The sequence below is a fragment of the Convolutriloba macropyga genome, chromosome 15 (assembly GCF_964194025.1).
Source record: "Convolutriloba macropyga chromosome 15, txConMacr16.3, whole genome shotgun sequence".
In the NCBI taxonomy this organism is placed as follows: domain Eukaryota; kingdom Metazoa; phylum Xenacoelomorpha; order Acoela; family Convolutidae; genus Convolutriloba; species Convolutriloba macropyga.
In genome coordinates this window covers 1,055,259-1,111,506 of record NC_134482.1, presented here as the reverse complement: position 1 = coordinate 1,111,506, position 56,248 = coordinate 1,055,259, and the positions used below count along the sequence as shown (strand labels likewise).

Below are 56,248 nucleotides of genomic sequence, written 5' to 3'. Positions count from 1 at the left end.
TTTTGCGAGCACTGTTGTGAGCTTGTTAATGCTTACCTAATATTGTGCAATCAATTAACTGGTCAATCAAGCCCAAATTGCACAAAAAAAGAAGTGGAGATTAAAGGTAAAATATTTCTAATACCTCCCCTAATTTCATACAAATCCTGCTGCGTATCACAAAAAAATTAAATATTATTTTTCACAAAGTTTGAGTACACATTCAAACAAAAAAGTTTTTGCCATGAAATCAATTATGAAAAAAAGTTGTTTGAAAGTGTACTCAAACTTTGTGAAAAATAATAGTTTTCTTATTTTTTATGTTTATCTAATTTTGGCCAATTTTCTTTTGTCATTTGACTGAAGATTCTTTTGTTTCTGTTTTTATTGCGCTGTACCAGTGGATAGTGATTGTTTGAAAGGTTAGTTTTTTCGATGGAGACGAGTTCAAGGCGTTTCTAGAATTTTGGGGTTATGTTAATCGCTCCAATTGTTCTTAAACAGGATGTGAAAGCCAAATTTTGGCAGCTAGTAGAAACAGCATATTGGTTATACGATTTCTTCATAGAAATATGCTGTCTCACCAAGTGAGATTTTTTTCTGGCCAAGTCGGCTATGTTGGAAAATTTGATACTATCTGCTTTTGTTACAACTAAAAGGAAATAGAATTTTTGCTAAACAGAGTTTTATTAATTAACAGAACTAATGATTCACTATGAGCAAAGTCATCCAATTCTGGAAATTCATGATGCGAGTAAAGAAGCTTCCCCGATTGCACATTTCATAAGGCGTGTTTGTCATTGAAATCATGTAACTTGCAATTCCATACAAACATTCCGGCTCTACAGTTCCACATTTGAACTTAAAGAGAGGCCCACCGTCGTCTAGGTAGCAAGTGTTTCCTCCTTTGAATATGGGAAAAGTGCAGATGTTGTCTCCTCTGCATGGAATAAGTTCAAATGGGTCTAGGCTCTCAAACTCTGAATGGTGGAAGGTCATTTCTCGCAGAGTAGGTGGGAAATCGGCACTCAATCGTGATTTGCTGGTCAAGGAAATGTTTCCTTTTCTCGCTGTGAACAATTGTGAAGCATAAAATTAGGATAATGATAAATAGCCTAATGAGCTATTGTAATGCGCTGAAAAGCAATAAAAGTTCTAAAATAACGTGTGGAGCGCATTTGAACGCACATTCAGTGACGTTCGTTCGAAACTCGTTTCGGTCCATGTGAATAAACTGAAGTGGGTGTTTTTGTTTGATGCGCCTGTTTGGTGTGTTTGATTGTTGTTGGTAGCTACTCTCATCTTCTCAGCCTGATATTATAGTGGGCCTATTTCTACGACTCGAAGAGGAGTTATGTTGATCTATTTTTTAGTTGATCCGGTTGTTCTGAAAGAGGATGAAATGTCCATATATATTAGAGTTTTATATGCAATCATGAGCTATTTTTGTGATTTCACCGTCATAGACGCTTTTTTTGAGCGGTTATGTACTTTTTTCTTGTTCTAAGTGAGTTAAGTAGTTTGATGAACGCAGATGCATTTTATTTTGGCATTGGTGGCTTTTTGATAATCAATCTAAATTTGTTTTAGAAAAAAACTAAAATTGAACATTTTGTGGCTCATTTTTTCTATTTTTGAATTTTTTTTCCCAATTCTTCCGTTTTTTGCCTTTCAGAATGTTTCGTCCTGTTTAATTGTTCGATAAAAGTCGGTTCGATTTAGTCTTTTAATTCTTGTGTTTTTTTTTGGTTTTTGAGCTGCCTTTTCGAGTTGTATCGTTCGTTATGTATTCTCATCATTTGATACTTTTTTGCTGAGCTGAAGAAAATTCTTCCAGACAGTGTATTATAAACAAAGCTTGTGGAGTCGCAACTAATGGAAAGTTTCAAAGAATAAAAATTTCATTGTTTTTCCTTTTCCATGATAATTTTTTCCTGAGATGGTTGTTTTAAATTGATTGGTATAATGAAGTTTATAGTTTTTATATCAGTAGTGATGTACTAGAGTGTAAGTTATATTTCGAGTCTATTCTGGAGTTGCCCGGCTATTTTTTTCACAAAAATCTTGATTTTTGAGGTGAAATTGCAGAATTGATTTTGTTCGAAACAGTAAGTGGAGAAAAAAAAGCGAGTGGTTGTGAGGCATGAAAATTCTCACTCTAATTTTGAAGTAGGTCAAGAAAAGTGTGTTTGAACACAAATTTGCTTTGTCGTTAGTGATTTTTTGTTCACATCCGGTTAATTTCGTTTAATATTTGTTTCGTTTCAATTTTGCTTTAATTTTCACTGTCTTAGTCTCCCCATACTTAGAAGATCTCTGACTATGAGTTTGAATTGATTTGAATAACTTCATGTTCGGTTTAAAATCCACTATTTTTGAAGAATATTATTCGATTATATGAAATTTTGTACGCTTATATAAAAGTTACAAGTCCTCCACCAGTCTGTTGGTTGCTGCAAAAAAATAGATCTTTTCCTATTCCTTTTGCGCTGCCCCCCAGTACGTTATGCAGCCCCCGCCCAACTTACAGAACACGTGTCATGGCATAGTGAATAACTAAATGAAATATATGAAAAAGTGGGGGGGTGCAAATACTATACACTCACTAACCTGAGGCAGAAACGGAAAAGATACAAAATATTTAATAAAACGAGTAAGAGCATGGTAAAAGTAGTTAAGAGAAATCAGAAATAGAAAATCTTTTTTAAAAAACGGCCTTTGCTACCAGTACTGCAGCTGAGCGCGCGTTCCATTTAATTTTGATGTAAAAGTAGGGAAATTTTTTCAGCGCTTTTAACACATACACTCGTTGACAAAGCAAATTCATAAAAAGCAAACGTACTTAGTAGACTACGTGTTTAAGAAGACAATTTTATTCAACATTACTTCGGCCCCTTCTCTAGGTTTTGTATCAATTGACGCTTAAATGACCAGGACTTTAAATAATATAAATCTGGATAAACTGATAAGCTTACCTACAGAAGAAATCAAGATCAAAGTTGGCAAGTTATCCATATGCAAGCAGCTGTATTGTGAAATCCACATGCATTCTTTTCAACTTGTTCCCTAATTTTAAACAAGATTTTGCGTTGTGATTTCAAAAACTTTATGGAAAAGTTGAACAGATTTCACGTGGGCCTCAAAATAAAGCTGCCTTAAGAACAATGTATGTTTTTTTATTAATTAAAAATTGATAATAAAAGTTCTCATCAAAATAGTCATGTCGATAGGATCAGAATTTCGTATACGGAAGCAAATTTCTCCTAAAGCAATGTTGTGGTTTAGATATATAGGGCTCACACATATCAAGAATTTTAGGTGTACTTACTCTAAAAAAAGTTATTTTTATTAGTGAAAGCGGTGATAAAAAATTTTCACCCCTAAAGCAACACATCACACCTCAATTGACCGGTAAAAATTACTAAATATAAGCGCTGTGTTTTTTGTTATCACTGCTTTCTCTTGGGAGCGGTTAATGATTTTTTTCTCCACTCAAGCGCCGAAAATAAAAAAAATTGATAAAACCGCAAATATTACAAAATTTCAACGCATTTGTTTCACATAAAGTTTATTAAATCTGATTTAAATTCCAAATGAATATCATAAACGTAACTGACAGATGGCGCAAGGAATAAGAAGTTGTTGACAAGAAATACATAAAAGTTTCGAACCCGTTTACGGATGTTTATTGTTGTAAGAAATCCGGTGAATGCATTGAAAACAAGAATTTCACTGCTGAAAACCGCAAATCTTACAAAAGTTCACTGCTTTCAGCTCAATTATATGAAGATGCGCGCGCTTTGCGGTAAAAAATATTATTGTTTACCGCTTAAAACCGCATTTCTTACCTTATTTTGTCAACAAAACCTTGATCCGGGTTATGATCATGCCCTCAAAGGTCGCACACTAGTGATAAAATGCTACCTAACTATAAAAGCCGCAGTCTGTAAATGATTTAACCGATCACAAATACTGCTTTTTTTGTCCTAAAACGTCAAACTAGAATTTCTGCGTTTCATCACCATGCTTTTCATGCGCTGCTGTGTCTTGAAATGTATTATCAATTTTTTTTGTGGCCATTGATAATTTGGATACGTTTTTTCTGGCTTGGATTAACAAATACAGAGTAAATTATCCAGTTTTCAAAAATACAAAAGCCTGAAAACCTTGATTTTCAACAAATCATTTTTATAATTACCATTTCAGGTACAACCAATGACGTAATAATTTTCACTGCTACTTGCAGAGCTACAAGCAACATCTTGCAAGATGGAGATCCCTTGTCCAGAGTGTTGAGCGATATTGAAAAATTGATATCTTGTCTTGGAGCAAAAGGGGAGAATCTTGAGACATAACTAGTCGAGGTGTGTTCTGTTTTCAAATTTTCTATCTGATCATTTCGATACCCTTTCAAAAAAAGCTTCGATAATTAGGCGCTATTGACTACCCCTCGCATTTGGTGACCCATATACACTAAGGAAAAAACTGCAATCGAATAGTTTCATTCCGATTAAATTACTCTTAGACAAAGCTATCAAACAATTTTACACGCACACATTAAATAACACTACTATATCAATGCAACTATCTTTGTCCGGACAATGAGTTCAAAATTGATATTGTAGGGCCGTCAAAAAACCGACTTTATTTTTTTGGACGGGGATAATTACCTTGTTTTTTCCTATGTAAAAGTCATGGATGACTTTTTTCGTGTTTTTTTTCCGGAGCCCAAATATTGAATAGGAAAAATGGAAAATATTAAGAGAAGTGTTGGTTTTAACTGTTTCAGTATTTTCTCCGATTTTAATTGAACTGGTCTATCGGTACAGGTTTCGATTGTTGTCATAGACTGAATTATTGTTGTTGTCGTCTTGTTTGTCCGGAGCCCATCTCCACCCAGAGTTCCTGTTGTGCATGTAGTCCCTCACACTCCTGTTATGCTGTTTCTTGTAACTCTCACTGGCTGCCTCTTCTGCCGTGTGTCTGTTCGAAGACTCCTTCGAGGGGACCTATTATAGACAAATTGACAAGACCTCAATTTTTAAAAAGGCAAAAATTTTTTCACAGAAAGATAAAGCAATGTTTTGCAGAGCTTTTTTAGAATTATGGAAATGTTTGCAAGCATCTTCCCAAGTTTTGTGCTGCTGGAGCATGAAAACTCTATACTTTTTTTATTCCAAAATGGGTGACTGTGTTTATGAGAATGGTTTAATGCGAAATGCCATAAAATATGATGACGTTGAAATCATCATAAATACTACTTTAATGTTTGTATTGCAAACTTATCCAGTTTTGCTATTTGAATCGTATGACATTTATTCAACAAATTTATAGCATTATGGACATGATGTCTCAAAAAAATAACTGCAATTTTACTATAAAATCTTCTTCTTTTTTAACTCACAAAACACGATCACTCAAACCTCAAAAAAGCAAAACAAAATTATTGAATCATTTTAAGCTTTTCTCGCAGAACTCAACTGACACATAACGTTTTCGAAAATGCCATAGTTTTTGGCGACTGAATACGAATGAAGTTGATGTGATGATAAACAAAACTGAAAAAATTGCTGTTTTTCGTTGTTTTCCATCTATGTCACCTGGAGCTTTCATAACAAACAGGAGCAGAGTGTAGAAAATTTTTAAAGAAGACAAAAAATTGTCAATTTTTTAGTTACGTTAAGGACTCAGTGCTTCAATTCAATTGTACTGAAGGTAGAAAGTTTCTAAGTAGGGTCACAAGGAATACATTGAGAACTTTATTCTCTATCGCCAATCGCCAGTCAGTTATTTTCTGATTTTTGACGACCTCATTCTAGTTAACAAGATTCTAAAGGCTTAATTTCAATGAATCCCTCAGACCACTGATCAAAAACTTTTGGGTGTGCAGAGACTAGGTCAAGCAAAAATTTATTCAACAAGGCCAAAGAAAATTTTTGGAGAAGTTGTGAAGATAACAAAGAGTAGCCCCATTCAACGTATTTTTGTCTCAAGTAAACAACCTTTCGAACTATTCACCATATAAAAATCTATGTCAGCTTCAAAGAGAAGTAAAAAAGTTTTTTGGAGGGGGAAGCAATAAAAAGAATCAAGTACAAAAGATACCCTTCAGGATAGAAAGTTTTCGACCAATTTTATTTATTGAAATTTGATGTTACCCTTATGTGGGAGAAGCCAGGCTGGTTGTTACAACGTCTGGTTAATATCATTATTATTATTGTTATTTTTATATTGCTGGAACAGCTGGATGAGAGCAAACAAAATGAATTAAAAATTGACAACCTTTTTTAAAGCAGAATACCAATATGTTTGAGTAACAGCACTGAATTCCTGCACAAGACAGCACAAAAATATATGTCTTTTATTCTGTTTTTAAAAAACTTTCTTAACTTAATTGACCTTGCTCACCAACAAAACCACTGATTTGTGCTTGGATTTTTGGCCATAGGATGACAAATCTTCGAAAAACAACAAAAACATAAAAAACTAAAGCTAAAAAAATTCACTAAAGTACTATCCGAACCAAAACAAATGCAACTGAATAGAAAATAATTGATAAACAAAACTTTTTCAGAAGCCGACAACATTGACCGATAAAAAATAAAACATAACCGACTACCGTCCTGTGAAGTGCCCTCAAACAACCAGAGAGCGAGTGAGGTGAGCGCTGTGGGGGGGGGGGGTGCGGGATGCACAGGTGGTTAACGGTGGGCAACAGGGGGGATGGGGGTATGGCAACAGGGGGCAACGGTGGGAGGGTGGTTTTTGGCTGCACGGGAACGATGAGCAGGGTTGGGGATTGGGGGGGGGGGGGGGGGGGGGAGTGAGAGGGGGGCTGATGTGGCTGGGGGGGGGGAGTTGGGTGAGTGATAACCGCCTTTCACACCATAAGTATAAGTCTCCAAAACAGTTTCTGTGAATCGCATACTTGGAGACTAGTGAGCTGAAAAGCTCTAAGAGCACGTAATGCCCGATTGGCGCTACCTGTTATCTTGTTTTTGAAGACGAAAAATCAGTCAAGTGAAAAATTGCATTAAAAAGACGGACAGGACTTATGTAATTGCTCTTTGTTTGAAAGCAATTAAACAGCTCTTCAATTTTTCAAACTTTACGTTTGATTAAATGCAATTTTATTGTTCCAGTTTTGCTTCCAGTGAAATGGAGTTAACAGTTGTTAGGTAGAGTGATTTTGCACGGCTGGAAACAAAGTAAATTTATTAATCGTCATTTGATCATTTCAATTCCATCCCGATTTAGTGGCTTTTTATAACCAACGAACATCTCCTAATGTTTATAGTGATTAAAACAATGTGCAATGACTTATTTTCAATTTATCCATAATCTCAATCCGAGTAAAATGAAACGGGACTTGAAATGAGCCAGTTGAAAAGAATATGCTTAAACAATCCAAAATATTTCAAAAATTTGTTTTTCGCCATATTATTGTTCCGACCCCTCTTGAGGGGGAAGGAACTATATACTCAAACGGGTTTTTTTGTTCAGTCAATTTTGGCCGATCGATATATTCATCGTAGAGAGTTGAGACTGGTAACATTAGAAAGCTTGTCCAGAGTAGATTATGGAATTAAAAAGATTTTTTCAATTTTCGTTTTTTACAGGGAGTTATCGAGGTTTGAATTTGGAGAAAATAGTGTGAATTCCGGAGAGATTTTATTCACTTTTTCCGGAATTTTTGAATAAAACTTCGCCAATTTTGCCAAAATTTGTTAATTTTTTTTGAAAGTGTTGTTGATTTTTATTTGTAAATACAAAAAAATCAAAAGAATATTGTAGGTTATTTTTATTATTTTTTTGTCAAAAATTCTGGCTAAATTTTTCAAAATTAAGATTTTTTCTTCAAAAACAGCACGAAATAAGATTCTTTGGTCCATTTTGATTAAATTTACAGGAAGTACAGGCCCAAACACTACTAACACAATTTTTGTCGACTGAAAAAGGGGCTTTTTTACATCAAGTTCCGTTGAGAGTGCTCTGTAATTAAAACTTCGCCGTTTTTTCCTAAATTTATTCGTTGATTATCAGAAACGCAGCATCTATTTTTGATTTTTTTACTAACAAAAAATCAATCTCTATAACATTCGAATAATTAAGTACTCTTAAAGAACAAACAGGATTAGCAGGGCTAGTTTTGGACCAATCTTGGACTGGTGTAATCCAAAAATAATTCGGATTGTAAACAGTCGGTCTTTTTTATAAAAAAAATCGATCTCTTCTACAATAATTAAAAAACAGAACATTTCAAAAAAAGCTCACTAATGATATTTTCAATTGGGTTCCTAATTAGCTCCACACTATTGTATCTAGTTGATTACTCGAAAGCTTATGGTCGTTTTGACTTTTAAAAGTATTTGATTTTCAAATAAATAATGACTTATTGAACATTTGCCTCTATTTTTCTCTTTCTTTGGTCAATTTGTAGCTTATTGTCCGCAATGAAAGAATTCTTCTTCTTTCTATTGAAATCAAATTCAATCTTTATTGCGGTTTTACGCCTTATGGTCTTTTTGACTTTTCAAATAAATAATGACTTATTGAACATTTGCCTCTATTTTTCTCTTTCTTTGGTCAATTTGTAGCTTACTGTCTGCAATGAAAGAATTCTTCTTCTTTCTATTGAAATCAAATTCAATCTTTATTGCGGTTTTACGCCTTATGGTCTTTTTGACTTTTCAAATAAATAATGACTTATTGAACATTTGCCTCTATTTTTCTCTTTCTTTGGTCAATTTGTAGCTTATTGTCTGCAATGAAAGAATTCTTCTTCTTTCTATTGAAATCAAATTTAATCTTTATTTGGGTTTTACGCCTTAAGTTATGGTTACTGGCTTTGATACAACTAGATTTCAAATTTGCTTAATTTTTATGTATTTGCCCAGTTTTCACGTTTTCTAGTTTTGTCACATTATCACGTTAATGACAGTTCTTGTATCTTATTATTGGCTATCAAAAAAGGCACAACTGATATTTTTAAAATGCTTGAAGTTATAGATTATGATTTGAACGGCTTCGACCGTTATTTCTCGAAGAGTTTAATTGATTTTTTTTTAAATTGTCTTTAATTTCCGTTTTTACTTTCGCTTTTAAGTCGCATGAAATTTTACTGTACAATGACCCCATTTAATTGCCTTTTCATGAAAGAATAGATGGGACGATATTCTGATTTTAGTAGATAGCTGGTAGCTTTATGACTCTGAAAATAATTGTTTTCCAAATTTAAAAAAAAACACTTTTTAACTTCGCAATTTTGTTGCTTTTATTGTCTGGTGGTTATCTAGTCTCGTTAATTACAGGTAAATTATGACATTATTGTTGTCAAAGGAAGGTTTCAAAAGGGGATTAGTGTCAAACAATCTAATGTTTTTGAAGAATTCATTTACTTTACTGGCTGCAACTCGAAAAAAAAGTAAATCAATTTTTGATTTTTGTCAAGTTTGGCGTTCTTTTTGTAAACATAAGACATATTCTGGATAATTACAATTCTCATGGGCTTGCTTTGGAAGAATATACGAACCTAAATAATTTTTTTCTGTAATTAATGGCTTTCACGTCTTTGGAAATACTTTTCTTCCAAAAAAATTTTAAGTGTTACTTATTTTTGCACTTTGTTTTCCATTTTAGTCTACTTGTTACCTTGCTTCCTTAATGAGAAGTCACGTACTACATTGTCGGTGGTTGTAGAAAGTGCAACTGAATTTTGATGGCCATAGTATGGCTGTACGGTTTCGCTTTACGGTTTTCTGCCAAGTTTCATTTGATTTTTTGTTTGTTGTCTATATATTCCTTTTGTAACCGCGTAAAAAATTGAATACCCGCAGCTACTAATAACTTCTTTGAAAGCATTGGTAATCGTACATCTATGGGATATTTTTTTTGATTTCTAATGGTTTTCATTATTTCAAAATTAATTGTTTTAAAAAAAATAAGCGAATTTTTTAACTTTACTCTTTTTGTTCTTTATTCTCTAATTGTTACCAAGCCTTTTTATTGACTACTCCCTTATCTTTTCTGGTGAATTACAAGTTATTTTGTTAAATATCAGTTTTATCTGACTGTGTTTTGACTTTGTTATTAGGTTTTGTTTTTCAAAACGGACATGAAGTTTTTGATGTAATTTTTGTTGTTGCTGTTGTTTGATTTTGCTGTTCGTCTTGACTCGCTTTCCTAATGTTTTCACATCTCATCAATCTAATGCGCCATTTTAACTCCACCACAGTTATTTGCTTTGGGGACTTTCTTTTCGTCCATACACCAATTTTTTTTTAAAATACTTGAATTTTTGGGTTTTTCTATGTGCCTCATTTGGTAGACAATCAAGCCAAAATTGTGGATGAGCGGGGTTGGAACCTTATATGCAATCGCACATTACCGAGTCGCCTTGTTTAAATAAGATATAATTTCTTGCTTCAATAGCTAAAGAGAGTTGAAGTCATTTTTTACAAGGCACATTTTTGCATTGGCACAACTAAAACAAAAAAAGAAGGTTCAAAGGTTCAATAATGAAAAGTTATAACTGTTCTGAAAAATGTGAAATATGGGGTTTATTAGGAAGATGACGTTTTCTGGCACGGTTTCTTCTTGTTCTAATTAATATAGACGTTTTTAATTCGATAGTCTTGATGAACAAATATATTTTGCTAATGTTTATATTATACCTGTCCATTACGTTTTGAAAACCACATTAGCTGAAAGCAGTGAAAAAGCGAACATTGTACACGAAATATAAATAAATCGAAAAAAAATTGCTAACTTCTTGATGCGAATTTTAGTGAAAGCAGCAATGCGTAAATTGGCGACTAATCCTTCCAAATAAAAGGACTAGAATAAAGCCGGTGACGAGATCTAAGGATTAGAGTCAATAAATCTAGAGTAATTACATAAATCGGTTACGACCAAGTTTAATTTGCTTCCCCAATGATTCACATCCATGAAGTATTACGAAATTAATGACTTTGAACCAATGTTTACATTTCAGATAAACGACGCCTAGTTTATTCTCATTGCTTTTGTTCGATAAGAGAAAACTTAGTCTTTTTCTCTCGCCAATTACTCTCGTCTGGTATGGTTCTATAAAAAGGTATTGTAGACATTTTCAAGAACCCCGACTCACTGGCCGGACACATAAGTGTTTTAGCCAAATCTTATAGATAAAAATATGTTTTCAATATACTTTATTCTCTGTCCGATAATTTTCTCACATTTAGTGATAGTATAAAGTTTTAGATTATCATGTTTGTCAAATCATAAACGCACAATTTTTGGCGATCTGTTCTTCAAAAGATGGACTCTTTTCGTGTGGACTACTCAGTTTGTGTTTCTATCATCTGACCTTGATAAAGGTTTTTCTGACGTCATTGAGGGCTCTTCATAAGGTTTTGATACGGAACGAAAACGAAAAGGAAACCCTTCAGGTTATACCGTTTCCATCACTCTCGAATACTTGAAATTGAAGCCGTAATGGATATAAACAAACCTTAATCATTGGCCACAAGTCATAGAGACCCTCTAGTTCTTTTCGGGTAGCCTCTTCCTTCTTAAGAGCTGACTGCCTCACATCTGGATCCGAATGTCTCTGAAAGAGAGGCCAAATATTAATAGAAGTCGCGGGCAGCTACAATTTTACAAACTTGATTTGAATTGTGGCTGTAAATATTCCCTTATTAGTGTACTGAAACATTTGGTAAGCAACGATGACGAGAAACTGCCTTTGAAAAGACCAGAAAAAGATTTTTTGGGAGCACAATACAATTTCTTTGTTCAGAAAACGAAAGTATCAACAAGGACAGCCATAATGGAGACTAGATAGTTATCTTGCAAGATTCTTGCAAAAGTGGTTGTGATGCAACATCTTGTAGCAACCCCGCAAAAATGGTTATCTTGTAAAATTCTAGAAAAAAAAATATATTTCAAAAATGTTGCACTTCAAGTACAGTTACGTACTTCGTGGATTACATTACAGATACAAATTACAAAACTGTTGATTATAATATCAAAAGAATGTTATTGAATTTTTTTCGCAAATGTCTTTATTGGCCATTATTTGTAGTGTTGCTGAGTTTGCAGAAATCAGAAAAAAACCACAAAGTTTGTCGATTCTAATTCGTATACTATACAAAAAAACTAACAAAACTTTAAAAAAATAAATACTAACAAAAAACCTTAACAAATATGTTCACACTTGTCTATGACGCCGTTGTTTTGATTTGAAAATACTGTATTTAAATGTGGCTGGACATAACATTCTTCCCGACTTGGACCTAACCTAGGTAATGTTTTTCTTTTTGCACTCAACTATTTGTAGGTTTACGTAATTTCAATTCTTTTTGGTGCAGAGAGAACTTATGTCACACAGGTCAACTTTAAAGTTTTCATGTACTTTGACCTCATAGCAAAGGAAAAAAAGTTGTGAGTGCATATTTCAGTGCATGCGTTAATGTACTTGACCTACGAACAAGACTGATAACCGAAACCGTAGATTACGTCAACGCTCCTACAAACTATCTTTATTGGACAGTTCACGTAACGGTTTTTAATGTGTGTCAGTTGACAGGTAGCAATTTTACTGGATCAATACAATCCAGCGTTGCTATCATTGATTTTTTTTTTAAAATTGGGTTAATTTTTGGCATTTTAAGATGAAGGCACTTAAATTACAAAATTAATTGTTATGTGTTAATATAGTATAGTTCACTATAATCCATATTTGAATCTAATAAACCAATATGAAAACAAGCTCCTGTGTCGTACACTATAAGGCCCTTCTTACATGAATTAGGATACGTTTTGTGGAATTAATGAGGTAAAAAGGACCAAAAGTTATACATTATTTGGTAGGGCTGTTAGCTCGTGATACTTCTTTTTTATCGGATTCCAAAATCAGGCGCATATGTAAGGTAACCTTAGTCCAGAAGACCAGCAAAAATGATGCAAGAAATTGTCGGTATACTCGGTTTGTTCCTCATGCTTGGTTTGCAACGTAAGAAACTTTCCGTATGTTCTGTTTGAATTTTAAGAATGCGGTTTTTTCCTATGAACAATTTAGTTTGCAAATGATTGTTTAGTCAGACGCTATGATAGCGTTTTTATTGCAAGAATTTAAGACGCTCTCCTCGGCGAAAAGTTTGCAAAGAATGTGCAAATATTCAAAATCATTTTTCAATTCGATGTCAAAACCTTTTGAGCAAATAAAAATTTTTCGTCTGCTTTCAAATTTTACAAAATAACAAAGTTCTTTATCATTGAGAACTGTGAACTTTGTTGAACAATTCAGATTTACGGAGTTTCATATGCTTTCTTGTGGTTTCAAACCAAACATTCCGACATTTTCTACATTTAAAATCAAACTTACTGACGATTTCTTACGATTAACACAAAAGATAGCGACGACAACCGATGACAACTTTTGCTCCATCAAATGCTAGAACATGTTGAAAAGTGTGAAAAATTCAGCAATAATCAATTTGGGTTACTGAAAAGAAAATCATCGAATGTTACAGTTATATTGTTGACAGAGTAAGTGAACAAATTGTTTGAAGAAAATGAAACTGTTGTTAGTATAATCTTGGATTTAGCCAAAGCTTTTTACTCAATATCTCACAAACTTTTTTTTGAAAAAAAAGCAAATTATGGATTTAGTACTGAATCAATTGCAATGCTAGAATTGTTTTTGTTTAACAGAAAACAATACGTGAAGAACAGTTTTGAATATTCAAACTGGATGACAATCAGTTACGGAGCACCTCAAGGAATAGTTCTCAGACCTTTGATTTCTATAATGTACATCGAAGACTTCCCAGAAAAATGAAAAAAGAGAGAACGTTTTACAGTTTGCAGATGACACTTGCATTATTTGTCATTCCAAATCCAATGAAAATCTTCTTCCTCTTTTCTCCAATCGTTGTCAGTTATGTCACTTCAGAGAGTTAATAGACAAATAAACTGGGGAGTAAAGGTTTGCCAGCTGCGCAAAAAGTTTGACAGTGCAAGAGAATTATTGTTGAGAGACAAAATTTTACCAGCAGAGCTTTTCATTATAAAAGTTTGTCTTCTTAAATTTTTCGACCTACTCTCACAATATAAAGAGAGCAGTCGGGAAACCAATAACTCCTCACTCAAGATTTTTGGAAAGTACGAATTGACCAAAAACTCCAGAACTGTCCACTTTTTTCCAAAGAATAAAAACCAATCCAAATGGAGTGACGGGTCACTGATCAGAAATTTTTCTAGGAAGTGGAATAATTTACCAGTTGAAATCCGAAAAGAAAAACTAAAAATACATTTAAGGAAAATCTAAGCAGCGAAATGGTCAAACTGCATGAACGTGTTCCAATAGATAGACAAGTAAGCGGCTTTAGGATAGTGAAGTATAAAGACCAAACTATTCATAAATTTACGAGGCAATTTTGAAAATGTAAATATTTAACCAAACGTTTTTGTTGTGGTTATAACTTTAAATTTACATTTTTGAAGATTAAAAAACGTAAGGGCTTCGTTGTTTCGGTCAGACTAAAACCTAAGTAATACGATTTTCTTAAGTTTGAAAACGACCTTTTCTGGACTGGAAAATATAAACTAACCGTGTCGAAGGGGTAAGCAGGTGCCGATTGCACTGCTGTGTTGCTGTTATTGTTGTTATTGGTTTCTGCCATGACTCTGATGATTTTTCCATCATGAGTGAGGATATTGCTAGTTCCCTCTGGGTGGGGACAGTTTCGTCTCATCTGTCTGTTCAGAGTCATGGGTCTAGCTCTGTAACAAACCAGGTACAGTTACAGTCTGTACAAAAACTATGATGCTGGGCCTTGAATCAATTGCCCTTATTTAGAGCGCATTGTTGCATAGGGTGTCAGGACAATTTACCCAATTCCATTTTAACCAATGCCATTATACCCAATGCCATTTTACCCAATGCCAACTTACCCAATTTAGCCTATTGGTAAATTAACGAGAACGACTATTTAGCCGACTATAAAATAAATGGCCCGTGGACTTGATATGAAACTATCACAACCGAACATGGGATTATATTGTCCACAAATATTTTAAACTGTTAGAGTATACACTCTAGTAAGTAAGTTGTGATCATAAGATGGAGCTTGAAATGATAGCTCAATATAAGAGAGCATAGTAAGACTCTCGCAGTGTGGACCAGTTGGCTCAGTAGAGAGCACAGGATTGCAATCATTTAAGAGATTGTGGGGTCGCAACCCGCAAAGTTCCCAAACTTTACTCTCACTAGAATGGTGTGGACATAGAATCAAAATAACAAGCAAAGAGTTGCTCTAATATAAACCATCCTTGTAATAGCGACTGCTAATTTGTAATCGGATAATTGAACGCAAAGACCAAAGTGCATTGGTTAAGTTGGCATTGGGTAAAATGGCATTGGGTAAAATTGCAGGTTGTGTAAAATGGCGTAGGGTAATATGGAATTGCGTAAATTGTCATGTAACCGTTGCATAGAGTTAGTACTTTTAACATCAAAAGAACCCGAGTAAATATTAAGCTGTACAATTTGTATAATCAGTGTATGATTCCGAAATGGTGCATTTTTGTTTTTTTTAAAGATTTTTGGGGCCTTTGTGGACAAGAGTTGTAATTAATCGTCAATTACTTAGTTTCACTTGTGCTCGGTGAAAAAATAATTTCTTAGAAGAACTAAGTTAAGCGGTGAATTTATGTAATTTCACCGCATTCACCACTTATCTTACAAAATTTTCCGCATTCACAGCTTATCTTACATAATTTTGCGTTGAATGGCGGTGACACATCGACCCGGGTAAACGAAACTTCAAAAATTTCTATTAAAACACAAACTGATACAATCCAACTACCTTATGTCAATGGGATCCATAGTGTCTGAGTAGTTCCTGTACTGTTGCATGTAGCTGGATTCCCCTGGCTGCATAAATGTTGCCCCCTGTTGACCCAAAACGTCACTGGTAAATGTGGGCGCCTGAAAAAATGAGAATATTATTAACCTATAAAGATCCTTATATCTTACATCTTAATTTATTGAAATCTGGCCATTGACATTTTGTTTGTACGAAGTTACAGAAACATTTGAGCAACAACAAGCCAAGAGGGGAGTGTTGGTTTCCGTTGAAGCAAATTTCGGAAGAGGGGTGGGGGGTTCCATGAAGTTTATCGTTTTTCCTAGTTCCGCGAAAAATGTGATTTTTGGTTCGATTCCCATTTCAGGCAGCGTAACGAATGAAATGAGAAGCTCCCAACTGCACAAAAACCTAACCCAAATAACTGGAAAACTGTTTATGTGGAAAAACAAACGCAGTGGGTGATAAATCCCGTTTTCCTCACTTTTGAATCGAAAGATGACGCAGTGGTCTGTTAAGAAGTAAAAAATATTTGGATCTGTTCCGTTTGTGCCCCCCCCGCTTAGTGGGTGAATTATTATTTATTTGCACCACCCAGACGCACGTGCCGTATTTTTATTTGCATAAAGATTCACCGGATCTATTCTGTTTCGGCCCCCAGTGTTTTTATAACCCCCACCCAGTTACAAATTATATGTTGTTACATAGCACGTTACTATGTAAGAAAATAGCACATGCGCCTGGGGGTTATAAAAGATTTATGCTCACTAAGCTGGGGGGGGGGGGGGGGGGGGGGGGGCAAAACAGAATAGATCCGATTTATCTTTTAATGACACGTGCCTGGGGGAGCATAATGTACTGGGGGGGGGGGGTTCACAGACGGAAATGATCCAAATATTTCAAGTATAGGTTAAACATATTGTGACATTCAGAATCATATAACTGCTTGAAAATTCTTCCCCTACAATTTTTGTTTAGGTGAAAACAATTCAAATCTTATCACAAAATGAAATATCAATGATTGGACAACTCATAATCACAAAAAAATGGGAAAAATAACACAAGAAATTACAAATTTGCACCATAACTTGAAATGCCGGAAAAATCTTTGAGAAATATCTTCTCAGACCGTTATGATTTACTTGAAAGATAAACATTCAAGTTTGTTGCAGGGCTTTATACCTCGTACCAGTTGCTCATTTTAGAAAGTAAACAAGGAGGCTCGGTAATGTGCGTACGCATATAATGGTCCGACCCCGCTCATCCACATTCTTGACTTAATTGGCTACCAAATAATCAAGAGATTAAAAACTTTCAAAATAATACATATCGTTCAATAAGCAACCAATGGAATACAATAATGCCACGCTAGAGGGTCGAAGAAAATTGTTGACAATAAGACTATTAGAAAGAACAATAATTTAAACCAAACAACAAACATTATTTACCGCCATAACTCGATGTCTATAATAAAAAAAATCATAACAAAATCAAACTCGCATCAGATAAAACCTAATTAAAACAATTTAACCTATACTTTAATAGAAAGGATATGAAACCTGTTCTCAATGCAACTGGTTAACCAGTCGACAAAAAAGAGAGCAAAGAGGTGCGAAGTTCAAAAAATACGTTTTTTTTCGAAAACAATTAATATCACAGTTATTAATGTCATTAGATATCTACTGAAATCACTAAAATGTTCAATTATATCTCCATGGGAAGCAAATGAGACATGTTATTACCCAAGGTCTAATTGCGCAAAATTTCAAAGCCAATAGGACCTACAATTACTGCTATAAACAAAAACGAAAACCGAAATCCTTTAAACGTTACAAATGTATAAAAATCTCAAACATTTTATGAAATCCCGTAATAATAGTAGCAACAAAGCCAGAAAAAACATTTTTTTAAAGCTAAAGCCATTATAAAGGTTGAACAATTGCCCACAGGAAACGCGTTGTAACCTGTGTTTACAGGTACTGAGAAACAAATCGACCGAAAAACCAAGTATTAAAAACAGACGATGCTCAAAAACCCAAATATGTTTCCGAAAACAAATATAATTTCAAAAATCATAGCCAACTTACGATGTCAACCAAACTGAATTACGTTGCAACACCTCGAGAAGCCAATTGGGCTTGTTAATATTGAGACTAAGTCGCCACCGATCAAAATAACAACAAAGACATAAAGAAGCCAAATTTTCAAATAATTTTACGACATCACACTGTTCATGGCACTAGGATTATAAGAAGTTACCTGCAAAAAAAGTTAATCATCGTTCTCCGCATTTTAATATCAACGAGTCTTCTTTAGAACAGACTACATAGACATGATAACAAAAAGAAACCCAAAAGTTGAACAGTGTAGAAATCTCGAAAATTTTTTATCAAACTAATTGGTCAGGGCAATCGGTCACAACGTATAAGCAAGCGCAAACAAACTGCATGAATCAACAAATGTAATTGAGACTTCAAATTTGTGAAATTGAGTTACTTGGTGACAAAAATGAAAGCGAAAAGGGACAGTTCAAACAAAATCTTCTTTTTTAAAAATTAATTTGAAAGTTATTAAAACATTCAACTTAAATCTTTTCATAAGTTGAGTTAATTATTAGTCCCTGGGAAACCACTGAGACTTATCTTCATCAGATATATGCGAACAACAACAAAAAGAAATGCAAACAGAGGAAAAACTAAATATTCCACAAAGATTTGCGAGATAACATGGGCTTAGCTAAAAAAACGTAAACTATTCAACAAATTCAAAAATACATCCAGATATGCTTTTTTCCTACTATATACATTTATTTTACGATGTTTTTCTGTTCAATTCGACTTGTCAATAAAGTGATAATTCGACAGGAAAACAAAATGAATTCATAAAATAAGCAATTATGCTAGAAAATCAAAACAAAAATGGAAAACGCGTAGTATCAAAAGTAAGAAACCATTAGTTGAGCATAAAGCGGTTGCAGATTTTATTTTATAATCCACAAGAATTTGGTTTCCGCCTGTTCTTACTAAGACTGCGCCCAAAGTTGAGGGATATAAGATAAAAATGGCGAAGTTCAAAATTTCAGCAATATTTTCTTAAAACACATACTTTCAAAGTCATAGCATACATTTGATAACAACTGAAAAATTTTTTCTGCTCATTTATACCTCACAAAAAATTAATTGGATCTGTGATTGAGGACACTTAGTCACTGAGCTACAAAAACTATAATAAATGAAAGCAAAATTCAAGAAATCCATAAAATTTTTACGAGAATAATTGGTTACAGCCATAAAAACCGTGAGCCTAACTCTGCAGTCCTTAAAGGATCTCGTTCAACGTCGTTTATTGCGAAAATTATCTGTCAGTAAGTCAGCCTTGATTTAAAATTCTTGTCAGTAATTTACATAAAAACTTTCATGTAGCCGAAATGTTTTGAAAAAAGGTCAAGCCCCATTTATATTCGAAAATTTTTGTTGTAATAAGGATCCATGTTGAGATCAAAATCCAGCCTAGATAAAGCTGCTCTTCTAAAAAATTCTCCGCTGTTCAAATAGTTGCGAAATAGATCAATTTTTCAACAAAATTTTTTCAGTTTAACAAAAATAAGTAATGCATTTTGTATAGTTGGCTAGTTTCAGTTTGCGAAAAACTATCAGAATTATGATTCCAGGATGCTCTTAAAACCACCGGGAGTATTAAGCCTAAAAGAATATTTCCACAGTCTTAAGATGCCTACTTCCATCAAATATGAAGCAAGTGGGCTAAAATAAGCAAATTTGGCATAATTGTAGCCAAAAAAAACTCGAAGGGAACATTTCAGCAACCCTCTTCTATCTGCAGCGATATAATCATTAGGACTACAGTTAACAATTTTAACATATTTTAGCAAGATTATCGAAAATATGGTCAAAAATACCGAAGATGTGAATAAAAACAGCTGAATTACATCTAATATTCACAAAACTATAAACTTCGAGAACTACCTATAAAAGCGAAAATTGAATAAAAACTCTTTGATTCCGTATTCTACGCCGGACGGGCTTTCTTTTGACACCACTCACAACTCTCTACAATGATTATATCGAGCGGCCAAAATTGTCTGAACAAAAATAACCCATTTGAGTATATAGTTCCTCCCCTACTAAGGTGGGTGGGAACAATAATGAATGACATATCAATGAAAAGATAAGACAAATCTTGTTCGCGTGTGACTCCCTGTTAAATGAATAGCAACATGGATTGGATCGACTAATAGCATTTTTTGCTTAGGAGCGACAAAGAGAGAACTGAGAGCTGAGGTAAAATAATGGAGTAGCATTGAGGGGATAGGCTACATGACTCAGCTTGAACTTCCGTCGTTCTGAAGTGGTTCCGCGAGAACCGCCAAGTGGCTCGAGATATTATATCAGAATTTCAAAGTGACTTCTGCAGATTCTCGTTACCTTGCTTAAAACACGAAACGTGCGCGTTTTAAAATGACAAAAATTTATGAAGGTTAAAATTCTGAATAAGTACATGGGAACTTCTGGTATTTTAACATTTTTGACACAATAGATTTTCAGCTTTTTAAAATGTACGCGTGATGGTTTTTAGTTTCAAATATAGAAAAGTTTATTTTTGCGAGGATTAACTGTTTTCCTTTTCCTAGCTGTTTCCGATATACTTTTCATAGTAAGATATATAGTCCGATATAATTTTCATGGGAACCTATGTTGTATTTTGTTGAAGCAAAAAAAGGTATGACTTGATCAAAAGAAACAAACAAATCATGTTTCCAAATTTTAAAACGTCATTGAAATGTATTTTGGATTTTTTGCTTTACTTGTTTGTTTGATTTTACTAGTTTTATTTTACAATACACAAAGTTTCGGTAAATTTTCGACTGGTGAATATATTTGTCAGAACTAGTACTAAAAAATTACCATTTTCTGTGGAACAGATTTCCAAAAGTTATCAAATGGTGATGCGATTCTCGAAACTTCAATGAGATTTTAATTATTCGGTTTTACTGATTTAGTGCTTATAAAAAGCCAACTTTTTACAGCATTTATTCTTAGACGCATGCTATTATTTGATGAAGTAATGGTTGTAACGTAGTTGTTTTAATGCTCTATTTGTTACTCTCGGCATTGTTACATGCATTCAATCGACGGTCAAGAATCGAAAAAATAAGAAAAAAAGAATAATATCAATAGGCTGCATATCTCTAGTGAAGCGATTCAAGATATGAGGCGTCATTGAGCATGTGTTTTTGTAGTTTCATAAATACTTAAAAATCAAGTTTATAAACTGGTTGAGAAATGACATCATCTGCTCCGAAATTAATTACCTTTGTATTTGCTATCAATTCGCTCGTAATTATATATTATCAATTTTTTGGAAACTTTGAAACCAGAGCTCAAATATTGGCTCGTAAAAGTTATGAACCATTACGAAACAAAACTAGAACTGACAAAGAGTTGAGTATGTTCAGATCCCAACTGGACTTATGCGATCAATCTAGTGATCGGTTCATTGTTTTCCAAGATGTTGATCAGGTGGGAGCTGGATTTCTTCACAAGTTTGAAGACTTCCAGTTCGCAGGTGAATTGGCCATTAGGACAGGCAGAACTCTAGTTGACTACTCCCCGAGGCTCGAGGGCGCACACCTGCTGAGAAACATGAAATCTTATCCTGAAATGCGAAAGATGTTTCTACCTCAACCCGGGCCAGGATATAAAACCGAGTGGTTCCAGGGCAGTGATCAATTCCTCGTTTTGAACAGATTCATGCCTGGATGGACTTTTGGCGACTATTTTAATTTCTCCGACTTGACGTACCAGCTCCAATATGCAAATGTAAGTGTTACCTAGTTAATAATGATAATTTGCTTTTTTCATATTTGGCGCTCCCAGGTCAACTCCGAAGGTCAAATCCTGGTAGATCCAGATCACCCCAAGCGGACAATACCATTGTCCAAACGTCATGCGTTCATGTCTCGACTCTTGTTTAGTTCGTACATATTTCCAGAACCAATAGCTTCCAGGAAAAGGACTGCATGAGTAACCCATGAGTAACCCCAAGGAATTGAATAGCCCCCTGAACAACCCCTAGGAGTTAACAGGTATGACACCTGAAAAACACAGAGGAGTTGACATGAAAAACCCCTGAATAACACTAAGAAGCTGACATGAACAACATCTGAATAACCCCAAAGAGTTGACTTGGATAACCAATGAATAACCCCAGAGAGTTGACATGAATAACGCCCGAATAGCCCCTAGGAGTTGACATGTAAGGAACCCCTGAAAAACAACGAGAAGTTGAATTGAATAATCCCTGAATAACGTCAAGAAGTTGACATGGAAGACCCCTGATTAACCCCTAGAAGCTGACATGAACAGCCCTTGATTAACCTCAAGAGAGTTGATATGATTAAACCGTGAAAAGCCTATAGAGTTGACATGGAAAATCCGTAAAAAACACCTAAGAGGTGAAATGATTAACACCTGAATATCCCCAATGAGTTGATTTGTTAAACACCTGAATAACTCCTAGGGGTTGATATATAAAGAACCCTTAAAAAACACCGAGGAGTTTACTTAAACCCTGAATAACCCCAAGGTGATGTCAAACACAGAGGAGTTTTCAGAACCCTGCGTTCCTGAAAAACACAGAGGAGTTTAAATGATATAACCCCTAGATAACTTTAGGGAGTGTACGTGAATAAACTCTGAATAACCCCAAGGTGCTGACATGAACAACCCCTGAAAACCCTCAAAAATTTTACATGAAAAACCACTGAATAACGTCAAGAATTTGACATGAAAGACCCATGAATCACCCCTAGGAGCTGACATGAATAACCCTTGAATAACCCCAAGTTGCTGACGTGCAAAAAGGAGTTTTTGGAACCCTGAAACCCTGAAAAACACCAAAGAGTTGAAATGATAAACCCAAGGTGCTGACATGAAACGATCCCTGAATAAGCCCTAGGAGTTGAGAACAATAACCCTCGAAAAATCCAGAGAGTTTACATGAGTAACCCCTGAATAGCCCCTAGGAATTGCTATGAATAAACCCTGAAAAACACCAGAGATTTGACATGAAAAACCCTTAAATAACTCCAAGGAGTTGACATGAATAAAACTTGAATAACACGAAGGTGATGACATGAATAGAATAACACCTGATTAACTTCAAGGATTTCACAAAAATGTCCCCTGAAAAGCCCTTAAGAGTTGAGATGAGTAAACCCCAAAAATCCCGAAAATTTTAAATGAATAACCCATGAAAAACCCCAAGGAATTGCTATGAATAAATCCTGAAAAACACCAGAGATTTGACATGAAAAACTCTTAAATAACTCCGAGGAGTTGACATGAATAAACCATGAATAACTCCAGGGTGCCGACATGAACAACACTGAATAACGTCAAGGAGTTGACATAATTAACTCTTGAGTTGACATGAGTTGACCTAATTAACCCAGAGAGTTGACATGATTAACTTCTGAATAACTCCTAGAAGTTCTGACGAATAACTCCTGAGAAACCCAGAGATTTGACATGAACAACCCTGAATAAAACCTAACGAGTTGACCTGAATAAATCCTGAAAAACCCCAAAGAATGACCAAAAACACCGGGGAGTTGAGATAAAGAACCTCTAAAAAACTCCAAGTAGTTGACCAGAATAAACTTTGAATAACCCGAAAGTGATGACATGAAAAACACCTAATTAACGTCAAGGATTTGACATGGATGTCCCCTGATTAGCCGTTTGGAGTTGAGATGAGTAACTCCCGAAAATCCCCAAGAAATTTACATGAATAACCCCCGAATACCCCCAAGGAATTGTCAAGAGCGACCACTGAAAAACCCTTGAGCTTCGGCTTGATTAACCCACCAATAACCTGAAAAAATTGACATGAAACATCCCTGAACGATCCCATGGAATGACTGAAAAACACCGGGGAGTGGAGACAAAGAACCTCTAAGAGACTCCAATTAATTGACATGAATAAACCTTGAATAACCCGAAGGTGATGACATGAATAACACCTGATTAACGTCAAGTATTTGACATGAATGACCCCTGAAAAGCCCTTAGGAGTTGAGATGAGTAAACCCCAAAAATCCCCAAAATTTTTAAATGAATAACCCCTGAAAAACCCCTAAGAATTGCCATAAAGAAACCCTGAAAAATACCAGAGATTTGACATGAACAACCGCTAAAAAACTCCAAGCAGTTGACTTCAATAAATCATGAATAACCCCAAGGTGCCGACATGAACAACCCTGAATAACGTCAAGAAGTTGACACGAATGACCCGTGAACAACCCCAAGGAGTTGACTCGAATAACCCCAGAAAAACTCCCAGGAGTTGACATGAATAACCACTGAGTATCCCCAGAGAGTTGACATGATTAACCCCTGAGTACCCCAAGCTACTGACATGAATAACTTCTGACTAACCCCTAATAGTTGAAATGAATAAATTGTGAATAACCCCATAAGGTTGACACGAATATCCCCTGAATAACCTCTAGGAGTTTACATGAATAACCCTTGAATAACCCTGTGGTACATGGGACCATTTAACCTTAAAACAACTTAATTTTGATGCAGTGAATTAATACAGTCATATGCAATATGTATTTTATCTCATTTGTTATCTCTGCAATTGCCGTGCGATTGTTCAACCTCCAAAAAGTAACAAATACTTACGCACTAATAGACAGACAGTGAAAAGATCTAGTGCAGTCTGCCTTAAGCTTACATGAATTAAAGTTGTGCGTTAACAATCTCTTGACCTAGTACTTAAGCTCGAACGCGTGAAGGATCTGAGTACCACATGGAACATTCAGCGGAAAAAAGAAGAAACATACTAGGACTGGAACCATTTTGGGAACGACCCAGCTCCAACCCCCCATTCCATGGGAGAAGTGGAGAAGTCAACTCAAAAAGGCTCTCGTCGCAAAGACAAATATAGAACTCGACGAACTCCTAAGAGAGAAACGGACAACAATCATCTACCCCCCGGAACCAGTGGATGAACAACCTGTTAACAACCCGACACAGACAATGGAAAGGGAAAGACTCACAAGATACAATCAGGCAGTAGTCAAATGGAAGAACGAGTGTAACCTAATTGATAGGATAGGGGTGTTGTGCGGAGACAAACCATGGGATGTCGCCGACAGAAAGGCAAAATCAATGGTCTACCTAACCATTGGAATCGAAGGACGCCGGATGCACACCCGAAAGTACCCCCACACAAACGTCGAAACCATCACGACACTACAACTGTGGGAAGAATTAGAGTTGACATTTATACGACCTCAAAATGTGACGTTTGACCGATATCTACTGCTAACCAGACGTCAGCAAAAAGGAGAAACCATGGAGCAATTCTACTCTACCCTAAGGTCCCTTGCAGATTTTTGTCAACTTGGAGCATTAGAAGACGATCTGTTAAGAGACATCTTCGCAACCAATATGACCGACCCTGAATTACAAAAAGAACTCCTGAAGGTAACACTCGACCCAGAAAAGGCACTGGAATTAGCCATTAGTATCAAACTAGGCGCACGAAGCCAATTAGCCATAAAGGCAAAACACACGTCGGACCCATCCATGGTATCCATTGTAGGACGATCGGAGCCCGTATTAGCAATCTCAAGCTCAAGATACCGTTGAATTTTCAGAGGCAATTACAGCCAGCCCAGAGGCACATTCACACAGCCCAGAGGCAACAACAACAACCAGTCAAACAGACAACAAGTACAACACAACTGCGGAAACTGTGGACAACCCTGGACACAAGATCACAGAGCCAAATGTCAAGCATACGGACAAGTATGCCGAAGATGCAATAAGCCCAACCACCTAGCCAAAGTATGCCAATCAAATTTGACACGTAATAACAACAGGAACATCAACGAAATAGAAGAACGCAACTAGCCACAATACGAGGACAACATAAACATGGTCTCCCTAAACGACGAAATAGAAAGCATAACACACGACTCCGAGGAAGACTACAGTGTGAACCTCGTTTCCCCAACAGCCACCCCAACCAAATTCAATGTGAAATTCGGCAATACGAAATATTGGGTTATGGAAGACTCGGGTAGCTCACACAGCCTAATCACGGAGAAAATGGCTCGCGAGATAGAGGTGCGGGACAAAAACATTTGGTGGAGTCGTAAGACGAATCAAGTTAACCTGAGAAGCTTCACGAACACCCCAATCAAGAACCGAGGCACCCTATAGTGCGGCGTCGAATGCAATGAATTGAATGCTGGAAGGGCCGACCTTATCGTGGTACCCAACAAACATAGAGCACTGATCGGCCGAGACCTCTTCCAAGGAGTAGGGATACAAGTCAACCAACAACCATCCCCAACTTCAGAAGCTAAGAACGTCGCATTATGGAAAACCAAAAAAACAAAAGCCTAAAACAAGAAATAGCAAAACACTTCCCCTGTCTAATAAAACGAATAGGACGATCAGTCAATCACACAGTCAAATCCAAATTTAAAACAAACTTTACACCAGTACACCAACGAGACCGAAGAGTACCGAATCACCTACAAAAACAAGTCGAAGAAGAACTCAAAAAATTACAAAACAACGGAAATATAATAAAACTGGACAAATGCAGCGACAAAAACTTCATATCCCCAATAGTAATTACAGTCAAAAGAGACAAAACAATAAAACTAGCCATGGACTCCAAAATAATAAACAAGGCAATTCACAAAAACTAATACCAGATGCAAAATATTGACTGCCTGATGGAAAACATTGCCCAATCCATCTCGTATTCGTCGCACGAAGGCGAAGTACTTTTCTCAACAATCGATTTATGCTACGCGTACAGCCAACTACCGCTAGATGAAGCAACAGCAAAACAATGCAATTTTAATATACTAGGCGGCCAAGCCACCGGAAAGTACCGATTTACTACAAGTTTTTACGGCCTAACAAACATGCAGGCACAATTCCAAAAAGCAATAGATAATACACTAAAAGGCCTCGCGGACACATATAGTTTCTTAGATGACATAATCATAGTCTCCGGTGGACGAATAAAAAACCACAAAGAAAAAGTTTTCAAATGCATACAAAAACTAGACAAAGAAAACCTAAGCATAAATTTAGAAAAATGCCACTTTGCTAAAAACGAAATCGAATGGCTAGGATTCGAATTCAATCAAAACGGTATAAAACCACTCATTAGCAAAACAGAGGCCATCCAAAACCTAAAAGCTCCGAACATATGCAAACATATAAAATCATTCCTCGGAAGCGTACATCATCTAACGAAATTCGTCTCTAACCTAGCCATCCAGTGCAGAGTCTTTAGAGACCTCCTGAAAAAAGATAATAAATACCACTGGCAACCAAAACACCAAATAGCATTCGAACACATAAAACTCCACAAAAAAAAACATAACAGAAAATACGCACTACGATTCCAAAAGAAAAACTAGAGTTAGAACGGACGCATCACGATCCGGACTCGGAGCCGTCTTAGAACAGGAATTGAAGAAAGGGTTGAAGGCAATTGCGTACGCTTCACTTTTCCTAAATAACGCCGAAGGAAAATATAGTGTAAACGAATTGGAACTCTTAGGGGTAGTCTGGGCACTTGAACATTTTAAGCACTATCTTTACGGCCAAAACTTTACCGTACAAACAGACCATAGAGCCCTACTATCCATTTTAAAAGACAAATCTACAAAAGCCCATCAAAGTAGATTAACACCTTGGTGCGATAGATTAATCCCATTCCACTTTCAAATCGAACATATATCAGGATCAAAGATGGGATTAACAGATTTTATATCGAGGAACCCCCATAACAAGGCAAAGCCAATAAGTCGTTACGATGAAGACTTTGTAATCGCACAAATAGATGCAATTATACAAACCATTAATGCAATTAAGCAAAGAGGGAGACCACGAAAACTAGACAATTTGGAATCGCTCACGATTCCAAAGCACTCACCACAAAGCCGGAAATCAAACGACAAAGAGGCCGCCCACGAAAATTACCTTTGCAATCGCAGGACGATTCCAAAATCAAAGTGCCTAGAGCACAAAGTCACAAGACAAAACCACAAGCGGTGCAAAAGTTGCACAATTACAGCCTACGTAGAAAACAAGAATTACCAAATACGGAAAATCACGAGACAATAGATGCAGCAAAATTAGCAAAAGTCGAACAGCAAACCATTGCAAAAGCGCATTTGCCAAATAACTCTGCTACAGAACAGTCATCGTTAAATTCCAAACATAATTTCGAAATGAGTAATCAACAATCTTCAAGCCAACAAATACCACCTACATCACCTGCAAAGAGCCCGATATCATGTTTCACCTACCTCAGCCCAGACAAAGATGACCGCCCCACAAAAGTAGACCCTCAACTTGACAAAGCAATACGCGACGTCTTCAGTTCAACACTAATCGCGGCTATGACAAACAGAGACTCAGTTCTAGGCGAAGTAAGAGATTGTATAATACAAGGGGACGAACTGAGATGCAAGGCCGTAAGCAGACAAATCCACACACACTGGAAACAACTCAGTGTGAACGACGGATGCATCCTTCTGGATAATCGGCTAACAATCCCCAACGCAATGAAAGACGCGGTAATGATGTACTGCACGCAACGCATCCGGGCGCGTGGGGAATGACCGAATTTGCAAACAGACTATGGTGGCCGTCCAGAAATAGAGATTTCACCAACAAGTCAAAAACGTGCCGCCCCTGCACCGAATTTGGTAAGAACCTTAAAAGCATAATACCAAAAACCAAATGGTCACCACTAAAACCATGCGTTGAACCGAATGAAGAAATACAGATAGACTTTGCGGCACAATAATAGATGGTCAAGGAAGAGAAGTATACTTCCTTGCATGCATCGATAGATTTTCTAAGTTTCCTACACTTAAACTATACAACAACGCGAATGCAACAAACATCGAACATTTCCTTACTAAATACATTGCTGTTCAAGGGGTACCCAGATACATACGAATGGACCAGGCTAGATGCCAAACAGGAAACGTAATGGAAGAATTCTGTAATAAGTATAATATCAAAATATTATTCGCATCAGCGAATGACCATCGATCTATAGGACTGGTGGAAAGACTGATACAAACAGTAAAACGTCGATTAGGTTGCATTAAATTAGATACAAATCAACGCCCTTTCAACATAAAACAGTTACTTAGACAAATCGCACCGGAACTAAGAATATGCCGGAAAAAAGCAACTAACATATCCCCTTTCGAAGCGCACTTCGGCCGACCCGTAAACACACCAATAACAAACATAACCTCTCATGCGGATAGCCGAAACCTAAAATGGCCAAACCTTAAGTCTGATTATTTAGATGTCAACATCATGGGCAATGACGAACTGATCTCTGATGAGCGATGGATTCAAGAGACGTTGGACAGTGATGAGGAAGTGAAGGCATCCAAGCAACGAATGCTATCAACAGCACTCAACGACAAAGGTGAAATCCCGCGCACCTTCCGAATGTCTACACACACCCCACTACAACCACTGGCCGAAGACAGCAAGGAACTAAAATTTGCCAGAAAGACCCTCTCCACCACTCGAAGTAAGAAACAGTTACAGGGACTATATGAAGCCATCCCCGAAGGAGCGGCACTGATAAAAACCTCCGGCTCTACAATGTCAATAAAATATCCCGGCCAAGATGACACGGTACTTCACAAATCAGAAGTAGCACGCTTCGGGACCCCATCACAGCCGAAAATACATCTGCTTCAGTTTGCAGCTAGAAAAACTGTCATAAACCACCATGGCAAGATCCAACGACACATGAACGCACATCAGAACGAACAAAGCGCAAAGCTCAAAGGAGAGAAATCAATCAGAAAAAGGCCAAACGATTCACCCACGAATCCAAACGTAGCTAATCTCCTAAAAGTGAATCGCACGAAGGTCCCTCCAAAACGAAAATGTATCCAGTCACCAAGGAAAAGAACAACAGGAGCAAAGAACCAAAAGACAACAACCCCGCCCGACTCCCCATTCGAAGACGAAGACCTCGAACTGGAACCAGCCCGACAACGAAAACGCAGCAACAATGAGGACTCTGACTACAATCCTCAAGAGGATCCATCGATACAAGTTATCGCAGCACACAAGAACCCAAGGAGGAGCAACAGGGCAACCAAGAAGCCTGAAAAATATGGCAACAGCGAAACCCTGACAACTGATGAGGACACTGAAGACTCTGAAAATAGCCCCCCAAGAAAGCGCTTCACCGGAGTCGCTAACTACCAAGCCACTACTACAGCACTGGACGACAACCAACAATCCCAGGCACAACAAGCGGAAGAGCAGGACGAATCCCAGGCACAAAAAGAGGATGAACTACAAGCCAAGACTCTACCACCACCACAAGAAGACTACGACGATACCGCCTTTCCACAACAAGCACCCGCACAACAGTCACCTAAGACGTCAACTGTCGATGAAGACAACGAAGAAAGAGAGTTAGATCCCCCATGAGTTCTGAAAACAAACTTGTAAACTTTGTTTCCTCCCCGGGGGAAATGTGGTACATGGGTTACCAATAAACCTTAAAACAACTTAATCTTTGATGCAGTGAATTAATACAGTCATATGCAGTATGTATTTTATCTCATTTGTTATCTCTGCAATCGCCGTGCGATTGTTCAACCTCCAAAAAGTAACAGGTACTTACGCACTAATAGACAGACAGTGAAAAGATCAATTGCAGTCTGCCTTAAGCTTACATGAATTAAAGTTGTGCGTTAACAATCTCTTGACCTAGTACTTAAGCTCGAACGCGTGAAGGATCTGAGTACCACAAACCCCAAGAGGTGATATGAATAACCCCTGAAAAAACACTCACCTTTGCCAAAGTCTACAAGCAAGGTGTTTGACTTGATGACCAAGTCATTAGTCAAACATCTTTCTGTGAGTTTTTACTGGGTCATATACGGTTCTTAGTAATCCTACGTTAAATATGGTTTCTATAATTTCTTAATAGTCGTTCAAAGATCATATATGATTTCCGGAAAATCAAGCAGGAAACAAAATTTTAAAATTGAAAAGTGGTATAACTTTCTATTTTGGTCAAAATTCAAAAAAAAATTCCTGAAATCATACAAGGTCTCAGATGACACGAAAACGTGACGTGTTCTACAAATTTGCGTATAGTGTAGTACGGGGGCTATTATAATTTCAATATTGCATGGGTAGTCTATTTTTGACTCTTGAATGCGCTAAACATTATCTTGTTTTTTTTAAAAAAAGATTTAGATGGTTAAAGAGCTGATGTGAGTTGAACTGCTAATGTTCTATTTAAAATTTTTAGGGAACTACAAAAAATTGTCGACTGGAAGCTTCGTTGAAGTCCCCCGAAAATCTCAACCAGACAGCAAAGAGCGTTTTAACCCTCGAATATGCGCAGAATAACATCTGGTGCTTAACGTGTCATTACAGAGTTCGCCAAGTTGATTTAACTAACTCGGTGCAGGATTATGACAACTTGATTAAAATATCACTTTTCAGAAGGAAGACGTTTGCCCCATTTATCAAATATGCTGCTCTTAAAATTAAATACATCCTATTCAAGAAAGCGAGGGAAAAGCAGTTGGAAATTAATGGCAGTATTGGAAATAGAAAATTCATTGTTGTTCATCTACGATGGCGTCATCGACCACAGGCGTTATCAAAATACACAGGTGGTCAACTAGTAAAGAAGATTGAGTCATACGGTGTGTCCAAAGACAACAGCATTGTTTATCTAATGACTGATCTACCCCAAAACCATGCCCTAAATGTGGCTATGAGAACACATTTCAAAGACTTCATTTATCAAGACTCGGATATTGAATTGTTTAAACATAATTCCTTTCAGAAATTGGGATCTTATTTGGTTTATGTGACTGAGATTGCGCTTCAGGACATTTCCGATGGAATTGTGCATACATACTCTGGCCATACTTTGCCAAACGAAGAGAAAGAACTGGGTTTGCTTTCGTCCTGACAAAACGGTGAAAGAGTTCAAATCAGCGCTTAAATGTATATATTTTGAAGCAAAGTCAGTTGACAGAAAGTTATTTATCTATTCAGCTTTTTAAAATTTTGTCATTGTGGAGGAAAGTTAATATCTAATTCAATTTCTGAAAATAAATTCTTAAGAAAGCAGAAAATTGTCAAAAAGAACAAAACAAAAATGATTATTGTTCGAATTCGAAGCTGTTAAAGTATACACTCTAGTAAGTAAGTTGTGATCATAAGATGAAGCGATAGCTCAGTTTAAGAGAGCATAGTAAGTCTCACCCAGTGTGGACCAGTTGGCTAAGTGGAGAGCACATGATTGTAACCAATTGAGAGATTGCGGGGTCGCAATCCGCATGGCTCCTAATATTTACTCTATTGGTGTAGACATAAAATTAACATAACGAGCAAAGAGCTGCTCTAACAGGTTTTGGGCCCCGCAATAGAACCGCTGATATGCCAATAGAGTTTTGGATGAGGTTGTAAGTGTTGGAAGTTTTTGCTCTTCTAGATTGACGAGCATTATACAATCTAAAATTTGAGATTTTTCTTGTATGAAAAGGCTAAATCAGAAGTTGTGATGGAAAATTTGAAAATTAAACATCATAATGGAATCATCAGACAACAGTTTGAAATGGATGACATTCAGTGGGCTAGCAGAGGATTACCCTACATGGAGTACCCATTTCTCTGCCTTCGCAAAAACCAAGGGCTGCTTCGAAACGCCCACAGACACAATTGAATTACCTGACTGGCTAAGGGAATAAGACAATTACCTGACCAGAACCGCTAAGGAAATATGCCAATGATGAGCAAACGCGAGAAAACGAGGCACAGACTCAAGCTAGAGCTACAGTTGTACAAGAGGATGAGGGCCGCAAAATCATGATCTGGTGGACCTGGAAAGAACACTAGTCGCCAGCAGCCTCACGCTCATTCGGCATAACTGTTTGAACTGGAAGGGTCTCGGTGATGGCCAGAAGGCCTGTAAATTTCTCCAGCAACGGTTCAGAAGTGAAGAGACCACCACAGTCATAAGTCTGATGAGTCAGCTGGCTAGATTACAACTTCGAGAGGACGAAGCCATCCAACAGTACATCATCAGAGCGCAACAACTGGTCACCCGCTTGCATCATTCTGGTGAGGAGTTTTCTGAGACGCTGTTAAATGCGATGGTATTTAACGGTCTTCCACAACGATGCTAGCACTTTGTGTTGCAGGAGAGATTCAATCCTGCAGAGAACTTTGTGGAACTGAGGAAGCGTCTCACCAACTTCGAGAAGAGCAGCAGACAGAGTGTTGGTGAGGAGGAGGTTCAGCACGTTGCCATGTCAGCAAAAAATACTTCTCATCAAATAGCTATATACTCTTCTCTCCTCTTTTGAATCTCCTTAAAATAGTTCATCTTATTCTCTCTAACATCTTTTGAGCTTAATCAGCTTCAATCTCAAATTTCCCATGACTCGTCTGCCTCATCGCGTTTTTGTCCTACAGTGTCCGTAAACCTGCTAACAGGGTACGGGCCCAGCTTAGTGCTCTAACCAGACGTTGAAAAAGAAAGAATCTGATGCGCAACTTAAGGGGACGTGTTAGAGTATACACTCTAGTAAGCAAGTTTGTGATCGCAAGATGGAGCTTCAAACGATTGCTCATCAGTTTATGATGGCATAGTAAAGCTCTCGCAGTCTGGACTCGTTGGTTCAGTGGAGAGCACGAGACGGCAAAACAATTAAGCAATGGTGGAGTCGCCAATCACAAGGGTTCCAAAACCTTACTCTCATTATAATGGTGTTGACTTAGAAACAACATAACGAGCAAAACGTTGCTGGAATGGAAGCATATAAAAAAAGAAATCTACGAAGTAAAGCATCGGGGACTCTTTTTCTCAGCCCCTTCATTATTTTAATAAGACATTACGAAAAAAAAGCAAACAGTAGTTTTAAGAAAATGCAAATGATTGAAATCTACTTGTGCCTCACTTTTCTTGAAAACCTGCTAAACTGACGATGAATGCTATTTTAAGTAAAGAAAACACAATGCAGCTCAAAGAAAAACCATATTTTACTCGCGGTAGTCATTTCTTGGTAGCCAAGAAATCATACAAAAATTAATTTTTACTCTCGAAAGGTTTCTATCGTTACGCTCTAAGTTACCGATAATGAAAATGTCAATAAATTATTTAAAACTTCCATAAAGCTAAATGATTTGTATGATTTTTTTATTATTTTATACCAGGAGCAAACAAAAAACTTTAAATAGTGCAAGATATACAAAGAAACAATTGGAAGGAACCAAGACCAACGATCTTCTATTTTTTTGGGAAATTGGGGTCTGGATTAATGAGATCAAATGTTACTGCACCTTATTAAAACCTTTAATTGAACCTCCGTTCTCAAAATTATGGTGGTTGACGTATTGCTGATAAAAAACTCAGTAAATTTCCTGAACAATTTGTTCATAGGAGTAAAACCATTGTAAGATATATTTGCTATATCAGAAATGACGACAGAATTATCTCTTGCTTTTTCCCCACAACGTTTCCAACACCTATATCGACAGTTCATATTTTGGCTGGCAGATTTTTCACACAGTCAATTTTCGGGTTTAGATTCAAAATGCAGTTTGTAGATAATAGGATAGCTTTTACGAAACCAAAAGGAATTTTCAACCCAAAGCTCATAATGACCTGGGTCGAGAAAATTTTTGTAAGAAATGCGCCGAAATGCGCTGATTTTTCAAAAATAGCGGCGTGTGAGACTCCAACCTTGATCTCGGTGGCGTAACCTTCCCTCAAAACAGACGCCATGATAAGCAGTTGCTCTTTTGAGTGAACTTAATTCTTTGCCTGTACGTTCTTAAATCAAAACTGTATTGCGCTTTTTGTTACGTTTTAACTAAGCTCATTCTTGAATCTTATTGATTTCTTCAATTATAATGGCCAATTAAAAAGATACCCCTGACTTCAAGCAACCCATACAGATCATCCCAGATGGGGCAACAAAAGAGGCAGTGCTGGCAGTACTGGACCGCCTTGTGGACCATGAAAGGCAAACAGATGAGAGGTTTGCAGACCTGGCCGATTTTACCGAGAGGCTGGATTCCAGGTTAAGGGAGCAGAAGAGGTATACACGCAAAAACTCAGTGATAATAGACAACTATTTCTTTGATGCGGCCAAGCCAACCGCTGAGAGGTCACCAAAGCTGCTATAGTTTTCAAACAAATTAAATAAACTTTGTGATGTTACTATAACGGAAAGTCGTCTAACTGCTTTTCACATATTACCGGGCCCTGAAAAAGTGCCTGCTGGTATTACTCCATCGGTTATTGTTAAGTTCACTCGTTTTCGAGGCAAAGACGAGGTGTACAAAAATAGAAGGATGCTTAAACGCATGTTCAATCCAATTAACAATAGAAAAATTTGGATGAAAGAGACTTTGCCACCACTAGATGCCTTTGTCGAGAAACTGGCTCGCAGTAAAAAACTAATTGCAGTTACGAATATTTGTAAAGTTTTAGTGATGTGTAAGAACAATAAGGGTGAAAATGTTTTGTGAGGGTTAATAATGCTCTAGATGTTAATAATCTAAAAAACCCAGTGATTCGTGATGTTCCTAACTTTTCTGGTGCTAACGCTGTAAAACTCAAAGCTAACCATGTCGTGGCTCAAAAAGACAGCTTGATCAACAGGAAAGGGAATTTGCGGCAATGTCCCCTGAGGAAAAAAGACAACACAGTTCTCTCATTGATGGTTTTTGAATTGCTCAAATTTGTTTTGAAGCTGTAAACATTCTGTTATTGACTATCCAAGGTTCTGACAATTAACTAAGTCTTGGTTGTATTACTCTTTGAAACACAAAACTTGATTTTAACAAATTTGTACATAGAGCTAAAGAAGAAAGAAGTTACCAACAGGCGGATATTGTAGGATAACTCGTACTCGAAATGAAAGAATTTTTTTAAATTTTTTTTAACCAACGTAGATTGTTGCGACTTCCGCGACAATCTTCTATAAATTTTAGTGATGTCCTTTAATCACCTTTTGCGACTTCCGCGAAAGGAGATAATGATATGCATGTCTTGTCTTGTAGATTTTTTTTGTGCAGTATGTTGCGACTTCCGCGGCCTCAGAATTTATAAATTCACAATATAAGAAACTCAAAGAGGAAAAAATTTGGAAAGAAACAAAATATCTAGTCCACCTTGAAATTAAAGATCAGCGTTTAATGATAGAGTCTCTTGATATTGATCAGTCAATTAAGTGGCTTCAACAGACAATTATTTATTCCAAGTAATCAGTTATACCAACCGTTCAACAAACTAAACCACGATCAACTAAACAGTGGATCACAGCAACAATTCGTAATCTCACAAACAAAAAAAGAGAAACTCTTAAGATTATATCTAAGAGATAATACAACCGAATCAAAAAACAAATATAAAATTATTGGCAGTAAAAATAGGTCACAGACATTAATCAAGATAGTCAAAGACTTAAATTGTGGTAAAATTAATGAGCAACAGTGCACCGTAGACTGCCATGACATGAACTATTTGTGTACTACAATTGGAGAAAAATTAGCTATGACAAAAAACAAATCAGCTGACTTAACAAATATTCCAAATCAAAAACAGACAATGTATTTGCAGGAAACAAATGCGGATGAAGTCTTTGAAACGGTCAGACAGTTAAAAAATAAAAATTCCTGTGATATGTTTCAGTTAAGTAGTATCCTGCTGAAGGTCGTTAATCCGGCAACATGTGAACTAGTGGCGTCAGTTTTCAACAAATGCGTAGAAAGAACCTACTATCCCAAAATTTTAAAAACGGCAAAGGCAATACCAATTTTCAAATCAGGAGAGAAAAAAAACCCAAAGAGCTACCGACCTATATCGCTACTCCCAGTAACAGGAAAAGTATTTGAAAAATTAATCTATGCCCGAATAAACTGTTTCCTGGTTCAACGTAATATATTGAGCGAAAAACAGTTTGCATTTAGAAATAAAAGAAGTACAGTTGATGCCATTGCAAAACTTACTGAACATATCAAGTTAGGTCTCGACTCTTTGAATGAAACGTGCAGTGTTTTCCTAGATTTGACAAAAGCTTTTGACACTGTTGACCACAATCTTCTTTTATTAAAATGCCAAAGGTATGGATTGAGAGGTTGTGTTTATCATCTCTTGAAATCGTATCTATCTGATCGTAAACAATTTGTCCAGATTGGCGACAAGAAGTCTGCCGTTTTAGATGTTAAACATGGTGTCCCAAGGGGTCCGTTTTAGGACCAACCCTTTTTCTGCTGTACATAAATGATATTGAGAGAGTTTGCCAATCAAGCGAAATCATACTTTTTGCGGACGATACAACTATCTACTCTTCTACTAAACTTCATAATGATGACTTGCTAAACGTTCTGGGCAGGTTGTGCAATTGGTTTGACAGAAATAAATTGAGAGTAAATTTTTCAAAGTGTAAGGTGACGTGTCTTGCAAAAAGAGAGACTGTGAAATGATTACAATTACAAGCAATAACGTTGTATGACAAAGAGAGCACAAAATACCTTTGTGTAAACATTGATAAAAACTAAGCTTTAAAACGCACATAGAAGAAATCAAGAGCAAGCTTAATAAACAATCTATTGTTTCTACCAATACAAAAATAGATTCAGAAGGGATACTTTGATTAAGTTATACAAACTCTATGTCCAACCAGTTCTTCAGTATGGTGTACTAATTTATGGTTGTGCAAGCAAATCGGAGCTTAAACAACTCAACTGGTCACAAAATCACATAATCAGAATAATATTCAGACTGAAAAAATTCAACAGCGTCCGCGATGTCACAGAGAAATATATATTACTGACACCAATGGAATTGCATCTGTACGAGTTGTTAAAATTAATGAGTAAGAATTTAAGACAAAGTTCTGATTGTGGCTATAGATCACAAATCTTCAGCAATGATGAAGTCCGCAGCATTCAGTCTGATGAGAAAAGACTAAAAACCGTAAATACCATGAGGTTGACGACGTGCCAACAAAAAAAACTCTTATGTACCGAACAAGAAAATTGTTTAACTTTTTAGTTACTCTAGAGAAAAACATTGTAAGAGAAATTTTCGTTGTAAACGAATCTGCTCTAGTTAATATCCTACATAACCTGAGAGACAATTACATACAGGGAAACGAAGTCCTGACGGGACAGTTCTGGTAAATTGATCAGTAGCGTAAGGTAACTTCTTTATTCTGCAGGCTTAATAGAGGCACCATCCTATGGGCAGGCTCAGGCCTTTTTGGTGACCTCTCGAATGTGTTGTATATTTATACACTAGTTCGGAAATAAATGATTATTACTCAATGAACTGCGCCCTTGAATCCCGAATTCTGCCCATTTAATCTGATTTTCTATTAATAAAAAGTCAAGAAAGAAATGCTCTGAAATTATTTAAGAAATGCGCTGAAAAATCAGCGCATTTCTTGCATATTTTCGTCGCATTTCAGCGCAATTCAGAGAATTTTCTTAAGAAGAGGGTAATTGTTAATAGAAAAGCAATTTAAATGGATCAATATTCAAGAATCGGTGTCAAAAAAAGTTTAATTCCAATAAAAAAATTTAAGAAATGCGCTGAAATTTGAATACATTTCTTACAAATTTTCAGCGCATTTCAGCGTAACAATACGTAAGATTTTTGCGCTGAAAAATTGGAAAAGTCAGCGCATTTCAGCTCATTTCAGCGCTTTTCAGTGCATTCATAACTTACATAATTTTAACACTTTCAGCGCATTTCTTACAAAATAATGCGCTGAAACGGCGCTGACATCTCTATATCTTGACAAGCTTAATTTCTGCCGAATTGTGCTAAATGCGGTAAACTAAACAGCTCTTACTTTTGAGGAAGATAAAAAACTCCAGATATAATAAAATTTTTAACACTTTTGCTAAATGGTGGTCAATATTTCGAGTATGATATGTTCATAAATTGCTATGATGTTCATGTATAAAATTTATTCTGTCTTTTTGAGGTTCAATTGTTTTGCAGAAACTTACATTCAATCTCTGGCATACCGTTGTTTTTTAGAACCTTTTTGTAAATCTTAGATCTCAAATATAGGGATATCTCGAAAATGATGGATCGTTCGGTTTGATTTTTCCTTTCAGAAATTCGTCGTCATTCTTGACTATCGGCTTGTTTAACTGCCTCTGTACTTACAGAATATCTAACTAGCTCCTCTTTGACCAGTTCTCGTGGGACTGGAGGTGGGGGGTATGTGGTGATATAACTGCTCTGTTTGCCTGTTGCATTCAACACATTCTTCACCAGACCTGCCCCAGGGTGATTGCGTCTGTCAGTTGTGGTGAGAGTGAAGAACCCATTCTGATTGGACATGTATCTGGAGTTCTTTAATGCTACTTCTTTGAGTACCTGCGGGTCTACGTTCTTGAAATCGTTTCTGTAAACATGAATTATGACATCATTTCCGCATTCTAGTCGCTATTGCTTTAAGAAAATTCAAGGTCATACAGTTTTTGTTCTTAAACCTTGAAACCGTACTGAACCCCCAGAGACCATCAGGCCTGATTCAGGCAAGGTCCCAGGCCTGATTCAGATTCTGATCATGTCAAATACAAGGCTGCTAAGAGAACACTCCAGAGTCGATCTCTGAGGTTTCTATTGACAGAGAAAAATCAAGAGTTGGGGGTCTCTGCTCAGAGAAATCCCAAGTCTTGGGTTTCTCTGCCAAGAGAAGGTCCAAGTCTTGGGTCACTCTGTGCAGAGTACAACCAAGACTTGGTGACCTCTTGGCAGGAAAGACACAACACTTGGGATTTCTCTTTGCAGAAACGATTGATTTTTTCTGGACAGAGGGTTAGAATGGTGCATTTTCTAGGTTCATGGGCACTTTTAACATAAGTTTGAGTACACTAATGTACAAATAAAGCGCCAATTATGATTATGAAGGCTATTAAAACTGTGTTCGTGGCTCTTGGTAAGGCATTGTTACCTTTTCAAGAGCAAACAAGTCCTTAAAAATACAAATTCAATACTCACTGTTGAAGGTTTAGGCTTTTATTTTGGGATCTATCCACCAGTTGTGCAGGGGGCACCAATAGTTTTTTGTGTGAAACAGTCAAAATTTTTTTTGATCAAAATTTTAATTGAAGTTCTAAAGAAAAACGTTTCGTTTTTGTTTTGAACTTCAATTTACAGCTAATTTTTTTTGAGACCTAATGCATAAGCAGGGGTCCTATTTAGAAATAAAACACTCAGTTTTTACTTCTATCATGGGGATATTTTGTAAATCAGTGAACGTCAAGAGAAGAAATCGATTCTAAGACTTGGCAGAGAAACCCAAAACTTGGCAGAAAAACCCAAAATTTTCTCTGCTCAGAGAGGCCCCATGTCTTGCGGTGAAGTTCGCAAATTTTACCTGCAAATAATTTTTTTTCAGATAACGTGTAGTTTGGCGCCAAATTTGTAAGAGAGTTGCCCTCATTATGTTAAAAGCATCGGATCTTCATGATGTCAACCTTATCTCAGAGAAACCCAAGACTTGGGTTCTGCGCTGCCCCGAAAAAAAACCAAGTCTTGGCCTCTCTCTGCCCAGAGAGGTCTGAAGTCTTGGCTCCGCTACCCAAGTCTTGGCATCTCTCTGCCATGACTTGGCCTCTGGAAAATCTCAGAATCGGGCCTGATGGGCTCTGGGGTTTCGGTATGTGAACTGTAGGAACGTTCTGAGGAACTAATAACAAAAATTTGTAGATTCGAATCTGCCGTGCACAAAATTTCTGTTTTTTTAAAGGTGTGAGCATAATAATGGGTGTACTTCCAGTGAGAATTATGGCTGTAGCTTTAGAAGTGAGACCAGTTCGAATTTTTAAAAGCCGTTAAAGATTCGGAAAAAAGATTTCTGCCGATGAATAGTGAGGGTCAGTTCTAAACGAAAAAAGAACATAAATTGCAGAATCAGCATTTTTCAGCCAAAAAATTGCTAAAAATAGTTAATGACAATATAAAATTTAATAAAAACACTCAGAAATGCTGATTTAGGTTTAAAAAATATTTCTACGGTTTTTGATCCATCCAGCAGCTGAAACACAATAATTAATAATACGCATCAAGCAACTATTATTTTCACTCTTTTGACAAAACTTTTGCATTGAGCCCACTTCGGGTCCAAACGTTGTTTTATTTTCGGTTCAGTATAAACTTTTATCTAAAATTACGAAAAAAATGCAAGAAAATGGCTACTGTTAGGTTGGCGTCTTAAAGAGATCAAGAAAAAATATGAATTTGCAGTCATCGTTTACCCAACAACTTATGTTTCCAGGTGAGTTAGTGACCGAAACCATGCATTGGAACTCAAAGTTTCGCTGATTTTTTGACGTTCTGACTAAAGTGTGGTGAAGTAACTCAAATTAGTTGATCGCTTATTGCACCATTAATCTTTTTTGTGGACTTTGAATGCCGAGATGGTTTGTTACTGATTTCAAGATGGTTTAAGTTTTTTTTTAATATTAACTGAGCTCAAGTAAGTTATTACTCCAACTCAAAATTCATAAGACAATTCGGGTAAAATGAAATCAACATACAAACTAATCTTACCATAATTGAGATTTACCCTAACATCGTTCAGGTCAATTTACTTGAATTTTTTTTCAGTGTCCGTTAGTAGCTTTACAACGAAAATCTTGCAGACGCAAAATCTAAAATAAAAGAGTTTTCAATTAATTGATCATGATTTCTTAAAGCTATATGAGAATAGTTTGTTTGCTGCAAATAAAACTAAGGAGAAACCTAAGTTTTGTTTGTTGAAAGTTTTTAGGATTTAAGCATTTGTTGGAAAAATTTATAGCAAAAAGAATAAAATAGTTTGACTCTGATTCGTGATTTATGAAATTGCGCAGCCCTAGTTGAGCTTGGATAGTCGTTTAGTATTTTTTTGGACAATTTGAAAAGTACGGTTATCTTGTACGGTGAAAAGTTACCGGTAAAAAACCTGATTTAGACAGATGAAGTGCCAAAAATAATTTTTTTCCTGCCTTTTTTCTCTAAACGTTCGCTTTGATATAGTTCTTCTCTCAATGCTCATTTTGGAGCATTATTCTTTTGTCTCAGAGGCTTTCCTCTCAATTGTTTAATTTTTCATCTTCTGAGAATTAAAATGATAAAAATCTTTCTATTATTGAAAGAAGCGAAAAAATATTTTGAGCTAGCAAGATTTGTTTAATTAAATACCTTTTGATTAAACAAAACTAACGAAATCTGTCGCGGTTTTGCGAAAAATTGTTTGTTTTTTTTTAAGAATTAAGTTCACTATTTAGGTTCTTGTTTGTACTTTTCATTTTTATCAACTTGTTTTTGGAATTGTACATCTCTAGATTTTACCATTTTCATAATGGGTTCAATCTAGGATCCGTTTTTGTTGACAATTAACTCGAAAGTTGCAGCTGGTTTGCGAGAACGCAGTCAGCTCCAATGTGAGTTGACCTGCATAACAGCGCGTTTAATGTTTATCAAGCAAGATCTTACAGATCTTACAAGATCACCATTCAAGCTTAATCGAGAAGTTTTCAAGAAAAAAGTTTTGATATAATTTAGGGTTAATGATGGAAGTGCTCAATTAAATACTCTTAGTTACCCCAAACAGCGGTTCATAGCAACAGGGCACAAAAATTTTGTGCACAAGAACTCAATTGCATGTTAAAAAAAGCTCTGCAAATTTACAAAAAGTAAGAAGAAAGGATAGTGGATGTTTTAAAAGAAAATTTTTCGAGAACCGATAATAATCTTGCATGATCATGCAAGCTCATCATAACTTTACAATAATTCACAAAATTTTTCAAGATTGTGCATAATCTTGTAGATTAGTTCAAGTCAGGGTGCTCCGCTCGGGAACATAAAAAGAAAAGAATTCAATTAATTAAATTTTGATTCACAACCAATCACTGTTATTATCATTATCAGTTCAGTCCGAATCAACAATGGAATCAACCTAGCTGCCTTCTATCTTTATAAGGCAAAATATCTATATTCCTAATGCGGTGAATTTCGCGGTGAATTTTTGTAAGAACTGCGGTGAAATGTGGTGAAATATTTTTTTCACCGCACTCACCGCAATCACCGCATTTCTTACAAAAATTCACCGCATTCACCGCATTTCTTACGAAAATTTAACCAAAAACCTCGACCCGGGTTTAAAAGCAAAACCTTTCTAGACAATTTTCATGTTCTCGCACCCAATTTTTTTCCCACCAGTGATTTATGGCGCATACAACAAGACAAAATTTACAGCCAATGCATTAAAATACTTTTATCGCACCGAGACCAACATTTTAATAGACAGGCAACACAAACAACTTCTCACTGATAGACAGAATTTTCCAATGCTGGATCTGCTTTGTGCATAGCCATGGTCCGCCCAAGCGGAGGTACTTCCAGACCATTGCTGCTCAACTTTTCCATTGAATCTCCTCTTCTCGAACGACGGTTGTTCAGATTAATCTCAGTTTCGGAGGCCTTCAACGGAGTTATGTAACTGTTAAGTAATGATGCTGGCTGTGACTCTGAGCTGTTACGTAATAAAGTTGATTGTGGTCCTGAGGTGAAATGAGGTTTTGAGCCGTTACGTAATAAATTGTCGTCACTCTTTGAAAATGTGCTTTTCCCACTGTTTCTGGAATATTCCAGCCGTCTGATGATCTCTTCGACCTCACGATCTGCGGAGCGGGTGCTAAAATAAAATAAAAAATGGAATTAATTTTTGTTTTCTTATTAATACGGAACGCAGAACAAACTTTAAACTTGCGTAATTCCTTGAATATTACGTAATTCTTTAAAAGCTTTGATTTCATTTGATTTTCTATTTTCTGATTTGAATCAATTCGGTAAATAACTATGTAAAGACTGGCAACAGTCAAAATGATCAAAATTATATTCCAAAAAACAAGAAATTACCAGCCTTGCTTTATTAATGTTGCAAACATTTTTTCTGTTAACATGTTAATTTAGCGTTGGCGTTTTTTCGCTCGCTTCCTCAAAATTACTGCAAGTTCCTCCCTAAAAGTTGAATTCCGCGAAAAAAAAACTGAAAAAAATAGTTACCTTGGTTTCTGATTTGTCACTTTAATTGGCATTCGATGATCGCTCGTTTTGCTAATGTTCAATTTGATGTTTACTTGTTTTGCTTACACATATTAAACAGCAGTTTGAATGAATCAAAAAATAATTTTCCTTTTGAATTTTTTATTAGCAAAGTAAGTTTGAAGTTGACCATTCGATGTTTTGGCAACCGTCTCATAGTTTCGCTGATTAATAATTTATAAACAGATTGATCATTTAATAATACACTACACAGATAAGAACATCACAGATTGAAACGAGTGGAAAGATTGCGTGATGCATGGTTGGGAAATTTTCCAGTTTGTGATTTTTACGATACATTTCCTGGAGATTTACAGATGCTTCCTATCAATAAAAACAATTTGTTTACCATTTGTCAAGCCAAGTTGAGGATTTAACTGTGTATTTATTTAATTGATTAATTGCACCCCATCTAAAGCACTGCTAAAACAAAGTTACATGTTAAGCAAATTCTCCGAAAATGTATTTCTGGTTCTTTTTCAAAACCGATATTGTTTTTTATTTAGGAGAAATTTTTAGTTGCCTGTTCCAAAATGTCTTATTGTTTATTCGACAAATCAATGATACCAAAAATTTTACCATTTCTAAGAAACTAGAAAAAGGTGTCAGCCCGTTTTCAGGGTTTTCCACAGCCTGCGTCGAAAATGATACCAAATTCTTGGTAGCTATCAGAATATGATTTTTAGGAACTGCTTAATGTCATATATGATTTGCATGACATCTTAGTGGTCAAAAACGGGTAATATTTGATTTCATAGTAATCTTATAGATATGGTAAACAAACATTTGAGAGCGCTTCTCTTCAAATTTTAATTCGACAGAGGTTGTAGAAAATCTTTGTTAATGATACAAGGTCAAATACGACACTTAAAACATTGACAACTGCCAAAAATTTATGAATAATGTAATCTTATGGTTATGGAAAACTCTATGCTATCCTTAGCAGAACGAAAAACTCGAAATATATCGCTCTTTGAAATTTTGATGAGTTAAACCTGGGATGAGATGTGCCACCCAACCCGTTCTGCTCAGACCAACTAGGGTCACTTACGGGTGGTAAACCACGACCCTTTCACAGAGTCTGGTGGGCCCAACTACAGCATGAAGAGTCTGATCGAAGCCCCTCCGAGAATAGGTAGTCTAATCTTAGGGTGGACTAGAGTCTGAATAGCATCATGGTGCGTCTGAACAGTCTGAAAAGAATCCTTTCCAGAGTCTGTACGGTTTGATCAGAAAACGCTCAAGAGCCTTGAAAGTCTGTTCGGAACCAATATTTCCAACGGAGGAAACGGCCAGTCTCCCGAATAGGAAGAGATTAGTAACACCCGTGAAGACACTTTTTTTGATGAAAAACTTCTCAAGGAACATCAAAAACCACGCTTAAGGCTAAATTTTGATAATTGTTGTTCTTGCGGAAAATTTTTTCTTTGTGTGGAATTATTAATTTTAACTGAGGAACTCAAAAACCGTGCACATAAAATGACATCTGTTTTTCTACTACTTCAACGATTAAAAATGTCAGTCGGGGTACCCCCAGTGGGCAAACCAAGCGTGTCTTGCATCACCAGTGCCTTACCAAAATTATCCTGGCAAACTAAATTTAAGAACAAAGTTGGTCTGATTAGAATAGATTACGTTCTGGGTAGTCTGGTACCCCAAGTGCCCGACACATTTCAGTCTGAACAGAGCTGGATTGGGTTGCTAACCTCAACCTGGGAACCGATATCCCATCAATTCCAATTACAATGATGATATTGTACAAAAAAAACTAATAATCCGTTCATATGATCAACGCCATACGGTTCAAGGACAGATTTAAAGAAATAAATTTTTTCATGAAAAAATTTAAAATGGAAAGACTTTAAAACGCGAAATACGATTGCTAACGAAAAGAGACTCAATAAAGATAGCGCTTAGAATGATTTTCTCGTGGAATTAAATTTTATCATCACGCACAAGAGTTTAAGGAAAACCATAATTAAATTACTGTTTTTTTTTCAAATAAATGAAATGAATTATGAGAGATATCACTAACACAAGGCTGTAATAGAAAAAGCGTAGCTTTAAATTTTTCTTAACGAAAGTTGGGTATGAATGAGAAGAATAAAAAGCAATTAGGCAGATCTTGAGAATATAAAACATTTGGCCTTACAAAAATTTATTTGTCACGGAGATCTGCAATTGTTTTTTGCGGTTTTATATTAAAAACTATTTTGCAAGGGCACAAATTCAGTTAAAAAAATCGTTTTTTCATGTCTGAAGTTGCTTCAGGCAAGTTAATTAGGTTACCATCTAGAAAAAATTTAGATATATACATATAAATATATATATATATATATATATATATATATATATATATATATATATATATATCCATATATATATATCCAGGTATATATATATATATATATATATATATATATATATATATATATATATATATATAGAAAACAGTTTTAAGACAAAATAATTTTTCTTAATTTTATTCTTCTCGGAAAAGTTCTTTCTTTGCGATGCGTTCATAATCAACAATTAAATGACGTAATACTGCAATTTGGCTTGGTTGTAGAAATAATAACATAAAATTTAATTTTTTGTTGTAGAAATTATTGAAATGCTGAATGATTTGCGCGTTATTGTCTGCTGGATTAGTTCTCTTTGCTTGAAATCCTTTGCAGATTCATGCAAGGTTCGCATCATTCAAATTTATTTGAAAAGTTTTTCATTTTCGATCGCTTTCTCACTCCATGAGAGCGCTTTAGAAAGAGTATTTTTTTGGCTATGCATTCTAAAATTTTACTGGCATTAATTTTAGCGTCCTTGATTGGGTTTAAAAATCATGATAACAAAAAACTTGAAAAAAGAAACACTTTAATTAACACCCAAACGAGAAGATTTCTTAAAACCGTTCTTAAAGAATTCAAAATATTTGACCTCCACACGTGTATAAGAAGAGTGTACGAAGCAATGCTATGATTGCGCATAATTGGTAGAAAATTGCTGAAAACAAAATGAATATCTGGTGAAAAATAGTGGACCTCCCACCCGGCTGCCATCAGGAGAAAAAGAGTGATATTTATTAATTCTAATATTTATTAGGTTTATCTCATCTTTCCACCAAAAACATTCTTTAAAGTGTTTTTTTTTGTTTATTAATGTCCAAAAAGCATTCCACTATATAAAAAAGAGAACAATAGGAAAAAAATTATTGCAAGTTGAGCTATATAAATTATTGAAATTTTCAACCCAGTTTGACTTAATCTCACTTTTTCCTTATATCATATTTTCGGCCTTCATAGTTGGTAGCTAGTCGAAATGTTTTTTTTTAAAAAGAATTCCTGCGAACGTAAACTCTTTCTTCCGAAATCTCTGGAAACCTAAAAATGAACTTACTCTGTTTATCCGAGTTGTTTCTCTTCGCAAGGGATTGTTTCAGTTAAATTGAATTCACGTACTGTAAACGAACATAAAGAAAATCGAAACTTTCTCTCAAATAACTCTACGGAAAAATACTAGCTTAGACAAGAACAATATCTTGGTTTATAAGGCAGTAGTCCAATTGAGGTATACCACTAAAAAGCATAATTCATCTTTTCTAAAACACTAAAAACTGTTATTTCTTTTCAATTACGTGCGCAGATGTCTTTTTGATTGACCAAAAGACTCTTCAAAGTCACAGGGTGATTGTGAACATGCAGAAACTGAATAAAAAAGCCTATTTTGGCAGTCAATAAATTTTTGATTAGAGGATTAGAAACCGCCTGTGTGGTTTATGAACTGGTTAATTTAATTTGAATTAGAAGCAAATGTCTTGTGGAATGAAAAGTTCATTTATGTTTACCCACAATGAGGTAGATACACACGGAAGCAGAAAGACAATTAGTAATTGCTAAAACAGAAAAATTCACTGAATTGTTTTCCTTACCCGTTTGATGAAATGATTATAAGTAGCTATATATGCAGTAGCATTAGCAATATATGTAGCTCAATATTGCAGATTTTAATTTCCGTTGACATGAAACAAGGATTGTTTTTAGAGCAATAGCCAAAAAATTTTTTATTCGCCCTAACTTTACCAATGTCAACTTATGCTAGAGCAATAGCTGTCGTTGTAAACCTTTGCTCGATCCAAAACTTCACGTTGATCTTTGTTGGACCCAACCTTGTTATACAAAAATGAGTTACAGGCATTAGGATGAGCTATTTTCAAAGCTAGATGAACAGTATTTTTTATGAGATTATGGAATTTTTAAAAAATTTAATAAAATTTTTCAAAATATACTTGCACAACACGCTCCTATACAAATATGTAGTGCTTCCATGAAATAAAACGTGCTAAACCATGGATATCAAAAGAAATTTAAAAAATCAATAGCAGAGAAACATCAATTGTACAACCAACTCGATCTCTCTCATGATATTTTCCAAGATTTCAAAAAATGCAGTAACATAGTACACCGCAGACTAGGAGAGGCACAACCCAAATTTTCTGCTAAATTGCTCGAGCAATGTGAAACATCGAGACAGAAAAAGAATTTCAACAAAAAAGTAGGAAAGCACAACTCACTCATTATTGTGTCTGTAATTGAAACAAACAGATTCAAGACAGGAGACAAAAAGATATTTCCACAAACTTCAATAAAAAATTTGCGGCAATGGGCAAATACTCTTGTGATATTTTTCACCTCATTATCCAAAATTGTAGCACTGTTCTGAAATTATCAATTTTAAAGTTTTGTATATAAGCGAATGCTACCAAGTCATTGACAAATTAGCCAACAGTAAAAAACGAAGAACAGGATTTGTCTGTGTGTGGGCTCTAAACATCAAAACACACGCAATTGAAACGATTCTGTATTTAATTTTTTTAGTGTTTTGAAAACAGTTTTTGTCAAGTACACTAGAAAATGCATATGTCAAACCATTTCATTAAAAGTGTTAATCAAGTATATGAGCAACAAAGGACCAATTTTGGTCATACCAGCATACGTTAAACTTTTTGAGAAACTTCTCCCGGCTAAATGATGTTTTACATCAATTGCAACAGTCTGCTGAAAAAAGAGCAGGTGGTTTTGCGGGTCAAAAAACTGCCAACAGATGAACTATTGTTTTTCACAGGGACACTACTAGAAAACAAACAGAACGGAAGAAACACTATAGCGAATTTGTTGGAAGCTGTCAGAACTGTTCAGTTTGTTTTTGCACCAAAATCTTCATTGAGACAGCGCAATGTTGCAAGTTCTCTGCGACTGCATTTCGTTTATAACAATCTGTTCTTGATGAACGGCCACAATGCGTTAAAATGGGTTACCAGATATCTAAAAAAATTTTCATGATTCCTTGAATACCGCAAGGAACAGTTTGAGAACCATCAAGTTTTCTTTTCTAGATTGACGATTTCTTACAAAAAAAGCAATTGGGGTTTTGAGATTGCACAGAAGTGGCAGAGAATACCAGTTTTTTATGTCAAAATGAACCAACAGAAAAAACTGCAAACAAAATTGAAAAGCTTTTACCGGAGGAAGACAGGTACTCAAAAGAAAATTGGCTGACTTTGAATGCTGATAAATCAGAGTTATTTTTTTATCTCTACGAGGAATGAATTAAAACCAAATTTATTTTAAACGGGAAAGTATTAAAATCTCATGAGAGTTGTTGTTATTTACGAACAAACCTTGATCCAAAGTTGTCATTTAAAGTACATCTAAACGTAGTTTTAAGAAAATTTCCCATATTTCTGTTATTCGGCTTTTTTGCCATATTCAACTAGTTCTTAGATTGGGTTTTCCTGAAATTGAGTGTTTTTGCGTGTTTGCTTCAGTGTCTACAAAACACTAGCAAGAAATCTTCAAAACTTAGAAGAACAGACTTATAAATAAAATTGTTTGCTGATTTCAACCAAGAAGTCGAATTTTCCATTTCAGATTTTTTCAATAAAAAATTATTTTTGGTCTTTTGTTGAGGCTGCAGACTGAAAATGTTTGATAAAAATTTGTAAACAGCGTATAAAGTTCCAAACATACTTTTGCAAATGCAATTTTATAATTTTAGTGATTATGAATATTATTATTTCAATCAAGAAATATCAGCACTCCATAGCCATTATTCTTCGAGAAAAAAATGAGAAAATCACACTTTGAGAGAAAGAATATGTACATTGGGGACTTTTATAAGCATTTTCATATGTTCATACTTGTTTATCTTCGTATTTTGTTAGGCATTCGTGTTTACATTTGTAATTAATTTTCATCAAAAGTTCTGTAAAACGGTGAAACAAACAGTACCTGAGATGAAAGTTTGGAACTCTGACCAGTTTGAGTTTTTCTTTGTCAAGAGTGTTTAGAAATAAAAGACAAACCATTGCTACCTCATAAATAATGTCTCTGAGCAGACTAAGTAGATCAGAACAAACGTTACCGATCGGAGAAGCCTTCAAACCAACATAAAATAATGATCTTTTGGATGCTCACTAATACGATTTCAAAAGCCTTTCAATGCATGCAATACTTACGTGGGGCACTAAAATCCGTGAATTGAGTTTTGAAATTAAAATGTAGAGCTGCTGGTGGGAATTGATAAAGTTTATTCTTCTTCGCTTTTTCGTTGGAAAGTGTTCCATGTAGTTTTCGGTCTCTCTAGAAAAATAAATTGGAAAATATAACTCTCATTTCGAATTTTAGAAAACGTGATTCAAGCAAGTTTTAGCGTTCGATATTAGATCACAAAAAATTTTGCGTAAACTATTCGTAATATCTGATCAACCCAGCCATGTTGTAAAACAAGAAAGCATCTTTATTGGTTGCTCATTAAACAAATTTCTTAGTAGTCGTACAAAGTCCTGTATGATTTTTACTAGTAATAATAGGTCATATAAGCTTTGTATGAACTCTTGGTTGTCATACAAGGATCAAGTATGATTTCCTAGAAATTACAGAGGGATCAAACAAATAATTTTATAACCTAAAAACTGTATAATTTTCATTTTTCAACGAAGTTGAACGATTTCTTCGAAATTATACTATGCAATATATGACCCAAAAAACTTTGACTGGTGCCACAATTTCTAATATAATAAAGTCAAGGGACATGCTAAATTATTGGATTGCATTTGCAATCCACATTTGTCTGCGCTAAATGAATAGCTTTGCAATTTGAACGTAACTACGAAACGAATTTGAGGTTATTTGCAATTTTTTAGATATTTTTTTTATAAATGAGCCTTTTTTATAGGTATTAACCGGAATCAGAGAATATCACAGCTTTAGTTATGTATTTGGACTTACTCTTTTATTTAGTACCCAACTTTGCAAATGATGTTGTACGTTAGGGTCTTTGCCGGGGAAATACATAGGGGTGCTTTACCTTGCGTTTTCAAGAAAACAAATGCTAAAAGGGTTCATGAAAAATAGATGTATGCTTCTCGGTAACCATGCTAGATTCATATATGATTTCTTGATATTCGTGCAAGGATCATGTATGATTTCTTAGTAGTCATACAAGGATTTTGTATGATTTTTTAGTAGTCATACAAGGATCGTACAAGGAAATACGTTAATATTTGTATGACATTATATATGATCTTTGTATGACTACTAAGAAGTGGCAACGCGCACGGGTTCAGAAAATTTAACAAAAACACCATGAGATGAATTTTTTGGATGCGTTTCCTTAGCTAACCGAGTCCAATTTATGAGGCGCTTCATAATTCTTCTGGTCTTGTAATACTTAGTTTTTGTAATAAAGTTTGTTCTATCATTGATACAACTGAAGTTCCTCTCTATGTTTAATGATGGTGGATGTGCAATAGTTCTTTTCAAAATAATGAACAATTTTGTCCCACTGACTTTGCTTCTGTAAAACTAATAAAAAGCACTGCGTGAAAATGAACTATACATAGGATTGTAATCACTGTACTCAGGTAATTCTGTGTTTCATTTTTTTTGTCTTTTTTCAATACATATCTTATGATGAAAACATAAGATAAAAGTAAAGTATAAAAATTAGACTCTTTCTTTCTGGATGCATCTTAAATCATCTGGATGCATCAATTTCTTTCTGGATGCATCTTAAAGGGAAAAATTATCTTGATAAGTTGATCCTTAAAATTCCTGACGTAATTCCTCACATATGATTATACTTCAGAGACTCCGAGTTCACCTAGCTTAGCTGCTCATTAATTGATCTTTGAGTTCAAAACAATATTTTGAGGATAATCAACATCAATGTGCTTCTGGACTAGAATTTCAACATTCTGCGTTTTGGTTACTATTTTAGAAGCGGAGATCTGGAAAACTTTCTGAGAATTGCTTCTTTATCCAACTGAGTTCGAGTGAAACATGCCTATTTGAAAATTTGAGGTTTCACATCATTTTGGAACCATTTTAAGGAAAGCATTGCAAAATTGTTTCATCATTTTCCTACTATTTCTTAGAACCCCTTTAGTCGAGCCATCAACTTCATGAAAAAATATAAGATCTCATATGAGAAGAAAATTTTTGACTTTGTTCACAAATTTCAAGCAACTAATATTGAGCTAAATTTCGTGCGTCGGTAGGGTCTTTCTCTTGATAGGTCCAGACATTTTTTTGTATAAATCAAACAAAATAGTTTAACAGAATGAGGTCAGATCGAATGTTTTAATTGGACGAGAATTTTCAATGATAAAAACATGCGCAGAATGTTTATTCTCATTTAGGAGATCATCATGTACCGAACTTATTTCATGTATCATATTTAGCCAGTAGATTGAACATGTTGTCTGTTCTTGCAATTGTTGATTTTTTAAATTTTTGCAGTAGCTTAAACTGTTAATTTTAAAGAACAATTTAAAGTGTCTGAAGACTACAAGCATAAACAATAACCGAACCACTGATTACATTATCTGCGGAAAGAACTCTTTGAATACCCGGGAATCAAAAAACGAGAAAGTTGTCTAGTTTTGCCCTCAATTCTAGTACAGTTATTTTAGATCGAGCCCAAGTTAATTACGGCATGTTCTTTGAACGCTGCATTGTCGAGAAACCGTGATGAAGCCGAGTTAAGCTCTTTCCATACCGAATATTGGGCGAGGATGATATTTTCATACCTACCCGGCTGAGGTCCCAGACGGAAGCAGGTATGTCCAGACCGAAGATGAACGCACGAGGGGGCGTCGTGCCTTCAAAATTAGATGGTCTGCAAACATCGAAAAACGCACAAAAGTCTGCACCTGAACGCACAAAAATCTGGTTGAAAAATGAACGCACTAGTATTATTGGTGGAGGATATCCTGTTCATAATTCGGGGATGCCATTCAGACATTCCGAATAACATCAAAAAGTCAGACCAAAGAGAACTTCAATATTCGGATCAAACGAAATTATGAACAGATGTCTTCTGTAAGTATTCATCCTTTTAGAAATTATTTTGCATATAATTAAACTTGTTTTCTTTTCAATATATTGTTTTCCATCCAGCTACACTTCTAAAATTCTCTTGTTTTTCTTTCAAAGTACCATATTTAATTCTCTAGCTTGCTGATTTATTTCTATATACAAACGATACTCATTATGTGAAAATAACTTTTTGGTGGCAGTACAGTTTCTCGTGTTTTGGCTTAATTGTTTCTCAGAAAGTTAATGGGCATTTAAAATTGTACAAACTTGGACACAATATATTCTGCATAAATGATTTTGACATAGATAGTATCCAGTTTTGTGTAGTGCTAGTCTTCACGAGGTTTCATAGAGCTTAATGGTAGCAAAGACCAAGCTTAAATTATAAGAACAATCTTGAATTCATTAAAACTATCTAGTTCATTTTAACCATTTTTTATTATACCTGTCAAAAGACACGTTTAACGCATATAGCATTTGTCATATACAGATCACATGGTTCAGTTTTTGGCTCGCATTTCTTATTCAGTTTGCTTTTTAAATTGAAGTCTAATTAAAACCATGCTTATTATTGGCATTATTGTAACTTTTATATATGCAAACCACACATAAATTTTCATTTAAACTGCGAACAATTTGACAAAATCTGGCCTTATAAAACAATATTAAATGTGCAATTGTTCTTATTCCTTCATATTGAGTGTGAAAATTACTTTGAGCATTAAGTGCAAGTTTAGTGACGTCAAAAACTTCTCTAATTCTCTGGAACGTTTTATGGTAGTTTTCGGCTATGAGTTGTAAAACCATGAAAAGTGGAGGGCTGATTACAAAGCATGAACCATCTGAGTTCTCTGGAAGCTATAAACGTCACGTTGAGCCAGAAATTCAGATCCAACAAGGTGAGATTGTCTTTACCATTTGATTCCCAGGTCGAGGTCGTCAGACTGAATTGAGCTCTGATCAGACCATCTTCGAGCGAACACATGTTTTCCTGCGCTCGAATTACATGGTTTGGAGAAGGTTTCGATCTCACTTTTGTCTGGACAACGGTCTGATCAGAGGGAGTTGCAAGCGCAAACTAGTCTGATCAGAGACCAAGTCGACTTTTAAAGTTTTTTTCGTTTTTTGTAATGTCAGATGTTCTCGGCTAAGATTCAACAATACAGCAGAATTCTCATCAGAACCCCATTGAGAGTCGGACGGGGATCAGAACCAAGGGGTCCAGCTGATCACAACTGCCGGTCGCTTCATGGAAAGATTTGGAATCACTGTGGATGAAGACGTTTTTATGCAAGGCTGTCTAAGTTCATCTGTTCGGTTTAAAACATGAATTAATGACATAGTCATTAATTTTTTTCGGCTATTGTGTTGTTTTTTCTTTAGCATTACTTTTAGAATGGTTTTTTCGTTAGTAGAATATCTGATTGAGAATAGCATTTTTATAAAAAATGAGTAAAGCGATATTGAGAGATTTGTTGTTGTTTAAAATCGTTCTCTAATCAGACTACTTTGAACGCAATTTGGTCTATTAAGAGGCATTTTTGAGCGCACTTCAGTCTGATGAAAGGCGGATTCGAGCACAATAGTCTGATCAGAAGAGGTTTTTGTAGCGATCTCAATGTCTCTTTGGTGGGGATCTCAAGGTCTCTTATGGTTTTTCCTGGTTGAAAATGTCCTTAGAGGTTGGTTGGAGGTCTTTTTGTTCCGTATCGTTCTGATCACAGCCGTTTTTAAGCAGAAAATCATTTTTTTCTCCTTGTTACATCGTTTATAAGGTATTTTGAAGCAATCCAAAATAACAAAAGTTTTCGCGATTTGTCGTTGTCTTTAAAATTGAAAACAACTTTATCTTCTCTCTCTCTAATTTCCAATTCGACTACTTAACTACCAAAGGCTTACTTCTTTATCGAAGTATTTCTTTCTAACTGGAATCTAACAGTGTTTCTTTCAAAGGTACGGGGATTGCATAGAAATATGATATCTTTCTGCTAATCAAATTTAGGTCAATTTTTTTCGTATTGGACAAAATAGAAAGAAGCTTCATTTTAAATATCAATTGCGGTGATACCATGAAGCGATCACTACTTCTATCACTGAACAATATACTAAACTGAGAAAAAAATTACGTAATGCTCTAGTCTGGATTTCTTAACGCCACATTAAAAATCCAGGCTGGAGCATCCAGTCTCCAATTTTTCCTTATAACAGAACGCATCAATTAATTATGTCGTGGTTAGCTTTAGTTCAATAATTAATGGTATCATATTTTGTCGTTCAGTTCATCGATTTGACACTCATTTGGACTGCCCTTCCTTAAGGATGAGTGCAATGAAGCTGAAACACTGTGTATCATTGTTCAGCTACTATCCAATCGATTAGTTTGAAGTGAATATGAAGTATTCTGCTCTTCTCTCATTCGGCGAGGTGAATAAGCACAAAACTTCCCTATACTTGACTGAGTTCGAAGTTTCTCAAAAATTCAGTCGCAAAAATTACATACTATAGAAAACTGGTCAATTTTTATCAATGTGAGTTAAAACACACACAAAAACACATAAAAATGGAGTTAAAACACAAAAGAGACCAGTTATACTGTCACATTAAAGCGCAGTCTGGGTTCAAATTCGTTTATACATAATTACAGGTGTTCCCGAGTATCGTCAGTATTGGGTACTTCCGGAGTCAGATCTTGGCATTGACCTGAACTTCCTTGGGAAGCAGTATGGATTCCACACAACATCTCATCTGCCGCTGGACAGGATGGGGAGGGTGAAGAACAAAGTGGGGGTACAGATTGGAATCAATTTGGACCTCAGGCAACCAATTTGTAAAAGA

At 35.7% G+C, this 56,248-nt stretch overlaps 2 protein-coding genes across 4 annotated transcripts; one reads left to right on the top strand and one right to left on the bottom strand.

Annotated features, from left to right (window-relative positions):
- Nucleotides 1-945: 945 nt before the first annotated feature.
- Nucleotides 946-44,324, bottom strand: LOC142354695 (uncharacterized). 3 transcript variants are annotated; one of them, XM_075407059.1, is made up of 8 exons: nucleotides 44,001-44,324; nucleotides 43,264-43,629; nucleotides 39,108-39,348; nucleotides 15,831-15,952; nucleotides 14,574-14,745; nucleotides 11,471-11,569; nucleotides 4,761-4,988; nucleotides 946-1,049 (listed from the first exon to the last, which is right to left on the bottom strand). In XM_075407059.1, exons 1-7 carry the CDS (start codon nucleotides 44,030-44,032, stop codon nucleotides 4,797-4,799), a joined length of 1,224 nt encoding a protein of 407 aa, XP_075263174.1. In that variant the 5' UTR covers nucleotides 44,033-44,324; the 3' UTR covers nucleotides 946-1,049; nucleotides 4,761-4,796. The 3 variants fall into 3 exon arrangements, with proteins under 3 accessions (XP_075263174.1, XP_075263175.1, XP_075263173.1); XM_075407060.1 differs by lacking the exon at nucleotides 946-1,049 and adding an exon at nucleotides 1,202-1,366; XM_075407058.1 differs by lacking the exon at nucleotides 946-1,049 and having other exon boundaries at nucleotides 4,476-4,988; nucleotides 44,001-44,323.
- Nucleotides 20,964-32,030, top strand: LOC142353929 (uncharacterized). Its single transcript, XM_075406160.1, has 2 exons — nucleotides 20,964-21,667; nucleotides 31,209-32,030. Exons 1-2 carry the CDS (start codon nucleotides 21,131-21,133, stop codon nucleotides 31,881-31,883), a joined length of 1,212 nt encoding a protein of 403 aa, XP_075262275.1. The 5' UTR covers nucleotides 20,964-21,130; the 3' UTR covers nucleotides 31,884-32,030.
- Nucleotides 44,325-56,248: the final 11,924 nt, after the last annotated feature.

Excerpts from the sequence above, each read along its gene's own strand:
- LOC142354695 (XM_075407059.1), bottom strand. The coding sequence starts at position 44,032 with ATGCCAATTAAAGTGACAAATCAGAAACCAAG. Across the intron at positions 43,630-44,000 it reads GTGACAAATCAGAAACCAAG|CACCCGCTCCGCAGATCGTG; the intron begins GTAACTATTTTT and ends ATTTTATTTTAG. Across the intron at positions 4,989-11,470 it reads ACTTGTGGCCAATGATTAAG|GTCCCCTCGAAGGAGTCTTC; the intron begins GTTTGTTTATAT and ends TGTCTATAATAG.
- LOC142353929 (XM_075406160.1), top strand. The coding sequence starts at position 21,131 with ATGACATCATCTGCTCCGAAATTAATTACCTTTGTATTTGCTATCAAT. Across the intron at positions 21,668-31,208 it reads ACCAGCTCCAATATGCAAAT|GGAACTACAAAAAATTGTCG; the intron begins GTAAGTGTTACC and ends TAAAATTTTTAG.